This window comes from Varroa jacobsoni, unplaced genomic scaffold, assembly GCF_002532875.2.
Source record: "Varroa jacobsoni isolate VJ856 unplaced genomic scaffold, vjacob_1.0 scaffold_1409, whole genome shotgun sequence".
Lineage (NCBI taxonomy): Eukaryota > Metazoa > Arthropoda > Arachnida > Mesostigmata > Varroidae > Varroa > Varroa jacobsoni.
The window spans coordinates 1-57,242 of NW_019214311.1; the positions used below are offsets into that span (position 1 = coordinate 1).

General features: G+C 38.5%; 2 protein-coding genes and 1 long non-coding RNA gene across 12 annotated transcripts; 1 reads left to right on the plus strand and 2 right to left on the minus strand.

The window, feature by feature from the left end:
* Nucleotides 1-6: 6 nt before the first annotated feature.
* AP-1sigma (AP-1 complex subunit sigma-2) lies at nucleotides 7-6,929 on the minus strand. Of its 4 annotated transcripts, none has more exons than XR_002685896.2 (7): nucleotides 6,786-6,929; nucleotides 5,909-5,961; nucleotides 4,935-5,046; nucleotides 4,059-4,181; nucleotides 3,644-3,781; nucleotides 2,793-2,941; nucleotides 497-515 (listed from the first exon to the last, which is right to left on the minus strand). XR_002685896.2 is itself a non-coding variant. In XM_022849552.2 (6 exons), the coding sequence occupies exons 1-6, from the start codon at nucleotides 6,786-6,788 to the stop codon at nucleotides 471-473; spliced, it is 474 nt and encodes a 157-aa protein (XP_022705287.1). In that variant the 5' UTR covers nucleotides 6,789-6,929; the 3' UTR covers nucleotides 7-470. The 4 variants fall into 4 exon arrangements, 2 of the variants coding, with proteins under 2 accessions (XP_022705287.1, XP_022705288.1); XR_002685895.2 differs by lacking the exon at nucleotides 497-515 and adding an exon at nucleotides 1,547-2,001; XM_022849552.2 differs by lacking the exon at nucleotides 2,793-2,941 and having other exon boundaries at nucleotides 7-515.
* Nucleotides 6,930-7,485: 556 nt separating this feature from the next.
* LOC111269734 (uncharacterized) lies at nucleotides 7,486-41,722 on the plus strand. Of its 7 annotated transcripts, none has more exons than XM_086972216.1 (3): nucleotides 7,486-12,424; nucleotides 29,856-30,164; nucleotides 41,535-41,722. In XM_086972216.1, the coding sequence occupies exons 1-2, from the start codon at nucleotides 12,235-12,237 to the stop codon at nucleotides 30,095-30,097; spliced, it is 432 nt and encodes a 143-aa protein (XP_086828342.1). In that variant the 5' UTR covers nucleotides 7,486-12,234; the 3' UTR covers nucleotides 30,098-30,164; nucleotides 41,535-41,722. The 7 variants fall into 7 exon arrangements, 3 of the variants coding, with proteins under 3 accessions (XP_086828342.1, XP_086828344.1, XP_086828343.1); XM_086972218.1 differs by lacking the exons at nucleotides 29,856-30,164; nucleotides 41,535-41,722 and adding exons at nucleotides 17,276-18,261; nucleotides 19,245-20,341; XR_015314680.1 differs by lacking the exon at nucleotides 7,486-12,424 and adding an exon at nucleotides 12,432-14,776.
* LOC111269736 (uncharacterized) lies at nucleotides 14,381-27,239 on the minus strand. The gene is made up of 3 exons (XR_002685900.2): nucleotides 26,675-27,239; nucleotides 25,889-26,030; nucleotides 14,381-15,286 (listed from the first exon to the last, which is right to left on the minus strand). It is a non-coding gene; the product is annotated as an uncharacterized LOC111269736 (long non-coding RNA).
* Nucleotides 41,723-57,242: the final 15,520 nt, after the last annotated feature.

A 57,242-nucleotide genomic window follows, 5' to 3' on the forward strand; every position in this document is an offset into this window, starting at 1 on the left:
TATATATTTACGTTACCTGTAACTTTTATAACTTTTACGTGAATTAGGTAATAAACAATGTATTGAGATATAGTTTTTTAGGAACAACATTTGTAATTAAATAGTACTGTTGAATGTCAACGGTTGAGCTAAATTTAGCCGAATTCAATGTGACACGAGAGGTATTTACTGTGCCTTTAACTTCACAACTGAAAAGATGCAGTGTATTTAATCTGCAGATAATAAACTCTTAGCTAACTCTACCCTTATACGATGATTCGTAGTTAGGCATAAAATATATCAAACAAAAACTGGATCCGGGCTCTGTGACTAAGATGAGACAGGTATTTGAGGAGACATTTTGTCCCGGGTCATCAGGGTGCAGGCTTTTCCAGAGGTAAGTCGAGAATCTTGGATTGAAGGATATGGGAGAACCCGGGATAGGGCGTCAACTCTTTCCCTAGACCCATCGAACACATTCTGGACTCCATTTAGCCGAGACCATGATCGTCGAACAGACCCGCCGGAGTTTCCTCCTAGAAGAGAGGTATCAATAAATAATACACAACGACGACAGACGACATAACAAAATTGGGAATGTCTCTAGTAGCATTCCACATCTTTTCAGTCAGTTTTAGAGCTGAGACGGAGATAGTGGAGACCAATAATGTGCATTTTAATTGGGATGCGCAAAAGAGAATCGCCAAAAAAGCCAATAAATTGAATTTACACGATACAAAGACAAAATTGAAGGACGGGTGTGCTTATGTATGACGTAAGGGGAGTTCGAGCATTTAGTAACGCCTGACGACAAAGATGAGAGACCATCAGATTCACATCAAAGTACGTGAATATTTTTTTACAGAAGCCCAAAGGACTTATTAGATGATAAATTAGGTGCTGTAGATGAGCTAAGTACAACTCTCTGTAGATGCAACTGCTATCGCAACATATGTTACTAAAACTAGTTACTATATGTCGCCAATTAATTTGAAGTTCTAGATAGTAAAACTGGGAAAAAGCTATTGGTGCATTCTTTAGATTAAATCGTAGTATGCAAGTACACATGTAAGGTCGGGCGTTTCTATTCGCTTGTTTCTGATCTCAGTAAATACAATATTCCTTAATATATTTAACGTGAGTAGGTTGTCAACACATGACACTACACACAGGCGAACGTCTTACCGGTTTGTATATATTAGAGTCGTTTTTGAACCGATTTGAACACAAAAAAGAAATTACATATGATCGTATGGAGATCCATTTGTGTATTTTCTAATGAGCACACGTTTGAGACAACGCTGACAGACACATCAGATACGCACAACCAGACGAAACGCGAAAAAGACGGAGAGAGTACAGCCAATAGCGGTAGAAACAGAGAAAATGGACAGACTCAATGGGTGGGTAATAGACTGGAAATAAAGGGAGGTGCGAAAGGATGACGCAAAATTCCAGGGATCAATAACGAGACCAATGCGCGACATAACTAATGTATCGTGACGCTTTAAAAATACAACGAACATTTTATGAAAATAAGATCTGGAAATAAATAAAATGCCTTAAATGTTTTTCATCGCGCTGTTTCTTATTACTTTATTTGTGATATTGTAATGGATGTTAGAAAACAGGCGGTGAGTTAATATGTGGATCGCGATCACGAGCAAAAATGGGTGGCGTGTTTCGATAGTTTGCGCTTACTGTCATGTTTCTCTTTTGTCAAATCATATATGTATATCTATATGTATAAATTGGCTATCTTTCAGCTTGTGTTCTCATATATATATGTATAATATGTATTTGAGGAGGATTGCTTGACCAGACAGAAGACTGGATGCATCAAAAGGTTGGTTTGGCGCAACGAGCTGCGCCAGGATCGCGCGCGGGGTGGTTGTTGCTCGAGGCGGTAGATGGATTTAGCAGAAGTTGCTGTTGTTGTGGTGTGGAGGTGGTAGGGTCGTGTATCAGCAGAAAAGTCACCAGATGATCTCAATCCTGGATACCCTGCTCCACTTGTTCGTCCTGGAGGGGGATGAGGTTATCCGATATTATTAACAACAAAAATGGAAAACTCAAATAATATTAACATAAAAGAAACAACAGCATGAAATGAAAGAATAAGGAATAACTGAAAATGTAGGTGCACAGAGCCGACGCGGTTTTCTTAGAGAAATTGATGACTCAAGAGTCAAAGCAATATAAAAATAAACCTGTTGATTAAAAGATGACTCTATTTAGCTTCAATGACATTACAAAAATAAGCGCCGAGTGGGCAAACCTATCATCAGATGTCGTAAATGCTAACCAAGAACCCCTGTGAGTAAGGCACCATATATACATATGATGATCTACTATATCGTACATGCTATGTCGGCCAAATACCTGCCAAAACAAAATAAATGAACAATTAATCAACAAAAATTCAGAATAAACCAAGGTAGAAATTATTCCGTTGTTAAACATTTAGCCTTTTATGGAAGCTGTCACCTTAAGCGTCAGCACGGTCAGTTGTCAGCTCATACCGCAACTTCCTTCACCACAATGACAACACACACAAACCGTATCTTCATACGCTTTCGCTAGCTCATGCTATTATACTATAGCCATTTGCATGCTACAGACGATCGTCTTAGTTTGCTACACTGATCCATGGTATCGGTATCCTTTGCGACGTACAATGTATGTAGATACCGCCGGCCACCAACCATGCACGAAATTGTCAGTCCATAGATTGTTTTCATTCTAAAAAGAAGAGGAAAGCACCGCAAATCACGAAGCAAATGAGCAGACATGAGCTCCACAAGGGAACAGACCATCTTTAGCAGTAGAAGCGTGCCACGACGGCAGGCGGTGTACCACATTTACGTGCACTTGGTAACCTTCACAATCACCACCTCTTTTCCTCAACGATCAGACAGCAGCAGCCCCCGCATTTTTATCCAGATTCTTTATCATCCATGTTCTAACAATAACAGGTGGAAATACAAAACATTTGGAGAGCATGATTATATCATCGCCGTCAACTGATTAGCTAGTTTAGTAACTATTCGCCAGCATCACTAATAGTAACCGGTTTCTATTTGATTCAATAGAAACTCCATTCAACTGTCTGCATAAAAAGCAAAATGGTGGTCGTGGTATTTTTTGTACTTCGGGCTTTCATAGTACATATTTCACAAAAATAACCACATTAGCCAGGCTTCCCTTTGAGGTTTCTCGAAATCACAATCTAGCACATATAAATATGTAAGGCTGTAAGGATAGGCCCAATTTCACTGCACAGGTGGCATCTTCAACGAACATCCGTACCATCAAATAACTGAACTTAGAAATGTGCAGTACTTCTACACCAACTTAGATGCCGCGGTATTCATAATCATATCTAATAAATTACTGTAAAAATATGCTTTGTTAACATAGCATTACTGAAGGAGCCTAATTTGGCGCCTTTGAACCTCTAAATCTTTTAACTTAGTAATATATGCCCAGAATGTTAGAATAATTAAAACAGCACCAGCTTACGAACCTTATTTTTCCATTATACAGGTGAAAATTGTTTCCAGGACGGAAGGCATTTCAAAGACTTCGAACTTGTTTCCCATAAATTACCAAATTTAAGCAGCTCTGAGCTGCTCCCTAATAAAGGTATAACAATTAAACATACCTCTTGAAGAAGATCCTGAGCTGCAATAGCTTTTAGCACAGTTTTTTTCGACGTTTCCTGGACCTCTCCACCAAGTAAGAGCTCGTCTAAGATAAAATATGCTTTTTCGAAATTGAATATGATGTCCAGCTCACATACCTATAAAATTAATTAAACACACCCCTAAGATCATGTTTTGGAAATTTGTAAATTTTAAAATATTCTCACTATGATACACTTGCAAATAACACAATAATAAGCATGATAAATTAGCTCAATGATAGCCAACACAGGGCCCGCAGACATACTCGTTTTACGTAATCATTACTACTTGGAATACTTAAATAAAAAGAGTCTTCTCTTTCTGTAGCAGGCTTTTGCTATGTATGTCATATAAAATAAGTAAGTTGAGGACGGTTAAAATGTAACCACTTACTGAACCAAAATATTTATCGAGAAGTTCTACATATCGATGGATGATTTCAAGCGTCAGCAGTTCGTTATCCGACTGCTCGATTGCGCAACAGAAGTATAATGACGCGTAGCGCTTGTACACCACCTACGGTGAGACATGCAAAAAAATACAGTTGTTTGAAGGTAAAATCAAATCAAGCTGCCTGTACACGTACAGGTTTTCGAAATTCAATTCAAAGAAGGCACTTCAAATGGTAAAGTGGTACATCCCCGTTATGTAATGAAACAAATTCAAATTAAACATGTAATGATGTAATCACCTTCTAACAATCATATTTATCATTGCGCTTCATCGGCACAGCGCGTAAATTAATTAGTCTTAATGCTGAATTCATGTTATAAATTGTAGTAATAAAATATAAACTAGATAATTGGTAAGCCTGAATTAAAATTCAACCGTAGCAGTGTACCCGCTACAGGGCGTAAAATCAAAATTGCCTTTTTCAGAATTACGCAAGGATGTACTGGGCAATATTAGCCCGTCGTATCCGATAATCACGTAACACTTTAAGAATTACAGGGAAAAGCTATTACGTTTCCGTATTACATTGGTTTTTGTGTGGCGGCCAATCTAATATATTTAAAAAATGGCATATAACGTTAACATAACGTATTCTTTTTAAATTGCAAAAATACTTACAAAAAAAAAAACAGTTCTTTTTATTATGAATAGGATCAGGTCAGTTTGTCATATTGACTCGCGCTAACACTTAGATGCTTGTGGTCGAATGTGCTCTTGAACCAACATCATTCACATTCAAATTGATGTCAAAAAATCACAATTACAATCAAATTGATGTCAAAAAACGTGTTTACACCTGGTTAAATCTGAGCTTACCTTAAGATCTCTCCATTCAAGGAATGAGCACATTTTAGGCTTTCTCGTAAGTATTGTAGTGACAAGCTCACGGGTTATCTTTTTTTTTGCCTTATCTGAATGGGCCGAATACCTGAACAGATTGTCAGAAATGTAACGAACCCAAAATACAAAAATCGAAGATGTAAGCAAAAAAGAACATGTATAGTCTCAACTGTGTATAGATCGGATGACCAGATATGTCATTATTACGTTCGTCATGACTCCTACTGAATAATAATTTTGCTAAAAGCATAGTATATATCAGTGTGTCAATTTTAAAAAATCTTATCTAAATACGTAGTAATAATAAGACATAAGTTAATTGCAGATCTTATTACATGTTTATTTACAGGCTCGTACACGGAAAGTCTTCTAACTTATATATTCTTATCGATGAAGGAGCTTTGCTTCCTACGATTACACTTAGACAATTCTCTTTTATTTGGTTGATTAGTAAATTTATTACTCAGTGCCTATGTTATTGGTACTGCGCAAGTCCTCTTTTTTTGATTATCATATATAGATAAATTAAAACTTTCTCATTAGTTAACTACATCGAATGATATGTAAGCTCGGGTTCGGTTTTAGCACTTGGTTGTAACTTACAAATTGAAAATGCACAATTTTAACAAGGTTTTTATAATGTATTTGTTGAATAGATTCAGTGTTTTCAAAAAGTCACGCAATCCTAAGGGAAATGAGTTGACGTTTGACAGTAAGCTTTCGTTAAATATTCTTCCTTTTGTTTTCTTGTAGACTGACATTTATAGTTAATTATTCTTGTTTTAAAATACACGGTCTTATCAAAATAGTATATACAGAATAATAAAGGAAGAAATATATGATAGATTTCTCTCGAAGCCGTCAAGCGTTGTCTAATCACCCGTAGGGCTGCGTAACTTTGTGAAAGACCGTTTTAGATCACGTCTGAAAATACGATCGTCGCTACTTGCCATTTCTGTAACCGGAGCTTTCCTTGTCGGCTGAAGAGGAGCATGAATTGCATCTGAAATTGTAAGGATAATCTTGAAACATTTTGTTTTTATCAACAATCGTTTCAGTCAAAGAGCATGTTTAAATTATAACTAAGACATGGAAACGTGGCACTCTGTTTGCCGCCTTAAAAGAATTGTGGAAATCAAATTTAGATTTAATAGATGTATATAGATGCACATTTAGAAATTTCTTGACTAGAGAGATTTAATAAATGTGTGCAGGTAAAAGGCAAATGCGTGATCGCGATAACAATTATTTTTAACTTTTCTTAAAATTACTGTAGAGGAGCAGGAAAGACAGACACCAGGAGTAAATATTCTTGTCTCGCGTCTAATTTTTCGTTACTAAAGGACACGAGCGCGACATTCTACCACAGTATAACTGAATGCCTTTTCCACAATATTTTGAAACTAAAGGTGCGTTTTCGACGTGAACAACAGCTTTATCGACTTTTCTAAATACTAACAATAATGATAACAAGCAGTGCCTTTTACAACAGGTACAATGGCAACTGTTACTACTGAATATAAGTACCACAAAAGAGAAAAAGGCTTCGCTTTTGTTGAGCGTCCTTTGAAAGTACTAAATTTTTACATATAAAAATAACACGCTTGTTTTTGCACTAGCGTTCTAACGTGGGAAATTCCGTATTTTCCTATCGTCAGGCTCCTAAAAGGTCGTAAGCTATCAATTTAAATGAGTATAACAACAAGTCGGCTGATCACCCATCATGATAGGCGCCATGGCATGTTCAAAGATTGTCACATTTGGGGCAATGCTTGTCTATTTCAAGCAGTCTCGCAAGCTGTGCTGTAGCTTTTTGTATTGACGTACCATTTTAATATCTTTGAAACGGGAACACACACTGCTGGCAAACGTTGATCAGTTTTTTGTCTCTGACAGCCAGATGTACGGAACTTATTGTTTATTTTCGGAAAGTTGTTTTGGTATTTGTCAACTGCCTTTGGGTAAATTTCACCCAGAAACGAAGCCGAACAATAGAAGGTTTGATAGAAGTATATCTATGCCAGAAAATTCGCAAAGGCTACCGCAAAAACCTTGATTAATTATATAATGACGAAGAATCCTAATACAAAAACTTCGTTCTTTTTTTGTTTGACTTGTAGCTGCACTATTTGTGTAATATCCTTTGGCTTTGCTTGTACAGCATTGCTTTAAGCGCATGGACAAAGCATCTTATTGGATCTAATCGAATTTGTAGTGCGATTTTTAGCGACCACAACCTTTGTATTTGTTGTATTTTTAAAGTGATAAAAACTTCATGTACACAGTTTGAATTTCATTGCATAATAAATCATAACCTATAAGTGATGTATATTAAGGTATTTCTAATGCACAGATTATCTGAAAATATATTACACTTTAAATACACCTCCATTGTTTCTTCACACTTATTGCATGAAGAAAGCTCAAGCGAATACTGTTAAGACCAACATAATAAGATGACAAATAAATATATGCTTGATTATAACTGTAATGAAGACAAGGACTCATCTAACGATGAATTTCAGCTTGTTTGCTTTTTTATTCTCACCAAGAATGATCCAAGACTCAAAGCAATACCTTGTATTGTTTTTATATAGATATTTTGCAAAGATTTCATATATGTTGGCTTGCAGAAAAAGTTTCCCCCTTTTTTATTCTCTATCAGCGTGCTGTAACAGGCAGTGCAATTTCAACCCGACAAAACCCTTCAAAGATGGATTTTCTAGGCGGAAAAAAAAAGCAGTTTTGATGCTTTCTGTACTAATCACTTTGTTGGAACTAAACGCTGCCGAAACAGTTTGCGAATTCGCCATGTGCATGATGGGGAGGCTATCGCTAAAAAAACTGCTGAAGAGTGATTTACCAAGTTTGAAAACGCTATTCCCCTTTTTGGCTGAATACGATCATATACAGACACTTTTGAAGAAATATGGCTAACAAACAGATGAACTGCTCGAAAACATGAGCTGCAGCCACATGACTGTCGCTAACTGCCCCAAATGCATTGGGCTATATAGAAGCTCGAAGTTTAGGTATCTTATGAACTTCCTGAATTCGACAAGGAATTACGGCTTAACATTAATTATCTCAGTATTTCGATTGGTATCGAATGTCACACGGCCAAAATGACGGACTTTCGAAAATAATTATCACCAAGGATCAGAAGTGGTGCCTGTACATTTATATTAATCGGGATCGTTATTCCAAAAGAGGAGTCAAGAACATTGTGCTCTGCATTTGGTGACCCTGCGGAGGTCTGATTCCTTTGCAGTTGCTTCCTACGAACTACAGTTGACCGGCACGTTCATTTGCCCCAGGTACATATAGTCAACCAAGCTCCTCAAAAGAAAAGGCCTGAAAAACGAGGTCAAGTTATTCTGCTCCATTAAAATGCGAGGTCAAACACGGCAAACATCGTCAAACGAGTCGTCCTGGATTTCTAATAGAAGCTTTCGTTGCACCCTCCATATTCTCCGAATGTTGCGCCGACGGATCTTCACCTATCTCGTTTACTAAGCAATTATATTCGCAGCCTTACCTTCGGTTCAGCAACCTAAAATATGGTTGGGAAACTTCTTTGAGACAAAGCCCGTAATCCGCGAAAGGACATAGATCAGTTGATCGAAAGATGAGACCAAGTCGTGAACAATTAAACGGTATACATAATGTAGTATCTAGCTGTCACAGAAATAAAAAAAAAAGTATGGTCTTTTCTAGCTAGAAAAACGCGGGAACTTTCTTTCCAAAGTCATAGATAAAAAAACAGCGAAACCCATGTAATACTTGTAAATCTCTTGGGACTTTACGATATGCGGCAACTTGCGTGCAAAGGTGAAAGCTTTTTAAAAATAATGTATGCCGATATACCGGAAAATTTCGGAAACGGCATGATTCATTAGTTAGTCATTCGTTAGTTTTTTAGCATGAATCAACATCTTTGAAAATTGTTATACGGGTAAAGGAATCAGATGTTTATAATGTAGGGGTACCTCAGTTAGCTAAACGTTAAAAACGGATGCTAAGTCATTGGTTTGAGTTCGCCTATTTGCATATTTAGTTGTATACAGCATGTGTCAATAAAGTCAAAATATTCATAGTATAACATGTACCGTGGCATTGACTCACTAAGTTTCCATCAACGACTAAAAACAATCGTTTTTTTTGTTTGTCTGTACGTAGGACCTTTACGACTTTAGTTTATCTTCCTAATCAATGAGAAATATTCTCGTATCAACATGAATTTGCTACATGTAAATCGTAAGAGCTTAATATACTAATCAACCTGCAGCAACAGATCGACTGTATATTTTAAGATGTATGCTAATATTTCAGAGTGTTAAGCCCCTTAGACTTTTTGAAAGGTATGGTAGATGTATTGTGGAATTAGTTAGATAGTTGTTGCGAAACACCTAATGGTGTTATAAACCATACGGTTGAATGTGACGCAACAGACATTTGCTAAGCGAAAGGTGTTCCTTAAGACAGTGAAAACACTATTGCGACCGGTTTATCCAGCTTCAATCCAATTTTTCAGGTTTTTATCATCTATAAACTATAGACACACACGTCACAGTGTCATTATTATTAAGATACACAACAAAAGGCGAGTGAACAAACTTGACCTTTAACGAATTATATATACTAATATATGGCGTACATGGTCATCTATCTCTGTCAGTCAGTATACAAAAGCCAAGTTTATTTCCTATCTTCACTAGGTCCAACTTGTCTCGATAAGCGACTATTAATACCACTGTTATCTACGTCCAATGCTTTAAGGAAATTGGTCAATATTTATATAGTCGCTATTAAAATAAATCGTGTTGAGGCGATGACATATTATTTGACATTTACAAAAACGTCTCTACATATGTTTATTTTTTAGTTGTATACCATTAAAATTGGCTCTATCTATCTGTTTTTCGTTTTGTGTATGTGTCTCTCCAACCCGAACTTACCCCATAGAGTGATTGAACTGGGCTAAGCTTGTTCTGGATCGCTAGAATTTTACCCGGGGTTAAGCTGTGCATAAAATTGAGTCGACTGGATGAGTAATTTTTCCGGGAGGGGATTTTTTTTTTCATGGAATGCGACACCACTTAGTGCAAGCAGACCTTTTCTGAAGATTCGCTTGACAACAATTGATAAGTTCTCGAATATCGACAAATTGGTCGTTCTTTCAAGTTCTACAAAATATGTATACCTAAAATTCTTCGCTTTCGTACAATTGAGAGAAAAATTATGATTTTGGTTGAAGCAATTCGAACTCATGAAATACGAATTATATGCTTGACATATGAATCATATTCTTCGGCTAAATTCATACTGTTTCCGGGTTAATTTTCATTATCTAAGGGGGAATAATGATAACGGGTCACAAAATGAATGAAATAAGATTACGGTAATTGTATAGTTATACCAGGGCAGGACAACTGCTTTCGTGGTAGCTTCGTGGGTAACGGTGTGGTCTGGGTTCGGACCCGGCCATAGACACACGGCTCGTTTCATGCTAGGGGCCAGCTGTCTGAGGAAACGCCTAACAGCGGCACCGGGCGTAAACTCGAAGTACACCAGATAGCATAATTAATAAATACAAAGAGGTCTCAAGTTGGACATAACGCGAATCAAATATGAGGACACGTTGGCGTGATTTGGAGAAGTTAACTCATTGTAGAAGGTGATAAACGTTACTAATAGGGTCACAATACACCAATTAGAGTTAATGTAACGGGATGCCTGCAAGAAGTATTGCAGTGGCCACTGCAACTGAAACGTAGCTTATGCTAGGTTAAGTGTGACCTATATGAAATTTTTTTCTGTTAGAAGAAGCTGATATATAATAGCAAAAGGGTTAGGCCGAGAAGAGTAATGTTGATTCGTAATCAAGTTAAACTTTATTGGTTCAGTAGTAACAATAATTTATTAAAATAATATAACTAGCATAACGCAAAAAAGGCACGGAAAAAAGCCCGCGGGTCCACCTAGTTTTTAGAAAACTCCTATTGGCTGCCCTATCTCGCAAAATAATACTTGTATCTATGCTGTTCGACACAACCGACACAATCTGGTAAGGTGGACAAATGTTACTTTGTCACGGCTATAAAAAAGCGATGCGTCTATTTTTCAAAAAGGGGAGATACAACGTAACTGTGGGTACGTCTCTTAGTTAGTAATTGGCCTACAAGTGACTGGTAGGCCGATGAGACTCAGTAGAATGGCCTCCGCGGTTTCCAAATTTGGTTACAATGTACTTATTCTTTAAAGGTCCTGGAATGTTTGCCGGCCGAAGTCTGTCGACGAGAGAAGGGTACCTTTTGGATGTATGTGAACAGATTGATAGTCACAACAAGGTAAACACCAACGTACGCCTACGTATTGAGAGCACATGAAAAGCAGGCGTGAATAATAGAGGTGGTCTCTTTGACACTTACAGGACTAAGTAGTCTGAATTGAAAGGACATAATTATAAGATAGTAAATGCTGTTAATCAGCAAAAGAATAACAATAACATCATTACTTGCTGACGTTTGTCGCATATAAATAACCATTCACGGTTTTTCGCTTATACGGGAGGAATGAGAAGACGTTTGAATGCTTTGTATGTACTAAACCAGTACTGCTGGACATGCTAGTGGTCCAGCTAAAATTCAGCATGTATATAATGCGCGTTTGAAGAACCGCGAAATCGGCTATTTTCGTTAACCTCATTATAGCGGCTAGAACCTTACACAGAGTTCGATTGGTTCAAGCTTACATGCTGGAGAAGCCTGACACCCATTTCCGGGAGCGTACCCAGCAAAGAGGAAACATAGATTGCGGTCGATGTCCTGAGAAAGGGCATCTCAACGCGCAGAGACCGTGGATAAAAGTTGGGGTTGACAAGACCACCTGACTGGCAGGCTCTAGTTGTCTCGGAACGGTGGAACTTGAAGGCCATGCTAAGCACATTTTAACCCGTATGGCCGCGATTAAAATTCCACCATCAGTACATCTATCGTGGCGCATCAACTAGTTAGTTCTTGAGGAGGTAATTGCCGGAGCTAATTCAAGTCTTGCGGAAAGAGTGGGGGATTAGTGAGTTTGCCCTTAACAAAGGCAGGCTTTTTGCGACGCATGCCGAACTGCGAGAAGAGTCACAAATATATGTCATTCTCTGCTCCGTTGATTAGAGATCTGCAAATCTTTTTCTGGAAAATGAGAATCAACCCTATTGGACGAAACGATCAGCCGCTATCACTGCGGAAATTGTAACGGTACCAAGACGTACTTCGGACCAATGGTACATCTGAATGCCTGGGCCTGTTCCCGTGAGTTAGCGAAGGATAGCCCCGATCGCGCTGAAAGGCAGCCGTTGTGCTACCTGTTGGTTGGCTTAGAAACGCCGCCGCAGGGAAAGGGCTTGAGGAACAACGTATCGCTACTGGGCGTTAAAAGATATCGACCGCGGAAAAACGATATCCTTCCAGGTAAGCGTGGCTTAATTATAACAATGAAAATATAACATCAACTGTGAATAATTATACGCCTGCAGCTATATAAGATTGGAGGGGTTGCTCTGAAGAGTTTTCACTGGTCAATGACAAAACTTAGCCGGCCATCTTCTATATATAATAATATTGGAGGAAACAACTTGTTTTTAGCCCATTATTATAACTTTTGTTTGAAACAGTGTTTAAGTGAACATTCGTACGATGCAACTTTTCACCTTATGATTTCATAGGCATGGAGAAGCAACAGTTAAAGCAGATCTAGTTTGTATTTCGCGCCACAACCTTTATTAAACTATTATGGCGTGGAAAAAACAATTTGAGGCGGCAAATAATAAAGTTGACAGTACACATGTAAAGTGAATTGCGGAAAACAAGTAACAGCATAGCCCTTAAAAATGCTGTCGCATTAAAACCCAATGCTGTATTTACTGTACGTACATTCGCTGCGCTACTATTTTTTCTATCAAACAAGCTTGAACTTGAGTTCTATTAAATAATAGAGTGTTTTTTTCTTGTTGGATACGAGAACTCTTATCATACGCCCGCCCTAATTCCAAATGGAATTGAATGGCGTGACTCGGATATTCGCACCAAAAGAGTATGAATCTAAGAAAAATGATCGTGGATAGGGCAGATTTAGGCGTTCAACGTTTTATCTTATCAACATTGTGCATCATAATCGGTACATGGGTTACTCTGTGTATATTTCAAGTGTAGTCTGGTACATTACGTTTTGTTGTTGGCTTCCCTTCTTGATGTAATATCTTAGTGCCAGGTAGTCCAAGCCAAGAGCATACGACGTTTCAGGAGAACGAGTTAAGATTGTCGCTTATACGATTAATATACGGATTCTATGATAGATCTGACGTTTATAAAATGTCAGCGTGTTTTACAAACGTATCAATATATCATACTTGTTGCGAGCTCTTATGATAGCTATTGTCAATGCCATTGCACGTGTGCTCTTAAAACACTGATTGTGTCGAGGTTAGTCGTTACTGAGAAAAATCCTGTGTATAGAAGTAACAAACCCTCGTATATCAGTCGAATCGCTTAAGCCTGTTATTGCTAATGAATGGCATCATACTAACACAACATTTCGGTTCTACGGGGCTTACAATAGTGGCAACAAAGAATGATGTCCAACGCAGAACATAATAGAAACAACACGTTGCTGAAAATAAAAGACGAGGGCGCATGACGACGGCACGCTCTCAAACGAACTGTCTGTATGCGTCATGTGTACTAGTGCACTCTTCATTTCGCATCGGCGTATAGTTGAAAAGCGGGAATCCAGCATTTGACAATTTAACTTTGGGCCTTACTACCAAGCGCCAAAGTACGTTCCTGTGCCTATTCAGTTATCCGATTGCGGTGCCATATTCCTATCATAGAATCGCCACATACACATATGACGTTCAAAGGTAAACTGCCCAACGGTCCAGACCCGCCGCCTTTACAAGTTCCATTACAGAAGATGGTCTTATCATGAAAGCTGTTTACTTCTGAAAAGCACAATATCGACTAACCACAAGCTGCACAGTCAAATGGTACCAATGAGGAAGAAGTTCGTAGAGCTTGACCAGCGTTGCCTGCTGGTTATCGCAGTGGCCTATGCTTCCTGCATTCGTGTTTCGCTGCTTCTGTCATCTGTTGTTTTGCGTTCTTTTCCGTCATAATGGGGCCCTTACCTCCTTTCCCTCGGTGCGTTTATTCTGGTTCTCTCCACGTTCACTGTGTGACGGCTACGTCGGAGTGCCTGCCATTGGGGCCCGCTGACAGCTTCGTCGGAATCGGAGCGACCCGTTTTCAAGAGTTCGATGACTTTTCGCAGATTTTGCTTGAAGGAACTACTGCATTGTTAATTTTCGTTCCACGCTATAATGTGAAGTGGAAATGTGTCCATCAGACATCTGAGTGAAAAGGCATCGATAGTGTTAAAAAATTGCTCTTCTTGTGGTCTCCATATCTTTATTTAGTAAGGACTTAGCGACAAATATTAATACGCACAGGAAGTTTTTTCTATGAAATGTTCGGGTTTCATGGATTGACTGTGCTCCGACTATTCAGATGAGATGCAATTGTAAAATAAGATTTATGGAAGCACGAGTTCAACTATTAGGTTTGCCAAAACTGCATCTAAAAAGCAGGTGTCAATAGATTGCTTTGAGTCAGTGTGGATTTTTGAAAGCAGGAAGTAGTGACATCTACTGCAGGATTAAAGTTTTATAGTAGCGAGACATGGTGCCATAGCTCACTTGGATACAAATGTACAACTTTTTAAGTGTCTACTTTGGAGTACTCTTGGTCGACCTTTCTCAAGTTCCGGTGAGTTGAAATACATCGTGGAGGTCAACTCGATAATGCCTATTTTACTACTACAACTAGTAAGGGTCGCGTTATACATCTCTATACGTTGCATTTTGTAGAATATCTTTATACAGAAGCGGATCTATGGCCTTATTTAGGTATCCCGTGGCCAAAGAATGTCGCGCTCACGGGGGATTCAGAGGGTTGAAGAAATAGTAGTGGTTTAAATACGATAACTATACAAAATTCATCTTTCTAAAATACAGGAAAGTTTGAGACACTATATTCGAAGTATATAGCCGTTAGAGACATATGTGTTCTAATAATAAACATTCTCAGGTAGTTACTAGAATATGAAAGGAGAATCTCTTGCAGATTCATAGGCCATTTCAGTCACAGGCATCATTCTTGTTTCTTTAATTATCGATCTGAAATAAACTTGCTTGATAGAGACGTATGTTTGACCTGTTATCGCTCAGTAGTTTATCACGAGCTGACTAAATGTCGACGATTTACTTGGGCGGAATTCTGAAAAGAAACATTCAACAATAGTCAATAAATCTCCTTGGCCGCGACATTAAAATTTGCCTATAAGCCTATTTGTCTATAATAAGAAAGCGCCTATTGATAGTGCTGGACAAACGAGCAATTCAGAGGGTACCAAATTTGTTTGTATTAATTCTATCTATATTAGTATTACATCTATCTATATTAGTAATCTATATTGGATACATGCAAAATATGCATCTAAAAAAAAAACCATACCACACTTTAGCGAGAAGAACACAGATTGGTCAACGTATTCGACGAGAAATTAATCGGATATTTTGAGTGGCATAATTTTTCTACTATAAGAAATGTGTAATTCTGTATGTAGATGCATATTTCCGTGAACTCCTATCCAAAGTAATGCCAAATTAGCCACGTGATTAGTAAAAAAGCTCATAAGATTCTGGCTTACTGATGACCCATATATAATGCATAAAATATTTTCTTACCTATATTATTTCAAAGGCGGAATTTACAATTTTAGAGACAACTATGCACTATTAATCGTACAACCTATTCAGGCTCCTTAAATCATAGCCTACTATAATTGTTTACGCCAGTCCTTATCTAATTGTGTCCTCAAAGAGTGAGGACACAACAATGTAAAGCAAGATATCATGATTGGAGTTACTTAGAGAAGATAACTAGGTATCTCATTTTAGTTTTAACAAACAGCGTCCCTCATGTGTTTGAAACTGTGCGGTCGTAAATAATGGTATTTTTCTTTGAAAACCAGTCGGACCTTTTCATTGAAACAGTAGAGTTTTAAATCCACGTTAAGTATTCTTATATGCAGTTCTCGTCTGGACCTCTCTGCTCACTTCAAAGCGTCAATTAGGAAATAGTCATACTCGAATATCAGATCTCTTTTCTGGCAAACAGCCCGCATTCTGTGAGCTCGATACTTCATACTGTGATGATTGTGTTACAAGCCCAACAACAATAACCATAATTGTAGTAATAATAGTATAGATAATCGTACATATGTATATCCAATTTTCACCTTTGTCGGAAAAGCATTTCATAGGGCATCATTGGTGGGCTGGCGCTAACAGCAGAGTAACGTTTGGACAGTGATCTTAAACGCAAAGAACAGTTTAGTGATCTGGTCGGGTATGTAGCTGATAAATACAAATTCGTTTTTCGTACTTAGTTAAGTATCAACTCGAGATAATGGCGGATGTTTGCATGTAGAACGGAGTAAGCCAAAATAAGGGAATAATAACCTGTAGGCCAGCCACTGTTTCATCTCTAATTCATGATACTGTTTCATGATACTCAAATGATTCGCATTCTATTCTATACTCGGCAGGTCTGTGACGCTAGCTAATTAACTTACTAAGTACAGCATTAAAGATATAGTGTATAAAATGGTGATATTTTACCAACTACGTTAAAAATATGCGACAGACGCAGCGAGCAACGCATTACGTTTACATTTGTTAGATAGCTTTTATTTGCCTTTCGGGATAAACCTGATCTACGCACATCTTAATAATAGGGAAATGTATTATTTGGTATTTAGACCTTAGAATATGTAACTCAGATGATTCTCAATAATTTGTTTTTTAAATTGCGATTAAAATGCGTTTTAATTAGGAGCTATTGACACTGCGTGTAGTATCATCTTGATGCAGTAATTTCAATATTGTTAAGCTGTTTTCTAGCTTTTCGCGTATTTTTATGATTGATGAGTGTTGAAAGTGTAGCATAAATCATTTGTTTTGCTACACAGATTAGGATTAGCTTACTTATTAATATTTAGAAACGATTTAATTGGCGGAATCAATACAAACCACACAATTTGGCCATCATCCAAACAAGATAAAGCACGTTTTCGATGAACCTGAGAAAATAATCCGACCTATGTAGCCCTACCGCTGCCTTAAAGTGATGGTCTCGCATTTCAACGATAAATTCAACAAGATATCTATGTATTCAGGTGATAAAATAGTTTTTTTTTTTTAGCATGACTGTATTTTTTCAGATCCCTGATGCTTCGCTATGAATGTATAAAATCGATTATTGTTTATACTAGGATAACGTGGACGCGGTCAAGATTATTACTGGGTTGTTGATACGTTTGATAAACGAACAGTTTTCTATTACTTTCCTTCCTTAATCAGCATGTGACTTCTCGTGAACAAAATTCGAGATATACTCAAAATAAAAGCGTAGCCGACAAATCAGTATATCAATAAAAAAAAAAGTGCTACAATGTATCGAGTACTGTTTTTTTATCGCTCACGCGGCGAATGAGCTGTAGCTTATGTCGCACTGTCCAGTGTCGTTTTTCTATCTCTGACGGAAAAATCACGCTGGAGAATTACGTTTTTTACGGCTTCTTCAACAACATAACCTGTACTGCGCCCCAAAGAAAAACAATATAAACGGCTGATACAGAGGTTTAGGAATCTTTCCGGTTTCCTAAAGCGTTAGACACAGTTCCGGAGAGCATCCGGAACTATGTGTAATGTAAGCCAGCTAAGCAGATAGGCTGTACACATTTAGGCCAAGGGTTGGGCCATGCCTCTGCCAAAATACTTGCAGTACTATTGTCTAACGAGCTGCTTGATGCATAGATGTGATTATGCGCACCAGTTGTTCTGTACGGCATTTCTTACTAGTCTTAGCAGGTGAGCAATTTCTGATTTGACTCAAGCTGAAGCCCAGCTGGGATGCTTACAAATGCTAAAGGCAAGATGGGTGCAAACAGGCACATGTCAGGACAAATCAACAATTATTTGCCACAGCCGTAACACGTAGTACACGTATTATTACCATTAGTACACGTCTGTTTGTTGTAGCAGATGAAAACACAACCTTACAGACTACGTCCACCCATCGGCGGCGGTCATCTGCGGCCATTGCCAAAGGCCACTGGACGCCATCTCAACAGATCACTGCCATACTCACCACTGCTGCGTAGAATAACCAGCGAATACTAAACACAGGTTGGTATTGAGTTAAAAAAAGAAACTTTAAATATGACAGGAAAAGCGGTGCGGTGGACATCTTATTCAACAGTCTAAGCATATATTATCTAGTAACCTCCTAACAGTGTATGTAGACAATTGTCGAGGAAAGGGGTGCTTTTATAATGGTTGTCGGCCTTGAGCCATCGAGTAGATTGAACGGCTCTTATAGAACGAAATAAAGTTCTGACACATGCTCGTACCCTTAATGCAATTATCAGTACGATTGTTGATATGATCAAGGAGCACTGCAACAATCTTATTATTGATAATACGATCGACAAAAGGTTATTCTAAGCTCACTCATAGATTACGGTCACTAGTTTCTCATAGCTCTTTAGACACATACCAGTAGATTTTAGTCAAGGAGGACTGTTTGAGTTTTGTATGTAGAAACGATTCCGTATCGTCTATGCTAATAATAGTGATATGAAATGTCAACGAGTTTTGAACTAACAGAAGATTAAGGTTCAACCAGCATATACTGAAGTGGACAGCAGAAGTACAGTTGTTTATGTGTAGCATTGTGGTCCATGTAGTTAGTAGTTAGCGCGCTGAATCTGTGGATCGACTGTGAACATATAGTTCCAAATTAAACCTATCTCAATCACGTATCAAACCTATTTTCCGAAGAAGCAAATTCCGTAATAAGGGCAATGAACTTTCGTGTCGAATCGAACATTCAAGTTTTATATTGTGAACATGTCTGATAGGAGAAGTGATGACCGTCTTCGGTCGTCTGTCTTCTTTTATACGTAACCTCTTGCATACCCAATGTCAAATGAAAGACAGCGTTTTTTTTTACAGTAGCATTGCTAAATATCTTATAGATGGATATTTTTTTCGTTTTTGTTCCCATGTCTATATATATATATATATATATATATATATATGTAACGTTGTACTGGTTGTCCAAGATATTGGAGAATGTTAACTTAATTCCATTTACGCGCGTTTGCCAGACAGGGAGGATGGTTAGGCTTTTTACAGACACTGACCAAGGTCATATCGACAACCAGCAGCAGCTGCAGCTGTAACAACAGCAGCAGTAGTAGCTGACACAAGCCTGCCTTGCCGCGTCAACAGCGTAACGACAGCGCAGAAACACGAATAAATCGAACATAGTCAGACACGCATGCGCCGTCCACACATCAACTATAGACAGGCGACTCGTGCATGCTTTAGCTAACTAAGATTCAGTCTCTTAGTTCGCTACGGCATCGATCAAGCCGATACAGCAGCAACGTCATCGACGACATCATCATCCGTACCGTCGTTGAAATCAAGCCATCAAGCACATACACACTCAGCATCTACGTATTTGTCTGGTGTACTGGTATATATATATATATATATATCTAATAGAAGCCTAGCGCCGTGCCGTGGGGACTTCCTCGACAATCTCTGATCATGCAAGAAGGTGGTTAGGGCTGGACAACGAGGACGCCAAAAGCAAAGGCAATCCGCTCGTCATTGCTATAGACGTTGCAGGCGGCAGCAATAGCACATCAGTGATGGAGATAGTGATGGCCGTCGCGATGGCAGAACACGAACAAACTCACTTCATCCACTCCGCTACATTCGGCTCCGTTCTGCTCAGACAAATGGATGGACAAAAACTCATCCTATTGTCGGACACACACTATATTCTTTTTCCTTCGTTGCTTTGTCTATCCATATAACCATGCGCTTCTCTTTCGGTCCGATCGACAACAACGATTATGGTGGCGACAACCGCTAAGATGACAGGTGCAGCAATAACAGGTGCTGCGATGGCAGCAGCAGCATCGAATATCCGTCCTCGTCACTCCTCCTTACCGCCATTGCCTTCACCGGTTCACCATTGTTATCTAAAGTGTGCTCAGTCTGAAAGTCATTCACACCATCCACTGCCCATATGTCTTAACTTAAAAATAAGACATCTCGCTTGTAACAGTACAAATAAAACATGTGCAAATTATGTAACCATCACATCAGCCAAATTACTTCTACCAGCGTTTGTGATTTTAGAAACGAATCAGGAGCGGTCAAAGATAATAAATGATATTATTCTCCTTTAGTTTGTCGACGGAATTTTTTGTTTACAACACGTTCACTCTATATGCTATGTTCTCTATTCGTTAGCAGAATACCACCGTCTAGATACGTCTTTCTTAATGGATGCCATATCAGTAACATTTGTGCTTCACTCGTCACGTTTACTATACTAGACCTCGCAAGCGTTGCAGTAAAAGGGCAAACAGATAGGTATTACAGCAACCGCTCTCATGCCGCTAAATGAATGTTGGTACGATAAAAACAAGTATGTAAATGTATATATGTTTACTACAATGGCGCGGAACCTCAAGGCAATAGACTACCTGTACTTACTATCATTATATACCTTCAAGGCTCAACACAGTCAAGTACGTTATCATTGTCTTGGTGACAACTAGCCGTGTGAAACATCGCCCAACTTAAATACCAAAAGTACCTTATAATTATATGCCTACTATTTCTTCATCAAATAATAATTAAGATATTAAAAGCTTCGTTTTGCCCAAGCTAAAATCTTTACCTTTAGAGGTGGGCGTAGCATGCCAACCCCCCAGAGAATTGCAACAAATAAAGGAAAAGCTGCTTTAGAAGGTCAGAGCATTACAGAACAGAGGTAATTTCACTAAGGAAGCTAAGTACAAAATACTGCATAGACATTGCTCGTTTGCAGAAGAGCTTTTTTAATTTACACGCATATATATATATATATATATATATATATATATATATATATATAATCTGCAGGGCGATCTGAGTCCGTTAGCGTTTACTTTGCTGGTGTTCAATAAGTTCAAGTTTTTGACAGTGTTTTTTCTAATATGCCATGTAATCAAAGATAGCGTTGCTACATGTAAACATGAAGACTTAATCTAGAAAATTAGATCTTTAATGCCGTTGTTATTTTGACTTATATAGACACTGAACGATCGGTACCCGCACGTCGCCCTCTCTTCCCGCTCAAGTAAAGTTCTCAAAATATTAAGTTAGTTTATGACAGGGGCGGTGCAATTACGACACACATTTTTATGCGGCTTCTAGTCCCTAGCTAGTGCTAAGTGTTTATTGTTGCATTAGTAATATTTACGAGAAACTTTAAATAGTTTACTCGTTCTGTAGTGTTTTAAAAGCATAAGGTTCGCGTCAAATTCCAAGATGTGTCAAATCATTAAGTACACAGGAATCGGTCGTTAGACAATTATTTTTAGTAGAGAGTTTTAGATTTGTGGGTACGTGCGTATTTTCGCCCAACATTAGTATTAGGCTCTCAGCAGGCATCTTAAACGTTCGAGTACGCATTGTGGCACTTTTGAATGAATGCAGTTCATCGGAACAATGAATGCTCCTATATTAGCCTTTCTAGAACTTCCTTCCATGAGTCAACATGGACAAAGATCATGGCCATCCAAACCTAATGATTCAAATTAACTTTGCTACCCAAAACTATTCAGGTTTACAATTGAATTTCGAACTTCATATTAAGAAGCGCACTTTGACGTGCGCTCCATAGAAACGTCTAATTAGTCAGCGTTTAGTGGCATGAAGTTTGTATGCATTAGCGGGAAACGTCACCAGCCAATTTTTGTTCGATCGGCTTAAATAGCAGTGAAAATGACAGGATTAATTGAAATATAGAGATAAACGGTAAATAGATTAGAGTTTCCAGACAAATTTATTGCTCATACACAAAGTGATTTGTTGCTTAAATGCACGACTAATGTATTATATACAATAACAAAAGGAAACCTATCGCCAGCTCTCGTACTGCACAGGTCTTAAGTACTCCTACGCCGTACGAGGAAGTAATCCGGCAATCTTACCTCAAACCCGCAATTTGTTTTTGGAAAGAGACTGGCTACTTGAAAAATGCATATTTCACTAACATATTATATATGGTACCTGACGGTGGAACTATAGCCATGCACAAAATTCAGAATAAAGTCGCCACTTTACGTGGGTCACTTTAGAACCCCAATAGACGGAGAGACTTTACCAATTAAGCAGAATCTATACATGGCGCATGCAGTTCAAATCTATTCATTGCATGGACACTGCACAGTAACTTTTTCCTGCGATAACGTAGGTTGTGAATAAGTTAACCTTTCATTCTGATCTTGGAATCATTGGATTTAGATATAGTTACCCCGAAGGATTCCGCGATGCTTGCGCACGAAATCACTTCAAACATGCGATGACTGAAAGTACATTTTCGACAAAATTACATATGATTTCTCCTATAAAATGTCTATACGCAATCTATGCGAGGTCGATGATGCTGCAGATGTTATACGCTATAGTAGCACTTAGTCGTATTGCTAGAACTAATTGGTGTAACTATGAAATACTTATAGATTACTTAATGTTATGTCCTTAGAAAATAAAACAAGACCTTACAGTAAGAGAAGCCAGCGTGTATATCGGAGGTACAGCAGCACCAGTGACTAATTATGCAGGTATATGCAGCTGTTTAAGTTCTCCCTTATAGAGATAAGCTATGAGAAAAAAAAGTATTGGAACACTACTGTATAAGTACAAACAAGTAAGCTTCATTTGTGTGCCCTCATAAATTACCACGAACACATAAATGAAAAAAGTTCTCTATAAAAAAGAGTGCCAGAATAATTTCCTTACGTGAGGATAAATATTTCCATTTACGGTGAAGAGCTATTGGAGTACACGAACAAAACATAGTGTAATCGTTTGCAAAAATCTATTGCCAGCCAATAGCTAAAAATGCGCACAAATCCACAAAGGCCTTCCGACGGCAACTATATGTAACTGTCAGAACTTATTAGTCCATTGGAAATCAGTGATTAAAGAAGACCCTTCGCTGACAATAGAAGTATGGCAAAATCAGATAATTACCACAAATATTAAAAAACGAGCTTCAATAAGTTATCATAAAAAATATACAGAAGTCGACAAAATACGTTCAAAAAACTTGTGAAAATTTATTTTTATTTGAAAAGCAATATATGAGCGATGGCATATTTACAAACCAGTACTTTCTACGCTTATGTCACAGTAGACGTAGATATTATCGGATAGCAGATATTTCGGGTGCGGGTCATTATTATGTTTGTTAAGGCAACCTTTTCGCCGTCGTTAATGAATATATCCTTTCTTCTAGCTGTCCTACTACTACTACTGTCATTGCGAGGCAAACGTATTCCTTCTTTCTTTCATGCGTGAAAATCAACTATACTGTTCTAACAAAGACTATGAATGAATATTTCGTAAACGCGAAAACGTTGTACCTAACTCCTTTAAGATTTCGACATCTATGGGAAGTCTGGCAAGCCAAAGGCGCCCGAAACTGATCATAGACACCGAGCACTGAATCGTTTAAAGTAAATAGAGAATGTAAATGTGTTTTGTGACCTCTTTTGCAATGTAATCCTGACACATTTGAGTACATCTTTGCCCCGGATGCTAAAATATGTACTCAACTAGGAGACAAAACAGTTTAATATAATTCGATCGTAAAGAAAAGCGATTTTATTATCTAGCTTTCTTGACGTCACTGTTACGGCCACGTACAGCTAAATTTTCGACAAAAACCTAAAGATAGTGAAACTTAAATTCCAGACGTCCTTTCAGTATATAGCCAACTAGTTAAAATAACTTTGAACGCTGAATAGGAAACGTACGTCGTGGTTAAACATCTTTTTAGTAGTAAGCAGGTATTTAGATCCGTACATGTTAAACAAACCCACTTTAAATATAGTTCTTTGATACAAACTTAATACGCACATATACTTACACTAAACTTTCGCTAACAACCAGCGCGACGTTCATTGGGAAAAACGAAAAATGATCATGCATATTGAATGTTAGACTTCGATAACGTCATAAACAGTGAAGTAAGGTAGATAAAAATTATGGAGTTTACTGTGATTAGCTGGCCCTCGTGCGAGAATATGTATTACTGTTGCTCGAAAAGCTGGCCTATAAGGACGTCCACAAAGAAAATAATTCAGGCATACGCGCAGCCGTAATCCCTTTATCCATGAAGAAGGACAGTAAGGCGTAACGTCTAACAACGTAATAGGAAATATTTTGTTTCCATGTACGAGCTGTTCAAAGCTAGAAGGACATTTTGTAAGAAATTACGTCGCTGGTATAATAGGGAGAAGCTAGTAGTTCGAAACAACATAAGCGACTCTTGGCGGGCAATTGTCTGGGTTTAAAACTAGATATTTTTGGCAAGCTGGATCCCAAAACAATCATTTAGGGTATGACACAAATGTACCAAGCGAGCTAATAAAACACTGATTTGCGTGAACGCCTAGTCAGAGTTACTTGTGGTTATTTCAAGCGTCCATTCAACCAGGTTTAATTTCAAGTGATCTTTTCTATTGCGGCCAACGGTTTACTCTAGAAAATTTCTATCAGTAACATTTGCAGTTTGATTTGGACTACGGAGAAGCTAGGAATTTATTTGGATCAAAATGTCGGCAATACGATCAACGTTATATCGAGTCAATTTGAAACAACGAAGCATCATAATCAGATCCTATTGGCGATAGCATTTAGCTTATCAGCATACGAAAGAAGGAAACTGACGTTCAGGTAGCGATACGTTTATCATATCGTTGTTTCGGTAGCAGGACGATTGAAGTTGACTAGAGGTTCGTTTGGGAAAAACCAAAGCACTGCGCGCAACGCTGCGCTATAGCCATTATGAGTGCTTGGATGTGTGTCATTTACATATCCTATTATTTAGCAGTTTTTAATAATCGTGGAAAAGTCTAGTACATTCGACTTAGCTGAATTCGGACGACGCTGTTGACAACGATTGCTAAATCGTCGGCCATAGCAACTTCATGCCAATTGATCAGCTATAACGATAATGTCATAAACTTTATGGTCGTCTCGCATGAAGATGCTGGTCATTCGTTATACGTTACAGCTCTGAACATAAAGCTAAAGATACAATTATCTGTTGAGAAGCATATCTAGCTTAGCCTTTAGGTGAACAGAAACCGTTTTAATCCAAGGCAATGACAGTGTCCCCTATAACATGAGGAGAAATTTCGAATTTTGCGCGGCTCGATTCAACGCCAGAGAGTCGACGACATTCACTGCGTAACGTACCCCTCTGGGTTCTGAGGAATTTTGGCATGCAATATAAGATAAGATGATATCGCTAATTTCTGCTACCCGTATATCAGTTTTCGTAGGCTTGTCTAATATATATAAGTCAAAAATTTATTCGATCAGGAAATATTTCTGCTGTTACTAACAGTTGCTACACAGTGTTAGTGTCATCTAATAACCGTGAGAGGTGTTTTAGGAAAACATAAAACTAACGATTTAAATACTATTATAACCTTTTTTTTTATTGCGTCAGTCTTTTTTCGTTATGACTCTATTTTAAGTGTTGCTTAATTGCTCCAATATGGTCCTGGCAGACATTTTGGTCTTCCAGAGACAGACTTCCCTTCGGGTGCTCATGTTTGTCCAATCATATTAACTACGGTAAGCAACGGTACACTTGAAAATTTTAAAGCTTAACAAAATAGTACCGATATTAAAAACGTTCAATGTGTATTATAAAAATGATGCATACCAGTTTACTGCTGCTCAAATTCGGTGGCTGTCCATCGTATTTTAGTCGCCAGGCTAAATTGGCTCATAACCAGGCGAAACTGTTGTATTACCGATTGTATACCGTGGCTTGGATCACATAGCAAATAACAATCAGTTGGCCCCTAATCGATCACGAAGTAAAAAAATAAAAGACAAACAGAATAGTTTCAGTAATCGTTAAAGTGGGACACGAGAAACGGTTTTAATAACGAACTGACGCTGACTGATATGATAGAGCAGAAGCGGGGCACACACAGTCGTCTCGAAATCTTTAGGATGACAGTTGCCCATAGTGATGTGTACGACCAAAACAAAGAGGTTCATCACCCTATGCACATCACACAATGCGCTATGTCAGAGATCTGCTGAGGATTCCTTCAGAACAGAAACAAGGGCCGAATCATACAGAAAGGGCATTCAAACGTTTATGAAAAAAAAGTCATAACTTCTCATTATTATTGCTAAACTATTTCTATAGTACTTTTTAAGGTTGTGACTTAAATTACATTTACAAGAAAAATCCCACCCAAAATTAAATGAGTTACTGTGAGTGAAAGCAGCGTAAGGTCGCACGTGTTCAAGAGATCGTCTGTTGCGGTGACTCAATTTAAAAACGAATTTTACAACATATGCTTGCCCATGACAAGAACCTATGTTTTGTAAATTGCTGAAGCGAGTTAAATTATCGACTGGACCGAACGTTACTTCAGGCCAAGAAAGCGTAGGATAAAGATGAAAAAAGACACACAGCTATGCACAGGCTCACCTCGATGTTCACCCCATGGAGAAATGCTGAAGAATACCACCTTCTGCTTCCTCTGTTGAGATTTTTGTTCAGGCTGAATAACCATCACAAGAAATACGTTGATTTAATTAAAGACTATTCTGTATCATACTAGCTCAACTATAGTACAAACCAGGAATGGCTTTGAGTACGGCTATCATTGGTGGCACTCGGTCAGCACGCTACGTCCAGTGCAATCTAAGACAGGTCTCTTACTAATTGTTTCCCCTATTCTTTCTCTTGCGTGCGTCCATTAGTCACAGATCTGGAGCTGCGGCAATAGTAGGCAAGCTCATAGAAACTGAAAGCGCAAAAAAAGAGAGAAAAGAGGAGAAGTATGACATTTCGCACTAGGTAATGTCTCATTGCCGTCATTGCTTATGTAGATGATAACAGCGATAGTCATGGGCTGATAATGATGATTCTGCGGATACTCGTTCTGGATGCCCTTATCCGGTTCGACCTATCATATTCGTTTTTCGGCTATATCAAACCGCTATAGTGTATGCTCGTTATGAAAAGGATGCCCTGTCGACAGGACATTACGACGTGGTCATTCTGCGTGACCCTTAGAGCCGCATATGTCGCATAATAACTATTCCAATTACATCTTCATACGAATGTAGCACGTACCACCGATGTTGTTCCACTGTATCCGCAACGCTCCCTATATATATATGCAAAATCATCTCATTATAAAATATAGAAAATGTATATTTATATCATAATACCCTAGACTTTTGGCAATCATCGTTTGTATGCCTAATGTGATTGGTGTTTTTCAGACAATGAAGGCATATAGCAGTGGTGCAGAACGATAATTCTAAACCCCCACTTAAGCGATGTGTTTGCATATTGTTCAAATAGCCGTACTTAGAAAGGTTCTGCTTTTAGGGTCCATTAAAACAAGTGTTTTTTCAAACAAATTTTTTCACTAAAAATGTAGAGGCAGTAGCACTGTATGTCATTGAATGATCATGTGCAGTTATGAACAAAGCAAAGTTGACAATCATGAGGAGTATAATAGGGTATGTGCGTCATACGATGTTGGAAAATTATTTGTTTTTGTCACATACAAAGGCCTGTCGTATGCGTTTGTCCTCATATGGGATTGATATGTACTCGAATTTAAAATTAAAAGCGTTCTTTTCTATAGGGATTTTATTGTATATTGAAAAAAGATCACCACTTGTGAGCTTCACCTGGAAGATGTTTGGTTTTTTTTCTATGAAAATGTTTCTTCATCCTAGTAGTATCAGATATATACGAAACATACTCAACTCGTAGCTTGAGACATCTTCCTGCCAAGAGAATGATCGCGGTATGTCGATACTTTGGAATACTTCTTCTAATTGAATGTTTTGCAAGCTACTTATTAGAACGAAGCAAAATGATCTAACCGACGATCGGCTTTTGTAAATATTTCCGATCTGGACACAATTATCTTTGGCTGAATATCTGCCGCCATGTTTTCATAATTGAATCTGTCCTTTAGCCAACTTTATTTGCCACGGCTATAATAACTCGAGTGTGAAAGTTAAACATTTTTAACAGTTTAAAAACTAAATCTTGTACATTGTTTTGATCGTGACCCTGTAACGAATTTGCGAATGTTTTACCGTATATGAAAAATAATTACGTTGTATAGTAGTAAAAAGGCTGGATACAATTTGGCTTATCTGCGAATGCTCGACATAATTTCATACTAAAACTGCCCGATGAATAAATTTGTCAAATCGTCAGCGTTCTAATTGATGCTAGTATTTCATGCCTAATGACCTTTTCTGAACTTAACATCACGTACCCAATGGCAAAGGGAGTTTAGATATATTGCACTCAAGCAAAGGAAAAAACGCATCAATAAAGGTAAAAACAGACCGCGACAGTTCAAGACTAAAACAAGCAGACAGGCTTTTTCTAGTGCAGCCTATGCTTCTTTATCTTTCAGAAGAATCAATTATATACCACTTAAAATTGTTTGATGGTAAAAATCTCTATTAATTTGCCTAATATTTTTCAGAAAATTGAATAAAAGTGCCAGCTTGGGAGTGTAGTGTTTCAAAAGCAATATTTCGTCAGCTGCGGCAAGATATTTCTCATAGGGCAAATGAGTTCGTATGGCTTAGCGGCAAAGGGTTTTTACGGTTGAGACTCATTTACATGACAGCACCTACATGCTAGTTTTCTGAACAAATACATTTCTTTGTTTCTTGTCTCATTTTTTTTCTAAAGTAAGCTGAAGGTTTTCAAAAGCTTATAAGCTAACAAAAGCACGCATTCGACAGACAGCTGACCTTTCTCTAGTTCACGGAAGATAGCGCGAAGGCTATTGTTATGTTGATGTCCAGTATTTATCAGCAACAGCATCTGATATCCCACAAAAGTTTGTACGGCTATCGATCTGTACATGTAGCGAAACGCCCGCTTTGAATTCAATGCACATCGAGCATAAACTGGCCGAGGTTCATAACTGTCTTTTACATCTATGATGTGAAATGCGTAAGCAATCAGGTGGTTTCCCACTTGAAGTCGTAGCATGTTTAATATGCCCATTACATAGGTAATGAAGACTTGAACTTTACTCTATTGATAGAAAGTTGTGTAATTAATCGCCAGTTTGTATGAACAATGTGGCGTGTCGACCACGTTTAAGAACGAACCAATTTTCGGAGATTTATCTGCACGATATAAAACCGATATTTACATATATAGTTGAGAAACACAGAAAACATATTGCAGGGGTTGAGCTTTTGGCATGGTACGGTATAAAATAAAAGTAAGCCTACGTATTTGAAAGGTCCTCTATCACCGTAAAAATTCTGTTCGTTAGCCCACGTGCCAGTACCCTTGTGATACTCTGCTTCCAAATTGTTGTTGCCTTTTTCTCAAAATATATAACACTATAGGCCCATAACTCAATAAGGCGTTGAGCAAGTTCTAATACGTAACGTGAAGCTGTATCAAGAAAGTGAAAATCTAAGCTTTGAATGATGGCTCACTCGGGCTTTTGCTATTTGAATTCACCAAATTTCTTACAAATCGACTCCACAGAAGCTAATATGTATACGAAAAACAGAGCTAAAGGCCGCAATTGAATAATCTGCCTTAAATTTCTTAATTAGCCATTGTTTCTGTTTGTTATCGCTTGTTGTTGTTACTACAGTTTCATTCATCTGTTCACTCGCCTGTTCGTTCACGTATTCGTTTGTGGCTGTGATCGTGGTTTCGGTGGTTCGTTCCCCCTCATCTCCTTCACACCCCCTACTCACTCTGTTTCGGGTGATCCATTCTGATGTCTTTGTGTTTGCTTTTGTCGGTACAATATCCGTATGCATCTGCCCGCGCGTAAGGCCAGTAGACTGTGCGCCGTACTGGAGACCGTCAAGGTCAGCCCACTGCTACTAAACATATGGTATCAGCACGAGGTAGATATACCGAAGACCGGTGTCAAGTTTATGCAGCCGCGTAAACAGTAAGTAGTATATGTTTGCTCACTTTCATACCCAGTCAGATGTAATAGCGGCGGCAGCCAACCGATTAGAGATTGCATGTATAAAACTAACAATGAAATTTTTAGATATTGTCGTCATCGTCGTTTGTGAAGTCCCGTTACATTCTAGCAAGTGGCCACGGTCGCTGCTACAGGACTGGGAAATATGAACGGCATTTGTTTACCGATATGGTTACTAATATTGTTAGCGGTTGCATTATTAGAGCGGCTGATGATGATGTGCTGAAGATGGTGGCCCGGACTACTGTCATAGTGGCAAATATGCTAATGCGGTTATTTGTGATGCTTTATTTTCAATTCTGAACCGTCTACGTTCCGCCTCACCGAATCTCGTTTGGTTCTTTTGAAAGGACTTTAGCGTCTCTAAATGAAGCGAACGAAGGCACACGAGAAAGAGCCAGAAGGTTTTGCCCGGGGGAACTACAATATACATATAACACAAGCAGACATTGCTTTAATTCGTTCTTGGGCGGCCAATGGCAATTCAATGTCGACCTTTATTGCTAGGTCTTCGAGAGAAAAAGCGAAATCGCAGTATTCGTCATCGTAGCATAGCATTCGTTGATGTTCGATAGCTGAGTCACAATAACAAATAAGACTATTTACCGAATGAGGAAGACATTCTACAGGAATAAGTAAGTTTACAACTTGACAAATACACTCTCCTAGGAACGTGAATCGAGATCTAAATGTTCTGCCTGCTATAATTATTCACAAGACACTCATATTTTGACAATAAAGAGCAAAATTAACATCATGGCATCACTAGATAACGTCAGATGGTTTTTAGATAGCATAACCAACCATTTTATGAAAACTATATTGATATAAAACCGATGTAGATATAATTGATTTCTGTTCCATTATACAAGAACACGACACACTTTTTCAGCCAACACGTGCAGGTAATTGGTACGCAAATCCTCTTAAAAACACATTAGGAAACGTAATATTATAGCAGGTTGCTGTTGTTATTTGAGTACTAAACGTTGTTAAGCTTGATGCAGAGAGATCATCTAAAAGATTCTACTGCTACAGACATTATATAATACAAGATCAGTAATCCTGCTTGTAACATACTTATATGTAAACAGTTTTATAGCCGTTGATTCTGTTCTTCGTTTGCTATACAAAAATATATAATATTCTCAAAGTTAGTTAAAAAAAAATCAATATCTTACACAGTGAGACAGGTCTGCGGACACGTTTGATCTGGCTGAGATACATCTGTCGTACTGCACATTTTTTACAGCATTTTTACATCGATCTATCATTCTACCGGTATTCGAGGCACAACTGATAAGTGGCGTAAACGACACTCTTGACCGGTCAAGTCAATTGGAAGCTGAACATAAAGATTACATTTGGTACATGGGAAGAAAAATGAAAAGCATATGGCAAATATCAACGGGAGACATTGACCACACTAACGGAACTTTGCTAGTTGGCAGAAACCGATTGACCAACCATGACACAGGAATATGTGCCTAGTCACGGCCATGTTTTTTTTTCGGCGGGATGTTTTAGCACAATGGGTAGCCACATTAAAACTTTGAACACGTTCTTCACAATCTACGTTTTGAGTTTATAATGAAACCGTAAAATTTTCGAGCCTAGACATTAATAGTCAATGTAATATAAATAACATAAAGCTGCAATTATCAATATTTCAGTAGTTCAAAAAACGTACGGCGAATAAATAACATGAAAGACTTTTTTCAAGATTCCATAAATCAAATCTCTAAGCATTACCTAGAGAAATGTTCTATTTATGGTTTACGCCAATGTATGAACCGAATATGAGCGGGAAAAGCACGTACGGGTGACACATAAATAAACTTTTCAAATTAGTGAGTAGTAAATAGATATGATCTTTATATGTGTGTTCAAATAGAATCCCCAATGAAAAACGATATGAACATGCATAAATATGTATGTGGTGTTTAAATGCAAAGTCTGTACTTCTAAATCGATTACCTTATTCTCAACGCAAAAAAATAATATACCCGGTAGATATCTATAGTTCTTTGGGACCTAGTTAATTAAAAAAAAAAAAATAAATAAAAAAAACTAATCAAACAAATATCCAGTAAATGGAGCCAGAAATAAAATTTAAACATATAATTGAAATAACATTATCAGAGCTGATCCCTGGCTAGCCTACAATTTGGCCGGCCTTGAAGTCACCTTTCTGTATTGCTTAAAAAGGTATCTGGGCAGGTTTCCTTCTCAATTATATTCGTTTTTCTTTTCTAACAAACCTTTATGTTTCTAGTTTGACGTCCGATGTCGCTGTTAGCAATTCTATCAGGCGGCTGGCTGCCAGCACGAAACGAAATTCATCTATGCGCAGGTTCGAACCTAGACCACAGCGTGTTCGTAACATTAGCAGACAAACACATTATCCACTACGCTATCACGGAGTCATTTATGACAAACCTGTATGAATTAAAACTTCTATAGAGGTTAGGCTAAACTAAACCCTGAGAAGCGGTTTGTCTTTGTTATTGACATTATTTTTATACGATTTCATGAGATATGAAACTTTTTAAAGTACGCATCCTTGTGAGTCGAATCACTACTAGCTTTTACAAAATATAGACGACAGATAGCCTCGTCCCTTAGCTGTTGTCTTCAGGTTGTGCAATTTGGCTTACTGATGACGAACGCTTCGTGCGGCACAATTCTGGGAGACATCCTTCTAGTCAAATCGTGTTAAACGCCATGCATGAGTCTCGCTTTGACCCACTCTACGAGATAGAAGCTAAATAAACTTTTCCAGTTTTGCGTCCCGTAATACTGTTAAGTGTTGCTTCAGACACGGCATTAAGACTGATGACCAGCGGTAAATAACAAAAATGAACGGAATGATGATTAATGCATTCTCCTTTATTGGAAGGGCAGACCTGCTAATATTACAACGTCAGCCACTCTCGTGATATTCTTTTAAAACTTTGTCTAAGTCCTAATGGAAATAGTTTTATTTTTCGACTCCTACGCATACCCATAATGCATTACGACTGATGGCGTCTGTCTGACGTCGAGCTCCGTCTACCGAAGTCGGCGTGATCGATGTACGCCGTCTGCTGGATTCTGGCCAACCTGCATACGTTCAACTCAAAACCCGCAAGAAGAGACCAGACGTTTGTATGAAATTTCGAAGGACTGAACTTCCTGTGGCTTTTTTTTTTATAACAAAATCGTTATAATCTACAATGACAAATTGGGGCGTGAAAATAAGCGTGGGCTTTTGATATAACTAGTCCAGTGCCGAGCTGTTCGCTATTACGTCAAAGACAATTAGTGACAACTGAGAAAAGGCAGTAACAAATCTAAGACGAACTCTGGAAAGCGGTCATTTGTTTCATTGATGGTTGAGTACGATATGGTACAGCTTACTATTTAATTTCTACGAAATCGAAACGGAATTACGAAATCGTTATTTTTCATGTTGAAGACCGAGTAGCATGCACAAAAGATGTCAGTCTGCGCAAAAAACAACGCAAAGCACGTACTTTCATCGTATAAAGTGGCGATGACTTGAATTCAATATCAGCTGATTGTACCTGTATTTACATGTCTGTGTTCATCTTTATGGTTAGTCCCTTATACGGTGTTTACTCTCAGGAACTCTTGCTTTTCCTTCATGTGTCCTAACGAAGTATGCAGCCATGCTATTTTTTCTACATCAGCTGTGTCTATCTGATGGGTGCTCATCGCTTACCGTGATATACACATCGCGGTCTATTGTATTTGCTGTTAGATGATGATGAGGCAGTGATTGATGTTGTCTCAGAAGCTTGCCCCGCAACTGCTGTTACAAAGGTTGTCGCATGAATAAGCAGGCATTATTTAAGTTGACAAGAATAGTATTGCGATCATTTTGAAAAGAAACGTATACGTAGCTCTAACAGTGGCAAGTAGAAACGTAGCCATGTAAATTTTTTATATTTCGATATTGATGTGTTCTATTTTGCAAGCTCGAACAGAGAACTGTTCGTCCGAGAACAAATGGCATTGTATACAAGGAGTAAAGGCTCGAATAGGCGCAACCATAACGCACTAACGTTCTTCTTTTGTCGTAGCTAGACCTACTTGGCCACCAAGTGAAATGTTACAGTGTTAGTCTCTCTGACTTTCTGAACTACCGGAACATTGCACGTTTGAACTTGATTTGAACTTGACTATAGAAGGAGAAAGCGAGTATTTTTGCGAAGTTAATATTAGTTGTATGTAGACTACGAAACATTGTCGGTACATAGCAATTCAAACACAAACAATGAGCGGCGCTATAGAAAATTTACGACAAGCGGTCTTCCTCTTTTGACAAACAGCGTTGCATATTCCGATGGTTGGCTCTTTGTCTGCTCTCGGTCGTAAAAACATGTTTTGAAATTAGGTCTTCTCTTGAGTTCTACTCAACAGCAGTTTTCATGGCTTCTGTTCATGTACGGTCACCTCATTTTAGACTTGGCTATCCGTGAAGGAGGCGCGATGTAACAGCTTGTAACATGTGTGAGGCACAATCTGTCACCAAGGGGTTTATTTACCAAGGTTATTTATAACGAATCACCCTGGAGCTTTTCGAAGTTACAGGGTCTCGCGCGGTACTGCTTAATAACATTAATTCAAAGTGCTAATTTGGAACCATTTGTAATGATCATCATTTCACTTTAAGCTAAACCATTTGTAGTATTATAGCGAGACTATATTTCGAATATACGATCCGGTTGGCTATACCTGGTCGTAGTTCTTGTTGCTGAGTTTCGATCAGGCAATATTTTAGGTGAATCGAAACTTTATTTAATACAGGCGTCGGACTCTTTCCAGATTTATTCCTACAAACCCTATTCTAGTCACCGCAGCTCAGCTGCAAGTTACGAATATTTAAAAAACCGTAAGGAACACACCACCTTAGGCCTGCAAAAGCTTCTAGCTAGTTCAACTGCATGCCAACAGCCGATATTAGTACATACACTAATAGCAAAAAATGGGCAGCCTTTATTTCGTGCCGGGCAAACCCAGCCGCTTCAGGCGGTGCTTAATGGTAGCAATCGACGCAATTCGAAGCATTTAATAGAGGAAAGCCAGTGCTGGAGAACAGGTCAGGGAAACCCGTCGCTGGTATTCGCGTGCATGTATATAATTTGCAGGTGCTTTAGTAATATCGTGGTCCGATTGGCGCCTGTAATAGTTAAAAGCAACTGCGCCTATACTATAGTTTTACTGTTACAAAATAATATGGTATTAACGCATTTAATATTTTATTGGGCCACACATCGCGATCTCTGATTGGTTTCGAATTTGTGCCATCGTGTCACTATTAGCACACGCCCTCCGTGATGTATTCTTTCATAATATGTAACTTACTAGTCAATCGGCCTCATTGGTCTCTGTCATGAGGCAAAGCTCAGTCACAAGTGAGCAACTGCGACGAACCGCCTAAGCCTAAATGAAAGACACGGGAGCAGGAGAAGTGTAGACAAAATGGCCAACAGTTCTTACTATACGCGCTTATCAATGATCTGAACAACACAATGTTAGGCACAAGCAATGGAAGGCCTCTACAATACAACAGCGACGATACCTCGCTTCTCCGCATTCGCATATCTTCATTATACCACCCGACGAAGTAATAGCAGCTAATTACATTAGCTAATGCTTTCGCAGCGTATCAACTATTACGAATCTTCTGGCAAATATATTTTCTGGCGCTCGACTGCTATTGGCGCTGCTGACACGGATCCATGCATATCGAAGAAAATTGATGCATGAGTAGAAGTACGTTAATGGAAACACAAACGCCTTTTTTATCGTTGTCGTCTGATGGCGGTCAGGTGCGTAATGAACAAGCACAGCAAACTAAAAATACTCTAACTAATACTAGAAATTTTTTCTTATTAGAAAAATCATTTTGTCGATATTAATAGCAATGGACTGCACATAACTCAGGTGAAAAATACTACTAGAAGGGTACTTATTAATACAGAACCTGAATAACGATCAGATACCGAATGTTTATGCTACACCTACTTAACGTTTATCGTACGATTTTGCGCGTATCGTTGTTTGCGGATTAAATGCCGTGTAATCTTTGAAAACCAAGCATACTACGATGCATACGATGGATTTAACTATTCCTATAAAGTGGTGCAAAAAACGACCAATCCTCTATAGGTAGTAAAAAAACCTCAGGTTTCTTTATGGGGCGCTTACTTGGTAAATATCGATGCATTCACTAGCAGGATACACGAAGTCCATAGGTGGACACTAATACAAACTTTCGAACGAGGAGGTATGCGCATTTCCAGTTTAGTACTTGACACCATTAAGACATTTTTAAAAAGTAAACAAAAAATTTAAAAAAATCGTTGCTAGCCTATCTGCGATGGTAGCATCTTGATTCTGGCAGTCAAAAAGACTCTAAAAATAAACACATTTTTGCATATATATATATATATATATATATATATATATATATATATACGTATTTAGTAAATATGTGTGCATATCTATCCTGCGCATGTATAAAGCAATCCGAGCCCATCAAACTATCATTTTTCCAATGTTTGTAATACTTTGATTTATAATTGGCATACAATGTATATAAGCGTCCTACAATACTATCAGCCATTGGGGATACGAATATACGTACTGGCCCTCTCGACCTTTACTCAACTGGCCTGCAAGCACAGTTTCGTTTAGAAAGCTACACGAGCAGTTTGTATTAGATACTGTAATACCGTATACAAAAACATACTGTGTTGGTTGACACCTTTATTCGCTAATAGCCAACCATAACCCTATACCGATAAAAATGTGCATCTCTAGACAGAACTAGCTTATAATGATTACTTCAACACATGACATTATCTCAAACACACTCCATGGTTAGCTTTTTACGAAAGCCTTTTTGGAGTTTGCCAAATTTAGATTAAAATTGTATGATCGAAAGAATTTCGTACTGACGCTTTCGATGACACGTCTTTAGACTTTGAAGCTCCATGAGATCACCGCAATATATTCCAGGATTATCACGTGCAGAACGAATTTATTAGTTGCAATAAAAACGATAGAACAATGCGTATAGGTAGTTTTGATAGATGATCGTGAAGGTTGCCTTCCATAGGCGCACTAATGACCTGCAATTGATTGTATTCATCACAGAAATATCAGATCCGACGAACTGACACAAATATAAACGATAGATCTATAAAAGTGGAACGATTGATTTTCCAATGATAGTACATAGAAAAACCTTAACTCCTATGAAATCCGCCATTTCGAATTCACAAATCAAGCCTAGAAAATGCATAGATTGCTTCTAATCGAAACGTTTCTAAAAATTTTCCGATATTTCCGGCAATTATTTTGTATTTAAAAATTTTGTATCAATATTCAATTTTCTTTTGATGTGATAGAAACAAAATATCTAAAGCATGTATAGTGCTTCTATGAAGGTAGCTAGAACTGAGAAAAGTAAGCGACTGACGACACATTGATCGCTCTGCATTATGATGGTTATCGTTTATGTAATGATAGGCAAAACATATTTGTGTCTACAATGTAAACAATCAGTTTTTTTGTTTGCAAAACAAACATGCAAACTGCTCAGTTTTTCCTGTAAATATATAGCTTCATTCGAAGATTTTTCAATGACAATTGTTGCTTGTTGACTTAGAAAAGCAAACGCATCTCATCCCCTCCGTTCAGATTTCTCGACCACTCTAATGAATTATGTCCTTTACCGTAGATTAGAAAAAATTAAGGTGGCTCTCTGTTCTCAATATATTACGTCAGTGATGGTTTCACTTAAATAAAAAGCGATATAAGACAAATCCGTTTTTCAAAGGCTTTCATTCGAAGATTCGGTCTTCACGAATACGATGTTCGTTCGCGACGTCGAGAATTTGGTTTAGCATCGTTTACCGTCGTCTCTCTCGAACGAAAGTAGATTAGAAAACGTCTAAACTATTAAGACAGTGTTTTTGGCTGGCGTCTTTGAAGTAAACCTTAGATAGTGTCATCAATGATCAAGTAGCACAAGAATGCCGCTAGGAAATAAATGTTATTGAGTGTAAATCGCAAAACACGTTAAAGCGTACTAGCCTTAACTTGATAAAACTATCGGAATAACTTAGGGTCAGCAGTGCAAGCTTGCCCCCTTACTAGAAGAGCGTTACGCAAGGCAACGACAGAATAGACCAGCACTTCCATTTCTCGATGCTTTAATTTCGAAACAGTGTGAAAAAGAGCACAAACTGTAGGCTTCAAACCGTTCGAAAAAGTTGCTAACACATTGAAGACATCTTAAAGACGAATGTATAGATAAAGTTGAAAGAATTTTTTTAAGTGAGGTACCTAAAATGTTCTCTTGTATCTGTTTGTACTCTAGGTAAAAGTGGAAATAGATATCGATGTGTCTAGCAAATTGTATATAATCACTAGAAAAGTGATGGGTAGGCTTTAAAGGGATAAAAGAGTATATACACTTATGCGATAACTTATTTTGCGAGCTGATTAATGTAGTGGAGGTGAAAGATATTTATCTTCGACAAACCTGGTGCTTCAGCGGCTTAATTTATCAATATTTGTGTTAACTCTGTTGCATGTTCCATTATTTATTATCAATATTCAATTTCTTCTGCGTTTAAATATGATAAAAGTCAAATATCTAGAGCATGTGAAATATCTCTATGGTCTTATGAAGAAGTTTGTTGAGTAGCTCGAATTGTTTACAAAGGTCTTAGGTAAATGTTTTATTCTGTTAAAGCTAAACAGAGGCTTTCCAAAAAAAGTTATTTCCTTAGTGTCATTGGCTTTTGACTTCTTTACTGCTAGTAAAACCAAATTTAGAGATATGTTTTTGTGTTAAGGATTGTGTCCAATGAAGAAAAATCATGTGACCGTGTAAATATCAAGGTCAAGGTTTGGATCTGTCCTATTCAGCTTTCCAAATAATGGATCCAATTCTTTTTAAGAACTTAAGTCAGTACAAGCGACCAGCTGCTCCTTTGCTACTTTGTTTCTCCTTACGTAGAACATATTTTTGTTGAAAATTCTGCGAAGAACGGACCAAGCGACCAAAACAGTCCCTGCGGCTAGTGATTGCCAACAGTCTTATGAAGACATATCAGCTTTTCGCAAAACTTGTCGAGACAGGTTTGTCTAAATTGGGAAACAAAATCATCAGTTGACGATTGTGTCATTTGGCAAAGGGCAATTAACAATAAGACTCTTGCCGTTTCTCTAAGTAAATATCAACTCACTGGCACAAGGTCAAGAAAGAGCGCTTTAGAGAGGGGCAAACACGTTAAATAGAGGTGCTGGGGTTCCTTCAAGGTTTGCAAACAAAGGAATTGATGCTTATTAAACACCTGACTCATTATTTAAAATATAGGGAAACAATCGATTCGTTTTGTCCGCTCAGCATCCTCATCATCCATATTTTCCGATTGCTCTTATTGAATCGGTGCAATTTGTACGAATTTTACAGGTATATAAAACAGGTTTGCATCACTGACAAATGGACTGTTGGACAAAAAATTATAGCTGCTTCATTAAGATCCTTTGATTGTGTTTCTCTTTGGATATTAAAATTAAAATTAATAAATCGTTTAATTTTCTTTAAAAAAAAATTATGTTTGTATCTTTTCTCGTAAAATAAATAACCATATAAATTTATACTACTGAACATTCTCTTTGACTCATCATGTTAATCCTATGAACATGTACAATCATTGAATTTTTGTAAAAAATGCTTCCCTAAAATTAGAGTTTCTTATGAAACATTCCTTTCCTTCCGCCGAACTGTTGGCAAATCCACATAATGTCTCCAAAATAAAAGACCGACAATGCAGAAACTGATAGTAATGACAATGCATATTATAATTGTTTCGGTGAATATTTCTATAAACACATGTCCTACTTATAATGGCTTAGAATAACAATCTTTGATTGATTGTCCCAAAGGACTGTCTGTGATAGCTTAGGGCGTAGATTTGGTCTCGAACATAAGAAAAGTTGCAACCGGATACTCCGTGGTACTCTTTTTATGGCTTTTTTGATCTGGAAAATCCTATCGTATTTAACTAGCAAGAGATCGGCGACCCGTGCACGATTCTTATTTTGGCAGCACAAAATCGGACACTTTTATCAGCCCACATAGAATATCTGGTTTAATATCTAGCTCTGAACTACAATCCGCTATTTTAGTTCTGAATTAGTGGTAGGCAGCCGGTGTATGTAGGTTAGTCAGTGCCGTCACGGTGATAAACATCCCTCGTAAGTAACCTGTTTGCTTGTTAATCTTAGGGACATGTGACCTAGGTTCAAATCCGGGCATAGACACACTGCGTTTTATATCGGGGGGAACCAGTCGCCTTGTGAAATGCCTAACGGCAATGCTGCACGTGGAAGCCAAAGTATTTAGGTTACTCAGCGCCATTACGCATCGTAACAACTATGTTTCGTTGCTACCGTACCAGTATTGACGTTTCAGCTTTTATAGCGCCCCTACTTACTATGCGACATCTATTTAGGGGCAAGTTTTGGCATAAAACGAGCAGTAGCCAGGCGTCCAGTCCAGGCCGCTGTAGACAACAAAACGACCCCACCTAGCAAGGAAAATCAAAATGACGAATTCCAACGGCCGTATAAATAACCACAATCGAAAACAAGAGATATTTCTCTTTACCACTGCACCTGTACTGAATATGTGTATGTGTGGATTATAGATAACGTGTTTTTTTTTCAGTTGAATTCACAATGGTAGAGGGGTGCAACCAACTGCCATTTCCAATATATTTGATAAGCATATACTATCCATTGGTGCTGATTAACTCGCCTGAAGCGGAAGCAGACCATCATGAGCTTTTGCTACAGACGGAAATAAAGCGTCGTGCCGTTTCACCCAAAGAATTTCCGCCGAAGTTACTGCTACACTATCCCTAAAGCCGAAATTATCCGTAGCAAGTAGTCTGCTATAGGTGTTTAGTGAACAGGTGACACTTGCCTCGAACAGGAACTTCATTTAGAAAAGTTACGTTATATCAACTATAGGTATTGTACTTCCACTGACCAATTTCGTATTTAATGGAAAGTCAGCTTCATACTCTTACGGAACCCATGACGATGCGACGTGGACCTACCAGCCACTGCCATGAAATATTTTATTATGAATACAAGAAAAAAAATCTTTTACATTGTCATTGACAATCAACAATGGATTTATGCGAAATAGAGACCCGTGTTTTCTCACGCTTCCTCGTATTTTAACCTAGTGTACCCTTTAACGAAGCATATGTTTCAACTTATGCGAAAATTATGCAGGGACGCCAAGTTGAGGAACAAAAAAATCAACGACGTAGAACACAGTGTACGAATGAATACGCCATCATTACAGAGGCCCTCAGTCACATCATCAAGGATTTCCTGCAGTACTAAATAAGAATGCCTGCTTCGAGAACGACACACCGACCAAACAAAATACATATAGATTAGCACAGTTTTGCTTATTGACTATATAAATAAATAATATAAATTAATTATTGGAGGAGATCATTTGTCTATTTCAATGCATCAACCATGAAAAATGAGGGGAAGTTGAACGAATGGATATACCAACATATGCTTACCACAGTCGACACATCTGTTAGGACGCTGGCGTGAACCCAATGACTTTCCAGTTGAAGCCCGCAAATGTTCTAGTTAGAAAGTGACCTTTCAAAGACCGTGCAATTGAATGGCTGGATAGGAGAAATATTAGTGGCAGCATTTGTTTAGCATGATTCCTGACACAGTGTTACATTGTTGTTCTCAGTAGACGTGTTGGAAAGTCACTAGGAACTGTATGCGGCAATGTTACTGCTTAGCTACCCAGCTGAGCGTTGGTTTTGGCCAAAAACACGGTATAGGGTATATAACATCCTACTAAACAGGAATTTAGTTTCAAGGACGAATGTGCCCTGGGCTCTTGACAACAGAATGATTTGAGATAATGGGGACTACGGTTACCATTATGTAGCGAATCGGCGGTAGATTAGTGAACAAAGCTAAAGGGTGTGTGTAACCGTTGCAAGGTGATACGTATTTTATCACGGATCTGAACTCAGTGTTCTTCGGTGAGTAATTTGGTCGGCCGTAAATACTGTACCCTGCGCGATAGCGGTTCAGTTTTATATTATTCGAATTAAATAAATTCCACTAACTGTTTTGCCGTACAAATTTACTATACTATAGTGCAAACAGCCAGGCAGACCGGACCGTCCTATGAATGCATGATTCCGTTCAGCCGATTATATTTAATTTAGTCCTTAATATGGTAAAAGTCTCACGAGTTGTTTAAGTGAGAGCACCTTTGGAGCGCAAGTAGATGTGCGAGAGTCTTTTCTTGACCCGGGAAAAATGTTAAGCTTTCCGGTGAGCAATTGTGTCAGCAGTTTCCAAGGGATCTAACAAGCCACAGATATAGAAGTTATGTGAAATAGTAGAATACCACGGCCAACATTCTCTGCAGCTCGGATAATGAACAGATATAACTATTTTAACAGGCGAATTTATTTCCGCTTCATGTGCTATCTGTCTACGCCCAGTCGTTCAGTATTTTCTATGACCGTTAAGTATTTGCCAAATAAATGTTTCAAGCGCGATCGAGCCTAGACTAGATCGAGTATAGACAATCGAGCAAATATTTAGAACTTATCTTTTTTATATTCGTTTCAATTATATCCTCTACGAATGTATCTAACTACCCTTTAATCCCAACTGCAAACTATAGTTGACAAACAGTTAAGTGAATAGGCTAGATAGTTCGACCAAATCGCCATTAAATTAGTAGTAGCAGCAGCAGCAGCAGTAAGACTGCCGTTCGTTAAAATTAAGAAATATTGTCAAATAATACCTGTAAACTCTGGTACCGTCCTATTCTAGTGACGTTTCGATGAACACGAAATGTAAGATGGCTTAACTTTAACATTTAGAAAAAATAAAACATTATTTATAGTCTATGCTAAACGCACTATCGAAACAGGCATGGCCATCGTACACAAACAATTCTAGATAATAGAATGTAAGCGTAGGAAAATATAGATGACTTCGCTGGGATCCCCGACACCAATCGACAGCGAAAATTATTACGGTGATTTGTTGGTATACAGAACACTGCTACGCATTGGCGCCATTTCCTCATAAAGCAAAGTGTCAAACGAAATAAATGATACTCATAGCACCGCCACGAAAACTTTTCCATCGGCGCTGTTCAAAAAAACGTAAGGAAGTTAATTCTTCTATTGTATAATACCCTATGTAGGTGCACAGGAGTCTCTGTGAGAGTCACAGTTCGTCGCAACCCTTGCCTTAGAAGTAAAGGTCACCAGCATCGGAATCAATTGCCATTGAAGAGTACCGCGGATAAAGGTAGTGCCTACGGTGGCCGATAAACTAACTCGATAGTAACGCTATAACAGTGATAATTAGCAGACGGTAATATTTACGATGCTTTATGGAAATGCTGTCGCTAATATGTTAATGCCAAATAGGGCAGACAGGATAATGATTGCCACGCTAAAACAGACGATTGCTGTTTTGCTATCGGCGTTCAAAATGAACGTTTTCGTTTATTATGAGCTTGTTTTCGAATGTGCTACTAAACACCGATTTTTTGTTTAATATACTCTTCGATAAACTAATTGCGTGACGCGCTAGAGCAGCTTTGAAGCCACTACAGTGATTCCGTACGGGTACGATCAACAGTGAAAACGATTTTTTCCAAACATGTTCATTAGTTAGAAAATTCGTTACATTATTTCGGTATTGCACTTTTAGAGTAATAACAGAAAATAGAAACACATTATTTTTCGAGAACGATATTAGTTCTATTGCTGATAAGCGCTTGTTGATAGTCCGTGAGTAGTCTTTCTCTTTCCAGCTTCCTTTCTTACATTCACTGATGCGTCACAACATACCCCACTCTGTTAACCTGCCTATTAAATAAAGAGCTGCATTTGCAGATCCTTCAGGTTCAAACCCGGACATTGAGGGACACTTCGTTTCGTGCTGGGAGCCAGCCGACCGATGTGGAGTGCTTCACAGCAACGCCCGACACAAAACCCAAAACACAGAGGTGGCAAATATTTACACATATCGATCCAATAACGGTCAGGGAAGGTCTGTGCTAGAGTTTAATGTACGACAAAGTACGCTATCGCTGCTGTAAGTACGTTGAAAGAGACGCGCCACCCTATTGCCTCTTTTGTTTTGTCTTTACGACTTTGCGAAGCTTTACATAGTTTTTTCACAAAAGAAACTCTCGCTAATTATGCTACGTATGAATATCTACAGAATAGTGTTAGTATCGGAATTTACTTTGAAAGTTTATTTATAAAGACACAAACAAACAAATAGCATCCATCATGCTCCATCCACCCTATTGAGCATCCTGTTCCTATTCGTTAGAGCCAAAGAGGGATTCGGCAGCTCCCAGTTTAGCTCCCCAGTTTATAAATGAGAAAAGAATTTATTGGACATAAATATGTATAGTGGATAAATGCATGGCAACTTCTACGACGCAAACATTGCCGAACAAGCAGCCGCCTTTTATTTCATCGCATCTGTATAGAATAGGGCAATAAAGTTCCAGTTGAATTTTAATATTTTCACTCACCAAAGAATTGGCTCCAATATACGGGACGCAATACACTCACAGCAGAGATTAAGGTGAACATTCACAAACATTAAGAAGTAGGGTTGTCAAATGTCATGCTAGCTTAGCAGCAGTTCAGAGACTTCCGCTATGAAACCGCATGTTATATATGAAGTGCTGGCATAACAATAACGGCAAGGGGAGCAGAATCTGCCGGCAAATAAAATAACTCACGACTATGACTCAGAGGAAACATGAGTGCGCTTATGATTTCTACTGAACTCAGACGAGGACATTCGAGCCGAATGGGGCCATAATATCGCGCTACTGGTTCGAGTAGGCACTCTTTCATTGACCCCTCTATCGGGCAGCTAGAGGAAGTATGAAAAATATATTACCGCATTCTATTCGTGCGCAACAGCTGACGACAGACAACCGACCTTATGTCCCGACATTAAATATGCTTGTGTTATATTATTCGTGGTTCAGTTAGTCTCCTCTTCCATAAGACATGGACATAAGGATGGCTTGAAGCTAGCTTAAGGCCAACGAACTCGCCGACCTAATGAGTCATTTGGTAATGACTCATTAACGCATCAAATAAGAGTAATTTTACGCATTTAGGCTTAGTTGCCTACGTTGCCTGACTCTATAAAACGGAATTTTCATAAAACAAATTTCCTTCCTTATTAATATACGATAAACCAAGCACTCTTATGGACTCCATGGTAACAATTCAAAAATGTGTATAAAAAGCAATGTGAGTAATTGTGCGTTTGTTGTTTCTACTAGAGGTTACATTCAATGTTAATAATTAGTGGCTGCCATAGCGAATAGTTAGATACATTATAACATCAATACGTCTGCTGGACGTCTATTGGAATAACACAGAGTTCTATATATTTTTTTTCTATTGCACTCCTGGACATCGCATTGACATGTGGCTACAGCCCACGCTAGGCGTACCCTTTACAATAAAGTCGCTCCGATGTGGACCATAGCCCACTCTACCCGTGGAGGAGAACCTGGCCCTTCTAAGTGGCAAACGAACGACGCCTCCTTTTCTGTTCATCGAAATTTTCTTCCGTTTTTAGCAACAGTTCGACCGTTAAAGCTGCTGTGGTGTTTTTAGACTCCGAACTGCACCATCCCCTACGCCCAAATGTTCCTGGCCCATATTAAATTCCAAAAATTAAAACAACATCGCGACGAGCCTGTGGTGCATCTATCGCAGTAAGAAAGACTCAATTACATTTACCATTAACAACAACAGATACAGCAGCGGCGGCGGCGGCGGCGGCGATGACCAATACAACTACAAAGGAAAGTTACCGAAGCTGTCATCGTCGCCATTACCGTCCTCACAATATGTTATAGATGGCACCACCATTGCGATACAAATAATAGAAAGAAAAATGAGACGACGAGGAAGAAGTTCAAGATGACGCGTTCAGGTCATTGACCTCTCCGCTGCGTCCCTTCCTCCAGCTTTCCAGCAGAAGCGCTGTTTGCTCTATCTCGTACAATGCCAGCCGGCGACTGGCCAATGTTGGTGACAGAGCAAATTTTCCGCGCGCTCCTCCATGTGAGTATTCAAGATCTCGTGAACGCACCTCCGTACCGTTCTGTTCTGTTCTTTATATTGACAGATAGGCTAACAGTCAATACAGGGGGGGAAATTTAAGCAAAAAAAAATCAACCGCTTACACTTCACACGGTAAGTAAGTCTAACATGTGCAGTTAACATTGTCGTTCTCGTCGTCGCTTATTGCCATTTCACTTAACTACGGATGTCTGTTGAACATACTGATAAACGCGACAATAAAAACAATGGCAGAGCTTACGAGTTGACTGAAACATTGCGATCGGTATAGATACTATTCTTGTTAAACTGTATCGAATAACAGCCTACCTATTCAGAAAATTGCTAGAGTAAACAGAGTGTTTTTTTCATCTTCTTGATTCCCGTGTCACTAGAGTAGGAAGCAATGCCATGTATTGTACGTGGTGGCAAGAGATAGTGGCTGCTCGTCTATGACATATCAAAAGTTACTGAGGCACCCGATAGGGGGCGCCGCCAGTCAACGTCAACATGGCTACATCGACTTCTATTAGGGGTAGACGACCACTACTAATACAACTGCCATCAGCATTATCGCCACTGATAGCGACCTGTTTCTAGAAACCGCCACCCTCCTCTTCCCCCTGCCCCGTGACCTCGCTGTACCGAGCGAGAAAAGAGAGAAAAAGTCACAACAGGGCAACGACATCGGCTGTAGGCGTCGTTGTAGACGTATACCCGTCGAACAGTTTAGCTGTCCACAACAGCTTCAGGAGCAACCGAAAGATCAGAGGAAAAGCTTCAATTACTGATAACCAATGCATCGGCACCAACGCTAAGATTCTGTAACTAGAGAAGGAGGCAGGACAATGAGAGGGAATGTGCTTGTGTGGGACAAGTGGCTGGATTGGAGTCGCTGGGAAAGGGGAAGGAAAAGCTGATTGCTGCTGCCAACAACCCCCTTCTATACTCCTTCTGTTCTCGTTCACTGTCATCACCCCCGGCGTAGTTAACACTTTGCGCCGTTTGCTTAGCGAAGTAAAGCTGCTACTGGAGAAGCGTCGAACGGCAAGCAGAAGCAATAGAAAATAACGAGAGCGCTGTGAACCGAAGTTGGAGGATAGAGGGGAAAAAGCAATTCGATTGTATCACGCAAAATTCGTTCAGAGGGAGAAAACGGGGAAGTTGAATTGTTGGGAACCGAGAAGAGCTAAACGACTTACCTATACATGCGCAAACATACGAGCAAGCGAGGGAGATTTGTCTGTTTGTACCTGCCTCTCATAGAACAGTAATGCCATAGCAGAGCTAACGATTTCAGTAGAAACACGCGCACAAGAGAAACGGCCAAAATAAGAGACCGAAGGTATCGGAAGGAAATGTGCTGGTTGGAATGAAACGAATGAAGGCAATAATAATGGAAAAGGCGGAATATCCAGTGGCTCTCATACGAAAAGACAAACAGCGTAAAGGAACGAAACATGCCTAGAATGGGACACAACAGGAGAAAGATAGGGCACTGACGACTGTCGTCCGCTAGATCGCTACCGATTGCACTAACACGCCGAACAACATGACCTGGCAGGCGGGCTTCAGCATTGGGCATTGCCATAGTTGTCTTACGCAGCGGATGCAAGAACAGAAATGCTCTTGCAGCGTAGTGGGAATAGCGGTGGCTTTTGCCTATGCATAGAATCCGACGTTTTTAGTAGCAGAACTCATAAGAAGCAACTGACCCTTTCCAACCTTGTTTTTCTATACTGCTACTATATGGCGCCTATTTTGGTGTGGCGTGTGTTCCACAGTATTGAAATGAGTCGCCGCGTGGCAAGTACGTAGGCGAGTGTGGATGCTGCGGAAAGCATTCATGACTCACAGAAACAAAGCAACAAAGATATGATGATAATCGCCGGCAGAACCTAGAAGGGTCAACTATGGCACCGGCCAGCCAGTTACGGACTAACATGGCCTGCTACTTCTGCTCCGAAAAAACTGGAACTGAGGGAGACAGAGAAAGATCGGTGCAAGAGGCACCACAAAAGCAATTACGCAGCAAGGCGAGCGTCCCGGATCAGTGGCTAAAGAATATAGCAGGATTAGCCACATCCGATAAGAGTATGCTGGGATAGGGGACGACTACAGGGTGCTCCATTATCCCATGTTATTAGAAAATATTCAACAGGGAAATGTACAACCAGGCTACTGCTGGTTGTACTGAGGGTCAATCTATAGAAAACAGAAGGAATATGCACTGCTTATTTAATTGAAACAGAAAGGGATAGGACAAAAGAGGGTAGAAGTGAATTACTGTGACAGATTTTTTTTTAGTTCAAAACAACTGATTTGTCCTTTGTCGTTTTTCTGATATAACTGATTCTGTAATTCGTTAAAACGTATGTATTTTCTGGCGTCTCATTATATAAGTAGCTCCGATTAAAGAAAGAATAACAACCTAAGCAATATCGTCACATTTTTGTCGCGCTATTCTGAAAGCAACCCATATGCATCGTTGCCATAATGTAGGTAGCCTCTATGTTTCGAGTTTTGAAATCGTCGTTAGGTATTCCATCAGACGCCTGGCCGGTTTCCAGCACAAAATGATCTCTCCATGACCGCGTTCGAACCTAGACCATAACGTGCCCTTAAAATAACAGGCAGATACGTTACCCACTAGGCTGTCACGGAGTCTAATGTAGGCTACCTATCCCTAGATTGAAATTGAAAGAAGGAGAAACAATTTTTTGTAATAATGTCTGGAATTCATTGGGAAGCTAAGTGGAAATCATAGGGTCATCAATGGTGGATGTTTGGGGTCGTTGGGTCGAAAGTAGACCCGACCAACCACAAGTATATTGTAAAGCTTTGCGGACACCTTCCATTGCCTGTTAGTTCGCCAGTGCTCCGTTTACAGTCTGCTGCTGCCTTAATCCGCTGCTTTCTCCACGCGAACATTTTAAACGCACACTCCAGAGACTATCAAACCTTAATGAGGAGCACTGGCAGTTTTTTCTTTGCCAAGAGTGTTTTTCTTTTGTTACAGTTTAAGTACAATAATGCACATCGACGTGGTCATTTCCAGCAAGTGCCACACAAACTGTCTACGTGTGAGTGAATAGAAATTTTATATCTTAATGTATGCGTTATAATCCATGAACGATCTTTCTCGGAGAGTTCGCTTGGATTGAATGCAAATATATTTTTCTGTGTGAATTCCATGCCGTTTATCATTTCTTCTCTGAAAGGTACAACTTTGTAACTGGTTATATAACTGAAATATACCGTACAGTTTCTGGCTAAATAACGAAATGTGATTAATCAAATAAGCAGGAAAAAAAAGTTTAAAAGCGGGGTTTTAAAGGATTCTAAGCTACGCCTTGTTTTCTTTGTTGTACGGTAAGAAGACGCTGTTGTGGGATAGGTAAGGATAAAAATATCATAATGTAATAATAATCTGCAAGGCTTCAGCTCACCCATAAATTAAGCGAAACTTCTTTATGGAATTAATAGTACTTTATGGAATTTGTAATGGAATCTATAAGAATTTGAGTGAAATTACTGTCATTAGCTGTGATTAAGGTCCTGCAAAATACCCATGAATCGCGACATCTCTAGACGTTTAGGTTTGTGACTATATAATTACCATTATTATGTTTTTACCTTTGAGTTCCATATATATGTTAATTCCTTTAACGTCAGATCTTCACAGCACACGTCACTTTAGTAGCCAAAGGTCACCAAACGTCACCCGTCCTATTGGCCGGGGAAGCGACACGGTCTAAATAGCCAATGCGCATTTCTTTCACTACGTTGCTATGGTAACCATTAGCCAACAAGCGTACAACTACTCTCGTTCACACAACAGCAAAAATTATTACTAGATATTGATAGCCAATAAAGGGAGGGTCTAATTAGTGCTAGAAACTAAAGAACCATTAAATAGAGTAACTGCCTGTATAGTTGCTATGCTGTTTCATAAGTCTGTTGGAGAAACCCTTCTTATCAGTCCGGGGAATCTATTTCCGTTAAGCTCTTAGTGGGGTCATATATTTGATGCGATATCTAAAGGGATGATTCCAATGACCGGTGCACACAAAACAAGATAGCTGAAAATGCCAAAAATAATAATAATTAAAAAAAAAAACGTCTAATTGTTTACGCTGCGCAGAACGCTACGAGGTTTCTGCTATGCGCAAAAGACGAAAGCCTGTGGATCAAATATGATTTCCATAATTAGATGTCAAAATCGAAACCGCTAAGGAAAATAAGGAAGCGTTTCTTTATTGGTGTTTCCAAAGACAAAGCAAGATTGGCAGCCTTTCGATTCCCAGCATATTTTGCTTTAAATCCTAGGGGTCAGGTAAGAATCAGATATTCATTCATCGTATAAAAATAATGTTTATTGATCGAATCTGCTACGAAAAAAAAACCTTAACAATGTCCATCTTTGAGGCTTCTTCGCAAAGTTGCTTTGCCTTTCTATATGCCTTTGAAGTTTCTAGCTGTGAAAAACGCAAGCATTTAAGATATGTCTTTGGCTGGAGATGTTTGTAGGGCTCTAACCCCTGCATGCAAATATTTTCCTAAACTTTTAATCTAGTGAATTTAGCTACTACGCGTGTGTAGCTTTTTCCGCAAAACACCCTTGAACGTTCTTGACTAGTTTGACTTTCTGTTGATGTTTATACATTTTTTTAGAGACATCGAAGTACCTGCTTCTATAGCAGAAAAAACCGTGGTAGTCATATGTGTTACAGATAAAATCACAGTACAAAGGCGTATTAGTTCTCCGTCCGAATAAATACTTCTGCAGGCGTTACGCCATAATCACAGGAGATTTAAGTTAGGTTAGCAACTTTTCTTAGGGTCAACAACAGCGCATCACTCCAAACGAATGGAAACGATAAACAAACCCTAAAGCCTCAAATAAGCATTATACCAATGTGTCCTGTGACCACATTAGTGAGTTAGCTGGCATGATCGGTTTAATAAATTCGGACGGTTATGTACCGCATTGTAATTAGGACTGGCACATGGCGGAAGAGAAATGTGTGGTCTGCTTACATCTACCGAGTTATTATAGCTTATATATGTGTGTGTCATTTCAGCTAGTCTCTGAATCCCATGCAATCTTAAATACAGCCTATTAACGATTTTCACTGAGTAGGAATTGAGTCTGTAGTACTGCATTACTAACAGTATCGAAACTATCGACATCACGATTCACTAACCAGCCTCAAACGATTGGTATTGTACACTTCAAAGTAACACTGTGGGTTGTGGGTCCCCAGAAAGTGCCTATATTTGTTTATTTTAGCACTGCTGATGTAAGCGCTGCATAGTCACTCAGGACGGTGCCTGTTGTTATCGTCAATGGGGGGGTTTATCGCTCTAACAGACATTCATTCATGTGACGAGCGAGTGATTAGTACCTCGTCCAATCGATGGCCGATATCCACTTTTCTATGGGATACATTATATTATAATAGAGTTGCCAGTCGTGATGTCGCTTGTGGGCTGATCACCTGTCATAACACCGCACAACACTGGATTTTGATTCGCACAAGGCTTGTCCCGATCGGGGATCGCATTAGTGGAGCTCTATGTGTCGTGTGTGCGCCTTTGACTGAGAGATAAAATAAAAGCCTGTAGAGATACTGACAGCAACAGTTACAATTAAATTCTACTGTTCGAGACATACTTATTTATATGTTGATTGTTTTAAGGACAACAGTTTATATCTGTAGGCGTTAATCTTTCATTTGTCGCTCACCTTACTCTCTTGTCTAACTTATCAACGAACGAGAAGTGGGGCCGTACTCCGAACTTGACCGTGTCTAACTAACCTCAGTTGATCGGTAGCGGTGAAGAAACGGAGATAAGATATATATTCTTTTCTACCAGAAGACGCTCAGCAGTTGGCTTATTCATTTCGTTATATAGCTGTTTAAAGAGTTGTTAGAACAGCTTCATCGCTTTCGATAATCTGCACATATACATCAGCAGTGAACTTATGACGTGCCATGAGCATTGCAATTAACTTGTCTGAATTGTATTTAAGATGGTAATTCCGGTTGGTTAGGTGTTATACTTGACTGATTAACGCAACTATGTATTTAATTTCAACGTAGGACAGCAACAAGGTAGGCACTTTAGGTTTGATATATGCACATTATTCTAGGCACTAAAGATGCTTTGCTGAAATAGAGAATTCATTTTTGCCAATCACACATGAATTAAAGTAGCGTTACTAGAGATTAGCAACGAAGCTTTTGTACATATATACATGAATCAAATAGAATGACTGATATCGTATAGTGCATTAGTACAATTATTATAGTCTTTGTAGTCATTTGTAGGAGGTCTATGTGATACGGAATATAGCGACTGAAATTTAGTGTTGTTGATAATAATAATAATAATAATAATAAGAGAAATGACATTGTAATGATGATAGCAGCAAGCAGCTATATATTGATTTAATTGCTTGATGCTGTATGTTAGCAAATGGAAATAAAATAGCCTAATTGGATCTAGCTGGCGGATCATGTACTGTATTAGCTATATTTTAGCTATAGGTTAAATCCAGATGGTAACTTTACACCCCCATGCACAGGCAGGATACTGCCCAAGACAAACGGTGTTCGCGGGAAATTTGAATTTGCGCACATCCGGCATCGCTTCCGGAGAAGCCAGGGGCCTGGTGGTTGGTAATTGGACTCCCCATTGCGCACATAAGGACGGTCGCCGTGGTCCTTTGATACCGTAATCGCTTTAAGTCAAGTGCTTCCTACGTACCAAACATTGTTTCAGTTTTTATTTATTTCAGAAGATTGCGTTTTGTCCACTCCAATAAAACCAACTAAGTAGACGCTTATAGGTTGCACGGGTATCCTCGTTTCTTTGCTGAAGTGAACGCAGCATAATTTAGTGGCTTTGTCTTATAAAAACTCTCTTGAAAAAAAAATTTACAAAATGCCCCCGATTCTAGCTAACTACTTCGGTAATTAGTTTTGTATTAGTAGCGGTGAATCAACTTAGCGCTATGTGTTTATTAAATTTTCTTGCACAGGGTGGGAAGCCATGCAAAGGGGTCTATAATCGCGGTATACTTATACGTAATAGTACTTGTGTGCAAGCATCGCATCAATATTCTGCCTTCTACTAAAAAAATTAGCATTGGAGAAGGCCTGACCGTTTTTTTTTTCTATGGTACCTGCGGCCTATATAGGGCGGCAGGGTGAAATAAAGATGTTGGTTGACCATTTGAAAGTTGTTCTGCTACCGTTGAGTCATTTTACGCCTGTATAATATATTTATATAAGAAGGGATATTCAAATTGCCACAACTTTGACAAACTCTCCTTCACAGCGGGCACTTATTTCTTCGTTGTTATTTGTAACAGAAAAAACTAGTTCATTTTAAAACAAAAAAAAAATAACAAACCCATACGAAAAACAGCGCGTTGTTTTTGAGCGAAAATCGATTATCTAGTGCGTCTAATATGCAGCAAGCCTTCACTATGATTATAAATTTCCCTTTATGCCCAACATCGATGATCTACGTTATTTCCAATTTTCAGTTTATGAAGCATGTCAAAAAGGTTTTCAAAAGACGAACCGAAGGATTCTACTAAGAATAAATATAAATAAATAAATAAGTCCTAAAAAAAGGATTGCACGGCCGTTTTTAAAATTAAAATATCAGTTGCCAATTAGGTCGACTGGGTATGCTTTCCAGGTCAGCCTTTTTGAGATTTCTTGCACCTTTTTGCGCTTTTTGTCCATCTTGGCCTTTGTATTTTTAGGGCTTTTGGCCTCACATAAGATTAAAATTTGATTATTTTGTACGTAGCCCATCTGAGCGACACCTGAATAAGTTTACACCTACCGATATCGCTTGACACACGGTTACTATTAAGAAGTTATCTGCGAATTGTAGAAGTGAACATGATCAGTGAGTGGTTTAGGTTCTAAACTGAAGATGTAATCGTAGTGAAGGATGATCATATTGAACAAGCATGACCATCAAGAATGACCACTCTAGCGTGTCCAAAAAAATTTTCGATAAAATATCTGATTTCGTTAAGTAGTCTTACAAAAGGTGTCAGTTTCAGATGAATCAACGACCCCTACATTTGTCAGAAAATTATATACATTAAAACTGCCTGACTTTGCTTAGTCGTTAGTTAACCCTTTTATTATCGTAGATCTATATTTATCTGTAATACCTATGTGAAATCATATTCTAATATTCAATACATACTAACTTCTTAGTTCTTCGTTTTTCATTCGAAGCGCAGATGAACGCAAGAAGACGAACGTGAAGTTCAGCTCGATTTGTTGTCACTATAAAAGGGTTGAGAAGCACGTCGCCTTCAATTTTCGGAAAGTTAATATAATTAATAATATTATATGCACTGTTATTATTTGCAACGAGTTTCAATCACTTTAGAAGAATAGTAGATCACTCCATACCAAAATAAATTTAGTAGCCCAGATGAAAGGCGCAATATTAATTTACGGTTATATGTTAGTAATCAGCTCAAAAAAATTCCCGATTCATGCATAATTTCAGGTCTTCCGGCAAATAGTAATTTTACAAATAATAATAATAAATACAAACTTTTTAAACAACTGAAAGTTATTAAGAAATTGTGCACACCAACTTCTGGCTTGATGATCGAACTTGATGTGGGTAAATATATAATATCCGGTATTAGAAAAATTACTTTCTAGTATAGTTGAGAAGAGAAAAAATAGATTTTCGCATGTCCTGCCCGCGTAAGTCGTCCTGTGAAAATTAGATTGTTATGCTCAAGTAAACTAACTAACCTCAGCGTTTAGCCTTGCAGGTTTAGTTAGAATATTTAAAAAAACATTTATAAAAAATTATGGTTTTACAAAAATTACAGAATTACAAAAACGTATTCATGAAATACCTATAGAGTCAACTCATTGACTTGACTGCTACCGTTTTTTTTCTGTCATGATCAAATAGAGTTGATATAGTAAAATATGAGAATCTGCCAATTAAAAGCAATCAACAGCGCATACAGCTATCAACTTTTACTGTTAAAATAGTTTTATTGGATGCAAGCATTTTCACCCAAACCTCATATCTGTGTCTTTCAATTCAAAGCCTGTTTGAATTTTTATTTAATAGACTTTAGCTACTGTCAGTTATATAGTGCAATATCTAAAATACTCAGTCGTTTTTGCGCCCCTGTACTTTGTGAGGAAATCTAGTCAGCAATATTTCTCAAACACGTTAATAAGGTAATCGTATACATTTAAATCGATGCTCTATAATGTCTGATAACGCACATAATCAAACGATAAATATTAGCTCTAATCGCATTGACATCTCGCTCCCGGTATTGAACCGCCAGATTTTATGTATTTGACCACCCCATGGTCTATACCTGGACTATTATACGAGGATATTTGCGTGGCTTTCAGAAGCCCTATAACACATCCTTCAAATTTGGCCATAGCTGTGAAAATTCTATAGGAAAAGTTCTAAGTGCGGGGACAACCGAGACTCATTTATATTCCTAAACGAATAAGCAACAGTTAGGCGGGTGATACCTAGCTACCAATCACTGGACATCACATCTCTGCGATCATTAATCGAACACAAGATGGACGTGTCTTAAATAGGCACCGCTATGATAGTAGTCTAAAATAGCTAGTAATATCTTGATTCGGTCTGTGCGACATGTCCCTAAAACTACTGAAAAAGGGATGCAATCCAGCTTGATGGATGTTTGTTACTTACTTTGTTTATCTGCTTTCTTTTAAAATGTTATTTTATGGCGAAGAAATGCGATTGCTGTTGGAGTGGCTCAAAAATATACGACAAGCTGCGAAGTGGTACATCTTAAAAATGAATTCACTCTCATTTACTGGCGGATATATTCAAATTCGCTAAACAGCTTCGAGTAACGTATTCGTATAAATTCAATATTTCCTTCGAAAAAGATAGTTTTTTATTTCATCAAAATATAAAGTTTGTGCTTAGTGTGTAGTACAACGTTGTGTTTTTACATAGGTGACAATAAATGTGTTAACAAAAAACTCACTGAGAAAATAGTCAAAACACGAATAAATAATTTAATAGATGGATTGCAATTGGTGTGCACGTCAAAAGCTTATGATCTTGGAGATGACTTTTCTGTGTATCCTCCTCCTCTAGGTTCTAGATATACAGACAACTGATCCGTCACTGATACACTTATTGCTATTGCCTGCCGTTGGAAGAATTTTTCTGAAGGCCGATAAGTGGCTAGATCAAGAATATTGGCCAAAACGATAAATGCAGCATTTGTTAAGCTTAGTGTGCGTCCCGACAATTTTTTGTTCCCAACTTTGCAGCGAAAACAGTATCCAGTGGTCCCACAAATCTTCAACTCATTTTCTAGATATAAGGCGACTACAGCTTGATTGGAACTGCCATCAGTGAGCGGGCTCTCGTCCTAAATATATATATATTTACAAGGAAAGACGAAGCTATTTGGGACTGAGATTATACGGCCCACTCCACTCTTTTGCCCAGTTACACGTTGACTTAAAATGTTAATACTATCAATCTTTAGTTTTTTTTCTAGATGTACGCAAATTAGAAAATGAATCCAATTCGCATTACTGGATTTTATGCAATAAACTACGTGGAATTTTTTTTGTTGAACAGTAATGCCTTGTTTTTCCATTATAATTCCGCCTGACCGGCACTTACTCCTTTGAAAATAACCTAAAACCAGGTTACGCTTTATAAACATTGTTAAGATGAATTTTACTACACGACAACCTTAGAGACTATATAGGTCAGGATAAGATGC

Excerpts from the sequence above, each read along its gene's own strand:
- AP-1sigma (XM_022849552.2), bottom strand. Across the intron at positions 5,047-5,908 it reads AAGCTCCGGTTACAGAAATG|GTATTCGGCCCATTCAGATA; the intron begins GCAAGTAGCGAC and ends CAATCTGTTCAG. Across the intron at positions 516-3,643 it reads CTCAGGATCTTCTTCAAGAG|GAGGAAACTCCGGCGGGTCT; the intron begins GTATGTTTAATT and ends CCTCTCTTCTAG.
- LOC111269734 (XM_086972216.1), top strand. The coding sequence starts at position 12,235 with ATGGTACATCTGAATGCCTGGGCCTGTTCCCGTGAGTTAGCGAAGGAT. Across the intron at positions 12,425-29,855 it reads GAAAAACGATATCCTTCCAG|TTTCATTCATCTGTTCACTC; the intron begins GTAAGCGTGGCT and ends TTGTTACTACAG.